The 72,089-nt window shown below is 41.3% G+C and overlaps 1 long non-coding RNA gene across 1 annotated transcript; it reads left to right on the top strand.

Moving 5' to 3' along the window:
* Positions 1 to 17,726: 17,726 nt before the first annotated feature.
* LOC147362774 (uncharacterized) lies at positions 17,727 to 28,127 on the top strand. The gene is made up of 2 exons (XR_015135812.1): positions 17,727 to 19,157; positions 25,015 to 28,127. It is a non-coding gene; the product is annotated as an uncharacterized LOC147362774 (long non-coding RNA).
* The last annotated feature ends 43,962 nt before the right edge of the window (positions 28,128 to 72,089 follow it).

Below are 72,089 nucleotides of genomic sequence, written 5' to 3'. Positions count from 1 at the left end.
ATCCATCTATATGAGGTGTTAAAACAGTGATGGAAATAAAATAAAATGGAGAAAACTGAATGTATCAGAACTCCTCTCAGGAAGAGGACCATATGTGATCTCAGAGTCAGCCGTTTGGGATATTGGGTGAGATTCCCAAGGAGCTTGCCTAAGAAACAACAGATGGAGGATAAACCCTTCTAATGAGGAGGAATCTGGTTTAGTGCAGGGCTTTTGTTCTGTTGCACTGCAAGCTTGGGCCCCATTCAAGATGCCTGGGATGACAGAGCCTCACTACCAGTGGTCCTGTTTTTCTGCCCTCTTTACATACTGCTTAGTATGTCTACATAAATGAACAAATATTTTTAAAATGTAATCTGAACAGGAAACACTCAAGTATGAATGCTGCATGCCTCACCAAGCTCTGCAGCAAATAACTGCTTTACAAATGAGTTTTTACATAGAATCCCAGTGTAAAAACCAGATGAAACAAAAACCACCCTGTTTAAATTAGACGTAAGGACACGGGACTTTGTTCACTCAGTTTCCCTTTAAACCTGCTGAGAAAATGTTGTCAGATTCTAGTTCTCAATGGAATAACTGTTTAAAAACTACTGATCTAGCTGATTTCCACCCTTTTAAAAAAGCACTAATCTTCTCTGATTCTATGATAAAGTACAAATATCTAGAGAATCGTATAGCAGTGCTTTGTTTCTTAAATTGTTATATATCTCTCACCAAAATTAATATTTTCGCTGGTTCAATAACAAGTATTTTGAGAAAAGTAGAACATTGACATGTTAAACATACAATTGTCATTTATAGTTTCTTTGTCTTTTTAAGAAACTTATGTTCTGAAAGTTTTCTTGAACTTTCAGCCCTTGTATTAAATAATGTGTTTTCATTTCCATGAACTCATTCTTGTTCTCTGATGACGTCTTTTTAAAAAAATAATCACCACTCTCGTTTTATGGAAGCCCTCTCTTAAGCCTCTCTGAGGCTATGCATTAGAGTTCTTTGGGTTTCTGTTTCTCTTTTTTTAGGTTACCTTCTTCTTGTTTCTCAGTATTTGCTTCTGTTCTGTTCCTTCTCTTTTGAAGAGCTGAATCTTTGTAAGTTTCCCAGAAGTCTTGACTGCAGTTCATATTTAAGAAGGAATAACTAGGTTGATTAATAAAAGCAGATCCAGGATTTCCTCTGTGGTTTGGGGCCCCTTTCCAGAAGGAGATGGCGATTCAGATTCTGGGGATCTTGGCTGTCAGGCTTTCTCCCTCCACCTCAGCTAGGACTAGATAAGAAAGTCAATATTGGGTACCCACTCTCATGTGGAACACAGAGCCCTCCTAGGCACATTGCTAAATTCCTTTGGGAGCACATCTCAGGTCTATGATCCAGGAGAAGACACTGCTGCTGCATGGGGCAGAGTGATTGGAGAAGGGATGGGATCAGGCTGACTCCGCAGAATTGCAGAGGCTCTTCATTCACTACTTCAGCCTCCTCTTCCATTCCCTCCGCTCCTGCTCACTCCAGACACTCTGCCATGAAAAACTGCATGTGGCAGCCTTCGTCTTCTACCTGCTCTGAGCTGTGGCTTCCTGCATCCTAGTTTATTAGGCAGTATGATCCTGTTGTCTAGGATTTCTAAAAGAATGACCATTACTCCCATTACCAGTGCTTTTAACGGGTTTTTCCCTTTTGTATTTTACTGCAGTGGCACACTAAAGATGGGGAAGTTGGAAAGCTCCATTCAGGGTGTAGGCAATAGTGGTACATTGCCGTAGAGAATTTATAAACAATAATAAAAACCAACCCAAAGAAAGTCTGGTTTTTATTATCACCAAGATCAGTGATAAAATGTTCTCCCTACCCCCTAAAAAAGTATCTTAAAAAAAAAAAAAAGTTCTAAACAATTTCATTGGTTACTGTAGAGTTTTAATAAAATATATGTATGTTTCAAATAAGCACATTTTTACTACTATTGTCTAACAAACATTGGATTCTACAGAGAAGTTAATTTGGAAACCTCCCAGTTATACAGTTGGTTCCAACACAAATGGACTCAGCCACACATGTTTGTTTCAAGAGTAAATTTATAAAGTTTTGGAATCATTCAAGCTTGATTTTGGCGTAACTTGTGTTTCCAATTCCTGTGGTACTGCATATTCCTGCATATAACCAGTAGATTGGAAATAACCATTGACAGGGCAGTATTGTGAAGATAAAGAAACAGAACTTGAGTAACTTCATTGTCTCATTCTGTGTGACCATTCCGAGTTTTATTTGTGTTTCAACTTAAAACAACGATATACAGAGCAAACTGTGAGGCATAACATCTTTTATTGTAAGTGCAAATTGTAGTTTGTGCATGAAATCTTTTATTAAATTACAATAGTATCTTGAAATGGAAGTTTTGTGTTTATACATTAATTCTTTGTTTTAAGCTATGGTCCAATCCAAGGAAACAGTGACTGTTACTGAAAGTAATTTTGTCATAAAGGAAAAGAGAGTATTAAAAGACTACTCCAGGTGCCAAAGAGCAGTATGCATGCCAGTGTTTCAAGTCATCTCACTGGGTTAGAGGAAAGAAGGAAGGAAGTCCAGGTGTTTAGGCGACCATTTTGAAGCAGAAGGTTGGGTACTATGATTAAAAGGAGAATTCAAGAGGTAAAATGACATTTCAAAAGCAATGGAAGTTCAGTAGTGGAACTTGTCTCCCACTTGTGTTTCTTTTAGCCAAAATGGTCTCTGCAATTTATGTGAATACTTGGCCCTGTGAAGAATATGCACACACATCCAGCTCTACCAGTCCTTCTGGGCTAAGCATGAGTCCCGTTCCTCTTGCTACCATTTCTCAGACAACTTTAGCCCAGACTCATCTCAACTCTCATATCTTACTCATCCAGCATTTTTCATACTGTACCTGTGTTTTGCTTCTACTCGGACTACAAGCTCTTTAAGAGCTGGGATCTATCTTATGGGTGCCTACGTTCCTGGCAGCACAGAGACTATTTACTCGAGGTTCCCAGGGATGGTTGCTGACGGACATGTCTATGGCAGGCTTGCTAAGAAGGGTTAGTCCTCAGTGGTGACCTACTTGAAGGTGGATTAAAAAAAAAAAAAAAAGAACTGGCCAATTCATTTGGAAACGGGATGAAAAATGAACTCTGAAATCTAAGTGCTATTTTACATCTTAGTCAAAAATGAAGTACAGTGATGAAGCAATGGGATTTCCTGCTAGTTTAATTGACACAGTGGCTCTAAAGGAATTTCCAAAAGTGTGATTTCAGATGTGTTCTGTGCTAAGGAAAGGTCACTGGCATACTCATGTAGCCTCCTTCAGAGGGACTGCTCTGAAAGATAATACCCAGTGCATCTGCTGGTTCTGTTACCTAAATATCCAGAGGTAATACTGTTTTCTCAAAGGACTAGATCACACTGAAGGCATTGGTTCAATCTGAATCTCATTATCAGAGATTAAAGGATGACTTAATTTGATAAGAGAGTAACAGTTTTGCTTTCTCAGTTTAAGAGAAAGTCATTGTTGTAATCAGATACCTTCTGTACTGAAGCTGAGCAAAAAATTGTTGCTCAATTCAATTCCATGGAGAAATTAGAAAAGGGTAGGGTAGGGTAGCTATGGCTGTCAAAAGAATATTAGCTTATGTCATTAGGATCCCCCCCCCACCCCTGTTTTTTTTTTTTTTTTAATCCACACAGTTTAACAGATTGAGGAAGTGGTGGGAGAAGAGATAGCTGTAAAGATTCAATCTTCAACAAAAAGATCTTTCATTTGGAAAGATAAGGCTGTGTTTGGTTAAAAACAAAACTTATCAAGTCATGATGGGATTGATAGGATAAACTGAGATTTGTTCAATAAACACAAATGCTAGATATTCAAAAGTGGTAAATTTAGAGTAAATAAAAGGGAATTATAATTTCCACAGTCTTCCCTGCTATCTCAGCTGGAAAAGAATCTGCCTGCAATGCAGGAGACCCTGATTTGATTCCTGGGTTGGGAAGATACTCTGGAGAAGGGACAGGCTACCAACTCTAATATTCTTGGGCATCCCTGGTGGGTCAGAGGGTAAAGAATCCACCTGCAATGTGGGAGACTTGGGTTTGATCCTTGGGTTGGGAAAATATACTGGAGAAGGAAATGGCAACCCATTCCAGTATTCTTACCTGAAGAATCCATGACAGAGGAGCCTGGCAGGCTACAACCCATGGGATTGCAAGAGTCGGACTTGACTTAGTGATTAAACCACCACCATAATTTTGACAGAGGGGAGTGAATACACTTCTGGAACCCATTAACCTAAGAAGTGGCACTGGCAAAAATATAAGTAGACTGCCAAGAGATTTGATCCCTTCATGGGTGACAGGTTGTTGCTCAATTGTACTCCATGGACTGCAGCATGCCAGTCTTCCCTATCCTTCACTATCTTCCAGAGTTTGCTTAAACTCATGTCCATTGAATCAGTGACACCATAGAAACATTTCATCCTCTGTTGCCCTCATCTCCTCCTGCCTTCAGTCTTTCCCAGCATCACAGTCTTTTCCAGTGAGTCAGCTCTGCCACATGGAGTGGCCAAAGTATTGGAGCTTCAGCTTCAGCAATAGTCCTTTCAGTAAATATTCAGGGTTGATTTCCTTTAGGATTGACTGGTTTGATCTTCTTGCTCTCTAAGGGACTCTCAATAGTCTTCTGCTGCTGCTGCTGCTGCTATGTCGCTTCAGTCATGTCTGGCTCTGTGTGACCCCAAAGACGGCAGCCTACCAGGCTCCCCCGTCCCTGGGATTCTCCAGGCAAGAATACTGAAGTGGGTTGCCATTTCCTTCTCCAATGCATGAAAGTGAAATGTCAAAGTGAAGTCGCTCAGTCGTGTCTGACTCTTAGCGACCCCATGGACTGCAGCCCACCAGGCTCCTCTGTCCACGGGATTTTCCAGGCAAAAGTACTGGAGTGGGGTGCCATTGCCTTCTCTGCAAGTCTTCTACAGCACCACAATTCAAAAGCATCAATTCTTCGGCACTCAACCTTCTTTATTGTCCACCTCTCACATCTGTACATGACTATTAGAAAAACCATAGCTTTGACTCTATGGACCTTTGTTGGCAAAGTGATGTCTCTGCTTTCAATACACTGCCTAGCTAAAGCAAAATTATTCAGGGAGGCCAGGATGACTGGTCACTTTCCTGATCTCCAAGGCTGATGTTGAATGTGATACTCCAGGCCTCTAGGACTTATTCTTGGTTTCATCATTGCAGACAGTCTTCTGGACAGCAGGGACCAAGGAACTGGCCCAGGGACCAAGGGGCACCATTCTGATGTTCTCAAGTTTCATCTTCCCAGGCTAAATATTAACTTTCAGCCTGGAGTATCTGTCACCAAGTCATCTGTCTTAGTAAATGCTCTTGGGGTCCCAGTATCAGAAGGAGGCAATGAATCTTCCCTGCTGACAGTGAGAATACCCACACCCAGCCACCATCATGATTCCCGCATCCCACAATGTTCATGACAGTAAATTAGGCACCAAAGATTGTTTACATAACCCTTGATACCTGGTATATTTGTCAGCCCCACTCCATGGTCTGTGACTTTTGTAGAGCCAGAAAATGTTTAAAATAGAAGGCTACAGATAATATATAAAATTATGAGCACTTTACAAGAATTCAAACAAGTTTATCTGAACATTTCCCTCAGATCTCATATATTTCCTTTCCTCCCCATTTTGTCTCCATTTTCCTCCCCTACTTTGTTCATTTTAATTCCATACTCAAACAGAGTAGCTTGTGCTCTCCCTGTAAGCTTTTCACTGGATTCTCTGCTTGCTTCCCTTTTTCTTCTTCTTCTAAGTCACTTCAGTCATGTCTGACTCTGTGTGACCCCAGAGACGGCAGCCCATTAGGCTCCTCTGTCCCTGGGATTCTCCAGGCAAGAACACTGGAGTGGGTTGCCATTTCCCTCTCCAGTGCATGAAAGTAAAAAGTGAAAGTGAAGTTGCTCCCTCGTGTCCGACTCTTAGCGACCCCATGGACTGCAGCCTACCAGGCTCCTCTCCATGAATTTTCCAGGCAAGAGTACTGGAGTGGGGTGCCATTGCCTTCTCAGCTTGCTTCCCTAAGTAGCCATTTTCTTAGCTACACTAATTGGCTGTGTGTGCATGTGATTTCCAAATCTGCAGACTCCACCATAACTTTTATCCTAACTCTTGACCATGTGTCCAGTTGCTTTCTTCTTAGTTTTATGGTTACACTGACCTTGTAAGTTTAGTCTTTACCCAAAATTCCTGTGTTATGTTATAAGACCTGGTTGTGAAATAAAGACATTGTTCCTTAAAACAATCTCTATAGAGTGTCATCCCAATCAAAATAGAAACATTGGGGAAATATTCATTTAGCATGTATTTCTTAAAACACTTTTGGAACTTCTGTGTGTAGTCCTCATTGGTGGTAAGTTTGTCCTTTGACATTGGAATCTGATTTTCATTTCTTTTTTCTTTGCATGGCATATGGGATCTTAGTTCTCTGGCTAGGGTTTGAACCCACACTCCCTGCATTGAAAGTGTGGCATCTTAACCACTGGACTGCCAGGGAAGTCCCAGAATCTGTTTTTTTTTTTAAATAAGAGTGAATGTTACCTGGTTTAGATTAAGCAACTCTAATGGTAAATTAGCCCTTACAGATTTAGATAGTGCTACAAATCTTACTTTGATCCAGCTATAGCTTTTCTTATGCAGTCTATTCCTTTGTATAATTGAGTATCTACTTTGTTTTCAGAACTACGGAAGAATTGCTGGTATTGAGATGAATAATATGTATATAATGTTATTGAAATAAATGCTTTGTGTGGAGGAAATTTTTGACCTTGATTCTAAGAATCCATTATATCCATTTTTTTCCGGTCAGGACTAATTCATGAATTGTGAAATTTTAAATTTGGTGGTCACTTTCTGTGGTTGTTTTTCAGTTCAGTTCAGTTCAGTTCAGTTGCTCAGTCGTGTCCGACTCTTTGAGACCCCATGAATGGCAGCACGCCAGGCCTCCCTGTCCATCACCAACTCCCGGAGTTCGCTCAGACTCATGTCCATCGAGTCAGTGATGCCATCCAGCCATCTCATCCTCTGTCGTCCCCTTCTCCTCCTGCCCCCAATCCCTCCCAGCATCAGAGTCTTTTCCAATGAGTCAACTCTTTGCATGAGGTGGCCAAAGTATTGGAGTTTCAGCTTTAGCATCAGTCCTTCCGAAGAAATCCCAGGGCTGATCTCCTTCAGAATGGACTGGCTGGATCTCCTTGCAGTCCAAGGGACTCTCAAGAGTCTTCTCCAACACCACAGTTCAAAAGCATCATTTCTTTGGCACTCAGCTTTCTTCACAGTCCAACTCTCACATCCATACATGACTACTGGAAAAACCATAGCCTTGACTAGACAGACCTTTGTTGGCAAAGTAATGTCTCTGCTTTTCAATATGCTATCTAGATTGGTCATAACTTTCCTTCCAAGGAGTAAGCGTCTTTTAATTTCATGGCTGCAGTCACCATCTGCAGTGATTTTGGAGCCCAGAAAAATAAAGTCTGACACTGTTTCCACTGTTTCCCCATCTATTTCCCATGAAGTGATGGGACTGGATGCCATGATCTTCGTTTTCTGAATGTTGAGCTTTAAACCAACTTTTTCACTCTCCTCTTTCACTTTCATCAAGAGGCTTCTTAGTTCCTCTTCACTTTCTGCCATAAGGGTGGTGTCATCTGCATCTCTGAGGTTATTGATATTTCTCCCGGATATCTTGATTCCAGCTTGTGCTTCTTCCAGTCCAGCGTTTCTCATGATGTACTCTGCATATAAGTTAAATAAGCAGGGTGACAGTATACGGCCTTAACGTACTCCTTTTCCTGTTTGGAACCAGTCTGTTGTTCCATGTCCAGTTCTAACTGTTGCTTCCTGACCTGCATACCTTTTAATTGAGTGCAATAAAATAGAATATGTATAATGTATTTTCCAGCATTGTTGAGATATCATTGAAATAGAAGAGAATAGAATAGTATTGAATAGATTAGAATTCTGCTTCTGTTTAGGATATAGAAAGCTGCAAGATAACTTTGCTTCTACTCTATTAATGTGCTAAGACTAAATAATCAAACCAAAACTAAATAATTTTATTAAATTAATAATAGAGTTTAGGTAACAAAGCAACCAGGTAAGTAGAATTTCAGAAGTATGGGTCTCTCCAAGGAGAAGAAACCCATGAACTCTTTCACCTTTGTCATAGCATGGGAAGAAGTGGCTGCCATAAAAGGGGAGAAGACCACTGACATTTTGATGAATTCTAAAAGGCTGAGCATGGATTCATATGATAGTTTAGAATAACTGGGAATCCCAGATACAAGAGAATTTACACTCATTTACAAACTCTTTTATACTAATATCCAGTGGGTTCTCAAAAGAAAGACTGGGGCCTGTGCAGGAGTGAGGGTTGAATGCTCATTGGTAGAGATCAGCTCCCGCTGATGCACAGAAATAAAGTACTTGTCTAAGACCAAATCTGGATCAGGAGAACCAAGAACCTCCACTATGAGTCTAGCCCCAAATAATGAGCAGTAGCTGTCTACTGTTGCAGTTGGTCAGGAGCATGAAGACAGATGGATCTGTGGCACAGAGCTGAAGCATCTGCTGAAAGCTGAGTGGAGTAAGACCATAGAGGAAAACGCCTCAACACTCCACACTCCACACTCCACACTAAGCACAATGTAATAGCAGCCCATTGCCAGAGGAATTTGAGTCTGTGCTACATCAAAGGTTGTGTGTCTGTGTGCATACTTCAGTTGCCTCCGACTCTGTGCGACCCTATAGACTGTAGTCTGCTAGGCTACTCTGTCCATGGGATTCTCCAGGCAAGAGTACTGGAGTGGGTTGCCATGCCCTCCTCCAGGGTATCTTCCCCACCCAGAGACCAAAACCTGGTCTCTTATGTCTCTTGCATTGGCAGGTGAGTTCCTAACCACTAGCGCACTTGGGAAACCTGACTACAGCAATAAGATACCCAGATCAATGAGACTGAATCAACTCAAACAGCCCAGTGGAAGAAGAGACATGCTTATTTCTGCATGCAAATATTAACCCTATCTATATTGTTCTTCTAAACAGAATTTTTAAGTACATAAAGCAAAAACTTGCAACTCAGTGGAGAAATAAACAAGTCCACAATTACAGGTTGAGAACTTAATACTCTAATGCAGTAACTGATAGAACAAGTAGACAAAACATTAGTGAGGGCTATGGAAGACGTGTACTAGCAGAGTGATGCTTAGAACACTTCACCCACCAGTAACAGAATGCACATTTTTTTCAAGTGCACATGTTCACTAAGATGCACTACCTTCTGAGCCATAAAACAAAGCTTAACAAATTTCAAAGAATTGGAATTATTCAGAGTATGTTCTTTTGGTAAGAATGGATTTAAGTTAGAATCAAGAACAGAAAGTTATTGGAGAGAGTATTGTAAAATACTCAAATATTCTAAAATTTAATAACAGATTTCTAAGCAATCAGTGTGTCAAGAAATCACAAGGGCAATTAGAAAATATTTTTAGGGCCGATGCACTATGATGACGTTGAGGGATGGAATGGGAGGGACAGGGATTCAAGATGGGGGACACATGTACACCCATGGCTGATTCATGTCAGTGTATGGCAAAAACCACTACAGTGTTGCAAAGTAATTAGCCTCCAATTAAAATAAATAAATTAATTTAAAAAAGAAAATGCAAACAGTATATAAAAATTTATGTGATGCAGCTATGGCTGTGCTTAGAGGGAAATGTATAACAGAAAAGAATAGGATAGAAAGTAGTAATGCAATGCAAGGATTCTATTTAGGAACTGCACACGTAGTAACTAATGTTAGGTCAGCCACTGTGAGCCCTGTGGGAGATACCTTTGAAGGAGACATGACATATATACACATTGGGTGGAAATGTGTTTATAATTTATTGTTTACTTTTCTCATTTGATTTTATAAAATAAGGCAGCCAGTTTGATTATCAGTCTAATAGGAGCTCCCAAGTGTATTGATTTTTTTATTACCATAGTCCATAGTTTTGAAGTAAAGTGAGAAATTTTTCTCTGCTCTTAGCAAGAGTGCGGGACTTTCTACCAAATTTCAGTTATGAATGTTCAGTGCATTTTTCAGAAAGGAAGTTCAGAATATGACAGTTTTTGTGTTTATAGCAATTGTGGTATTTAATTCTAACTAGTGTAGATTGCTCAATAAAACATATTGGTTTTTCATTAGAAGAAAAAATTAATTTGCATGTTCAGTTTCAACTCCTGGATGTAAACTGATGATATTGAGAAAAATCATTCTCCCTATTCTAAAAAAATACCTTATAGTAAAGTTTACTGAAAATACAGTTTTATCAAATGCTGAAAATACGAGAATAACAGAATCCAGTGTATTTTTTAAATTTATTTTTTAATTGAAGAGCAATTGCTTTACAATATTGTGCTGGTTTCTGCCATACATCAACATGAATCAGCCATAGGTATACACATGTCCTCTCCCTCTTGAACCTCACTCCCACCTCCCACCCTATCCAACCCTCTGGGTTGTCACAGGGCCCAGGTTCCAGCGTATTTTTATTATGAAATTTCAAACCTTCAAAATTAAGAGATGAAAATCTACTTGGCAATACAGTATGCCAAATTTGTTGATAAAAATTCTCAAATATTTTCACTGGGCAAAAAGAGTTATTGTGACATTTTCTACAAAGTTTTGTAACCATTGAGTAAGCTTTTTTTATTATCAGATTTAATAGTTTATAGTATTAATATGTAGTGTGGTAAAAAGAAAAAAGTATATATGTGATATATACAGCCATAGCTGCATCACAAAAATCATATAATTGCTAGGAAAAAGATTTTTTTCTGTTGTTTATTGATGATGTGTATTGTTGAAGAATATTCCATAGCAATGTTTATTACATCATTATATTCAATTTTGGATTCTGCAATCCAGTCTGATGAAGTCCTGATATTTTTAACACTTATAATTTATGACAGGTAATTGTGGCAAGACAATTTTACAGAGGACTTGTTCAGTTGTATTAATTTTACTGAGATTATAATTTAACATAGTTTTAAATTTCTTCCTAGACTCAGGAAGAAAAGTTATTATTCAATATAAATTAACCTGAAAAAGCTTTAAAAAAATAATTGTAGCTGATAAGGCAATATATATTGGAAAGCATATAGGAGTTAATAAAATTATTAGTCTATTGATAATGGCTTCATTTCAAAACATTTAAAAATACATCATAAATCTTGGGAATATCAAAAACTTCTGCTAATGGTTATGAATATATTTAAAATATTTAAAATTATTTTTAATTTTTTAAAAGAATTTACTAGGTAACTGGTTTTGAAAGTATTTTGTCCAGAGATTGTGGTTAACCATTGACATTTACTATTATCATTCTGAAATTCCTAGATTTTGGAAGCGAAAATACTAAGCAGGGCAGAGAAGTTCACAAATGAGATTCATATTTTCAGTTATGAAAGAATCTCTCTTGGAAAATATTTCTACAGATGTCATATGGGTAACAAGTTTGGCTACTTAACTGATATTTTTAGCATTCTTAACAAATTTAATTTAAAACTGCCTGGAAAACCAATGCTATATTTCAACATGTCAAATATATCAGAGACGTTCCAGAAGATGTTGTTATGGCAAGCAAAACCCAAAATTAGTCACCCTAGTTGCTATGTTTTCCCAACATTGCTGTAACATATTGAAAAGAATGCTATTAATGAAGCCAATTTGAATAAAACAAAATTTAGAGGTGTTGTTACTTTTCGCTTTCATGTCTCAAACTTCTAATCATTACTCTCCAGAAGAGAAATTTAAAACATTAAAGAAATATGTTTTCTTTGCAGATTTTGAATTAATAATTTATTTAAACTTGGTCAACCAAAAAGTTTTATTGTATTTCAATTCTTCATTTATACCAGAGACTAGAACATAGAATTTACCATTATTTTTGGCTATGATTACTTGAAGATTTCTATTGCAAATAGAAAAAGTATATATTTATAATTAGCATTCACAATCACATACTTGTGTAAGCTAGGATTTTCAGTAATGAATTGATCAAAAACAAAGGCAGACTTAAAAGTCTACTAAAAGTCCTCTGTTTCTAAGGTGGCAAAACAAGGAGTGGGTTTGTCATTCCACTTGAAACAACCAAATATTTTTTTTTAGATGTAAAAAACAGACAAGATAAAGGAAACAACAATTTTCAGGAAATTAGGTATCAGGTGAGGAAAGGCAGTGATCTCTTAGATATGAGAAACCAATGAATTGACCCTTGTCATTGGCCACAGTGAAGGCAGGGGGGACCCAGGCAGAGTTTGTTGGTCTCTCTAAGTTGAAGAGGCAGAGATGAGATGTGTGCAGCTAGAGTCACAGAGCAGAGTACCAAGGAAAGGAGAATTGCATGGATAGAAAACAAATTGATTTGCAGAGTCCTGCTTAAATATTAAGCAGAGTAATGAGCTGTTCTTATCAGCCAGACTGGAAAACCTCATCATTCATAATTCAAAAATTCTCACAGGAGTCTTGCCTCAGTTGTGGGGCTTAATTAGCCTTAACTTAGAGGCAGTGCTTCCCAGGTGCTGCTACTGCTGCCGCTGCTACACGCTTCAGTCGTGTCCGACTCTGTGCGACCCCATAGACGGCAGCCCACCAGGCTCCCCTGTCCCTGGGATTTCCAGGCAAGAACACTGGAGTGGGTTGCCATTTCCTTCTCCAATGCATGAAAGTGAAAAGTGAAAGCGAAGTCGCTTAGTCGTGTTCGACTCTTAGTGACCCCATGGACTGCAGCCTACCAGGCTCCTCCGTCCATGGGATTTTCCAGGCAAGAGTAGTGAAGCGGGGTGCCATTGCCTTCTCCACTTTCCAGGTGGCTCAGTGGTAAAAGAATCCACCTGCCAATGTAAAAGCCTTTGCTCTGTAAATAGAGAAAGCCCACATGCCACAGTGAAGAGCCCACACACTGCAATGAAGATCCAGTGCAGCCAAAATTTTTCTAAAAAATTTTTAAACAGTTGGAAGATCAATTAGGCACATTCCTGGGACATGCAAATTATATATATATATATATGATCCAAGTTAGACTTTTAGAAGTTAAAACTGCAATGTTTGTGATAAAAATATATTGTATTTGTTTAACGTCAGATTAGACACTGCAAAAAATAGATTAAAAAACTGAAAGACAGTGGTAGAAATGATCTAAAACCAAATACACAGGAAACAAGCAAAATATGGATTATCAATGAGTTGTGAGACAATTTGAAGCAACTTAATGTAATAAGTGCAATAGGAGCTCTGAAATAGAAGGGAGCACACATATGTATGAATGGCTAAATAATCCCAAATGTGGTGCAAACGCTAAAGCTATAGATCTAAGAAAACCCCAAAACTCCAAGCATGAGAAACATAAAGAAAATTATAGGAAAGCAAGCTATAATAGTATTTCAAAAGGAATGATAAAGAAAGAATTTTGAAGTCATCCAGACAAAACAAGATACACAAGAACAAACACAAAATGATAGCAGACTTCTCAGCAGATTGTATAGAAACTATACAAGCAAGAAGTCAGGGGAACAACATATTAAAAGCAATAAAGAAAAAAAACCTGTTCACCTGGAATTTTATATCCAGTAAAAATATCTTTAAAAATAAAAAGATGGAGGTTCAAGAGGGAGGGGACACACGTTTACTTATGGCTGATTCATTGTTGCAGGGCAGAAACCAACACAACATTGTAAAGCAATTATTCTCCACTTAAAAAAGGGGAAAAAAACCTTGTTTCAAATATACAAAGCCAAAGCAATTATCAGAAGATTTGCACTACAAGAAATGTTGAATGAAATAATTCAAACTAAATGTTGAATGAAGTAATTCAAACCTAAGGGCTTCTCTGGTGGCTCAGTGGTGAAGAATCTGCATACCAATGCAGGAGACGTGAGTTTGAATCCTAGGTCAGGAAGATCCTCTGAAGAAGGAAATGGCAACCCACTCCAGTATTCTTGCCTGAGAAATCCCGTGGACAGACAAGCCCGGTGGGCTACGAGTCCGTTGGGTTGCAACGAAGTGGACAAGACTTAATGAGTAAACAACAACATAGGAAAGTGATACTAGACAGGAGACTGCACAAAAGAATGAAAAGCCTATAAAATGATAACTACAAATTTCCTGTGATTTAAACATCTTTAAATGCTATTAAAAATAATACAAATTTAATGTGGTATTTATAGTATGTGTAAAAATAAAATGCATGACAACAATAGCACAAACACCAGGAAGAAGGAAATGAGTAGCTCTATTATAAGGTTCTTCTACTGTATGCCAAGTGGTATAATATCTCTGGAAGATAAACTGTGATAAAATGGTATGCATGCTTTAAACCCTAAAACAACAAATGAAAACTTTTAAAACATTATAGCTGAAGAACTAACAAAGGAAATAGAATTGAATAATAAAAGTATCTGAAAACTGGAAACATACCAAATATCCATCAATAGGAGAAATGAGTAAACAAACTGTAATATATATAATGGAATAATATAATGGAATATAATAATATAATGGAATACTGTTTAGCAGTAATAATGAATCACTGAAACATACAAAAACATATATGAAGCAGAAAATAATTATGTGGAGTGAAATAGCTAAATACATAATTTTTTTAAAGTATAACATTTACTAGGAGGTTTTTGTTCTGTTATTCTTCCTCCAACATTTTCTGTATTACATATGGCAGGCATGAAAATAACCATAGTGTGTAATAAATGCTTCAGTAGTGATACACATTTTCTTCCAAAGAGTGATTAGAAACCAGTGCTTAACATAACTGACAGAATGCCACCCAGTTTTTATGCCTTCTTCAAACATTATTTGGCTTGGCACAATGCGTATCAAATAAATGGATCCTGTCTTTATTTTGGTTCTTCCAAGGCTTTATATTCAAAAGCTTAGTTGTCATTGCAGCCAGATCTCTCCCCTGGGCTCCAGATCATATATCTGCTCATCCACTTTATGTCTCTACTTGGAGACCTCAAATGTGTCTCAAATTCAACGAGCTTCAGATCAACCTGGTCTTCCTTCAGTGTTCTCTGTCTCGGGGATCGCCTTCAACATCCATCTAGTTAATTTTGCTTTTTTGAGTGAATGAAATAAGAGTTATAGCTAGTGATCTGTATCAAGTGACCTATATATAGTGAACTTTTGATGGAAACTCACCAAAAGCTCACTGTGTTTATGGTGAGTGAGTGACTATAATAAAAACCATCCTTGGTGGCACCCTCACCTCACTCCCCGGATGCATTCCAAAGCTCTGTTGAGTATATGCCCTCAAGGTCTCTCCAATTCATCCACCTGTTTTGCTCTCTCCCTCCACCACTCTAGTCTAATTTCCAACTAACTCTTAGCTAGATTATGCAATGAACTCCAAACTGGACCCTCCTCATCCATACCTGCCTCTTTCTGATCTGTTTCCCATGTTTTATCCACTGGGGGTCTGATCTGGGGACAAGACTAAGTCTAATCTTGCCCCTCTGCCCATCCTCTTAAAACCCCTCACCTTGATCTCCACATATCTGTCCGCCTCTTCTCTCATATGCTCCCTTACACTTGCTGTATGTGCTCCTTCCAGGTCTTTTTTCCATTTCTTTAATACTCATTCACCACAGGCTTTTGTATGCTATTTCCTCTGCCCCCAGTGTCTTCCCATATCCTTCCCTTCCCTTTGCCTGATTTAATTCAATTCAATTCAGCACGCAGGTCACAACGTGTCACCCTGAATTCATGACTAGTTTTAAATATTCGTTTTACTCATGTATGACACCACATACCCTCCTTTACAGACTCAATTATAATTTGTGATTTGGTGTTTATATGAAAGAAGTTGTTTAGGTTACATCTGTCTGTTCCAGACTGTCAGCTTCATGAAGGCACCTGATTGTGTCTTTTTCATTAGTTACTGGATCCTTAGCATGTAACCCTGTGACTGACACATATTGAGCAATCGGTAAATACTTGGGAAATGAATGAATCAGTGACTCTAAAATGTCTATAAGAGGAAATTCAAGGACACTAAGGCATTCTTATTTAATGAAGTTGAATCTGATCTTCAGCTTTTCTAATGAAGCTTATGAAATCAGCCACATCAATAAAGGACCTCTGTAATTTCTCCTTTCGTTGAAGTAATTTCTGTTGATAAACAGAGTGGAAGCCTCTTGTTCTCCTGATGGCACCCCACTCCAGTGCTCTTGCCTGGAAAATCCCATGGACAGGGGAGCCTGGTGGGCTTCAGTCCATGGGGTTGTGAAGAGTCGGACACGACTGAGCGACTTCACTTTCACTTTTCACTTTCGTGCACTGGAGAGGGAAATGGCAACCCACTCCAGTGTTCTTGCCTGGAGAATCCCAGGGATGGCAGAGCCTGGTGGGCTGCCATCTGTGGGGTCGCACAGAGTTGGACACGACTGAAGCTACTTAGCAGCAGCAGCAAGCTCCTAAGAGCTAAACGGATGCTCAGCTCTCTGGTCTTGTCTTGGTAATTGCTGTTGCAGCTTACTGCATACACCCGAGTGCATGAACTGTGTCTTAGCTGACTAGCTCCTTGATGGCAAGCCAAGTGGTAGCAACGAACTGTCAGCATTAGAGCCCTTGCCCCCTGAAAATATCTCGCACTCTGCTGGAGGAACATAATCTCCCACTGCTTTGTGCTCCCCAAGCCCTTGACTTCTGCCTGTACATTATACTTACATCCGTTTATTTATACAAACAGACACATACACACAAACATTCAGGTGTTTTTACAGCTCTTACTTCATTTTGCCCTTCCTTGTAGCTCATTGCCTACTTATCTCTTATGAGACAAGTGTTTCTGGGAAGTTGGATGGTCTTGCTCTCACCTTGTCCTGGCCCCCAGCATGGTGTCTTGGTGGTGACCCAGTCTAATGTAATGCTTGCCGACTCAAGCTCAACTGACTCGTGGAAAGTAGGGGCAATGTAAGTGCTGGAGTTTTCCTCTTCTCTTAGCCTCTGCACATGTCTTGTGCTGTGGTGTAATTGGCAGAACATTCAATTCTGGGTCAGCAAACTTGGGTTTCAGTCTGAGTTTCAGCTTTCTTGCCTATAAAACAGAAAACAATCCTTGTTTATCCATTGCAATGAGTATTTGCTAGGGTTAAATATGGTATGGAAAGGGACTTCGTTGGTGGTCCAGTGGCCAAGAATCTGCCTTCCAATGCAGGGGAGGTGGGTTTGATCCATGATTGGTGATCCCACAGGCCATGGGGCACGTAAGCCCTCACACAGCAATGAAGAGACCTCTTGCTACAGCTAAAACCCTGAAGCAGCCAAATTAGCTAGGTAATTAAGAAATAGAAATAAAATTCAGTTGGAGGTTTTAAAAAATAGGTATGGAGGTATTTGGGCTTCCCAGGTGGCCCAGTGGTAAAGAATCTGCCCGTCAATGCAGGAGGCGCACGAGATGCAGGTTCACTCCCTGGGTTGGGAAGATCCCCTGCAGTAGGAAATGGCAACCCACTCCAGTATTCTTGCCTGAAAAATCCCATGGACAGAGGACTACAGTCCATGGAGTTGCAAAATAGTTGGACACGACTGAGCGACTGAACACATGGAGGTATCTGATAATATGTAAAGCATTCTACAGATGTAAGGTGCCGGGAGCCGGCATATTGCATATTGAGTGCATATTGCATATTGAGTGCAGCACTTTTCAGGATCTGGAATAGCTCAACTGGAATTCTATCACTGCCGGTAGCCAGCGTGAGGAACTCCGCCCATGACAAAGGTCATGAGGAAGGAGGCTCGGCATACGCAAAGGCGGGATCAAGCCTCAGGAGTCTCCCTGGAAATTCTCGAGCAATCTACCCCCAAAACCAGAGTCTGCCTACTTTCTGCTTTGTGCTGTCACCTACACCTCTGACTTTACGGGGGGCTGTCCCCCACTACCTCTCTCTGCAAAAAGAGTTAGCTTACAGCTCCAGTTAATAATTCTTGGGTGTGACAGTGTTTCAACCTACAAACTCCTTTGGAAGTCCTCTAGCCTGCCTGAATAGGTTTTTTCCGGCAACATGTGATTGTTCAGAGCCTCCCAACTGTGAGAGGCAGGAGATGTTCTAAACTGTCTAAACACAGATTCCTTTGAGTAGTTAAAAGATTGATTAGAAATTGTATTGGTGAAGGGTTTTTCACTTGTTGGGCCAATGTTTGCTGCTAAGTCTCCATATCCCTTACCTACTGTGTCCTTGGCGGTGTATTGATTGATATAATGGGTGTATAGAAATGTAAGCAGTCGCCTCAATGTTTATAATCTTGGACCCTTGAGTTAATTCTTTTCTTGATTGAGCCCACCTCACCTTTGCCCTATAGGAATGCAACTTTCTCCAATGCTTTTTGGAGGCTGGCGCCTGACTTTAAAATAATCACCTTTAGAGAAAAATAAGTTTCTTAAAATGTTAACAGGCTTCCTGGCCAGAAGATGATGTAAATCACCTAAACTTTTGCATATGATAAGTTTGAAAGCCTGACTTCGATAAGGATCAGGAACTGCTGTCTTTGCATGCCTCTACCCCTTCCCCCATTATCCTCTATGCACAACTTAAGGTATAAAACTGCTTTGGAAAATAAAGTACCTCCTTTTTGTTCACCGGAATTTGGTGTCCCCATGTCGTTCTTTCTTTCACCTTCTAGCTAAATTTTTCCTCTGAGGCAGGGAAGCTTGTCAAGCCTACTAATTTTGCCTGGGCTTCTAAGATCCGACCGGGGAGGCCTTAGTGTCTCCTCTCCTTCGGGAGAACGGGAGGACGCCTGCGGCCTTCGTAGGTGACATTAATTCCCTGCTTTGGAATTTTATTCAGTCTCTTTTCTTCAGTGAATTTTCCTACTGAGCTATCCTTATTTCAGCCTCTTTTCTTCACTGAATTTTACTGAGCTATCCTCATTCTATTACTCTTTATATCCTTAATTAACGTTTAATTAAGCAATTGTTTCCTGATCTTCGCCTACGCCGTCTCTCCTTCGAATACCCTGGTTCAGCCGGGGCTGGTCCCCGGCAGGTGGCGCCCGAACAGGGACTTTCGAAGGTAAGCTCCCCAAAGCAATCAGAGCCATCAGCCCTATTGCTCCCCGTTCTCGGAACAACTGGGTGACCAGCCCTCTTGTTCCCCCACGGAGCAGTTTGGGTGACCAGCCCTACTGCTCCTCCCTTGGAACAGTTTGGGTCACCAGCCTACTGTTCCTCCCCCGGAACAATCTGGGTCACCAGCCCTATTGTTCTTCCAGTGTTCGGGACGGCTAGGACCCCACTCAAGGGTGCCGCGGACCCCCCTGTAGGATAGACAGGGCGAGAGGAGTGGGAAGTGTTGAAAGTGTTAAAGAGTTAGACTTAGAGAAAGAAAACGGTTTTCTGAAGTTAAAAGGCCAAAGAAGAGCCTGATCTTTTAAAAAGCTAAAAGCTTTATCTTCTATTATATTTAATTTTCTGACATGGGTAACACTGAATCAAATGAAAGACAGCTCTTTATAGGAGTAATTTTACAGTTATTAAATAAAAGAGGAATCAAAGTTAAAAAATCTACCATTCAATCATTTTTTTCCTTTGTACAAGAGCATTGTCCCTGGTTTCCAGATGAAGGCTCTGTTAACTTAGATGTCTGGGAGAAAGTAGGAAAACAGCTAAAAACTTACCATGCCGAACATGGCTCAGAAAAGGTGCCTAATGACACCTTTTCCTTATGGAATATCATTAGAGATGTCTTAGACCCTGCCCCGGATTCAGAAAAAGTACATCTTAAAAGGGATAGTGAAGAAAATGCTGTAGCTAAACCTGCCCCTGAATCTAAAAGAGTAACCGTTAAAGAGGAAAATGAGGCTGAAACTGTAGTTAAACCTGAGGAAAATGAGAAAAACGAAGACCCGCCTGACTATCGGCAACTAAGAAAAATGTTAGCAGCCATGACTACTCAGGAACAACTTAAAGACAGGGATGAGAAAGGAGATCAGTCTTCCCCAAAAGGAAAAGAGAATTTAGATGAGATAACAGCTAAATATCACTCCGATGAAGATTGGCATCTCTTAAACAAAGACGCCCCAAAAAGCCTAAGAGAAACTTCCCCTATCAGGCCATCTGCTCCAAGGAGCCTAAGGGAAATTTCTCCTATCAGGCCATATGCCCCTAGGAATTCACAGGACACCTTCCCAGTTAATCCATTTGTAACCTCTGAATACCAAACAGTCCAAAGAGCTCCAGAGTACAGAGCAGGAAATACGGAACCTATGTCTTTGCCACCACCTCCCATACCAAGCCAAGCAGGTCCCATACCGAAGGACATGAAATGCAGGCCACAAGATATTAAACCCATAACACTTCCGCCACCTCCTTATCGAAGTGGGAATGCTCCACTATCGATTCCACGGAGACAGAGACGGGTCTTTTCTGCCCCTGGCGACAAATTCGATCCCCAACTCCAGGCTTGTTTCCCTTTAATTTTTGACAATGATGAAGACGAACAAAAGGCTCTCGGCTGGGAGCCCGTTTCTTTTCAATTGGTAAAAGAACTTAAAAATGCATGTGTCTCGTATGGGCCTAAAGCCCCATACACGATGCAGCTGGTAGAAAATTTAGCAGGTCAATGGTTAACACCTCGAGAATGGAAAACAATTGCTAGGGCCTGCCTGTCTGGAGGACATTTCATACTCTGGAAATCTGAATATGATGATCTCGCTCGCATGTGTGCTCTTAGCAACCAGGAGGGAGAGCTTCAATATATCACTGAAACTATGCTACTTGGACAAGTTGACTACCCCTCGCTTAATGAACAGATGAAATTAGATAAAATTGCTATACGACAGGTAGCTAATTGTGCTTTTACTGCCTGGCGTTCATTGCCCGATGGTAATGCATCAGGTACTGCTCTATCTAATATTAAACAAAAGTCAGAAGAGCCATTTGAAGACTTTGTCTCACGGCTTTCAGAAGCTGTCCAGAGAATAATTTCTGATTCTGAGGCAGCCAAATTATTGACTAAACAATTGGCCTTTGAAAATGCTAATTCTACCTGCCAGGCTATTTTACGCCCTATAAGAAGATCTGGAACTTTAATTGATTATATAAAGCAGTGTGCAGATGTAGGACCGTCAATGCTACAGGGTGTTGCTATAGCTGCAGCAATGAAAGGGAATTCCTATCAGCAAGCAGTCCAATCCTTTTTTACTAATAAGAATAAACCAACACAAGGCGATCCCAATAACCAAAATAGGAATGCATTGCCTAGAACTTGTTTTTCCTGTGGTCAGGTGGGACACATTTCTCGTGCCTGCCCTCAAAGACCACCTAGTTCTTATCCGCCTAACCCTGCCCAACCAGTCGTGTCTGCTCTGCAAAATCCTGCCCCCCAGCCCACGTATCCTAGGTCTCTCTGTCCTCGCTGCCAGAGAGGATATCATTGGGCAAGGGACTGTAGGTCAAGATTTCATAGAAATGGAGTCTTTTTAGGCCCCGACCAGCAGTCGGGAAACGGGTTGAGGGGCCAGCCCCAGGCCCCGACAACGATTGGGGCAGCCTCACTGAACCCATTCATTCCCTTCGTCCCGTCGCAGAGCTCATCAGAGCAACCCCAGGCAGTGCAGGACTGGACCTCAGTTCCACCACCTCAACAATATTAACTCCAGATAGCCCCACTATTAAAATCCCTACAGGAGTTAAAGGCCCATTACCAACTGGCTTGGTAGGAATTATATTAGGCAGAAGTTCCTTAGCTATGCAAGGTCTTACAATTATTCCTGGAGTAATTGACTCAGATTATACAGGAGAAATTCAGATAATGATTTCACCCCCAACTAAAACTTTCCAAATACATCAGGGACAGAGAATAGCCCAACTTTTACTTTTGCCTTATCATACTGCAATTGGGCAAACAGCCACCCAAAAGGAAAGGCAGGACAAAGGATTTGGATCTAGTGACATGGCTTTTTGGGTAACAGAAATTACTAAGAAGCGTCCTATGAAATCTATTTTCGTTAGTGGCAAGTCTATTGAAGGACTATTAGATACAGGAGCAGACGTTTCTTGTATTTCTGGGAAAGACTGGCCCAGTTCCTGGCCCACACATACTACTGAAAATGATTTGGTGGGCATAGGAAGAGCTCCTGCAGTAGCTAAAAGTGCAAAAATTTTAGACTGGCAATTTGAGAATACCCGTGGAACATTCCAACCATATGTGATTCCTTCGCTCCCCTTTTCCCTGTGGGGGAGAGATGTGCTGTCTCAAGTGGGCATGTTACTTTTTAGCCCTGATGATAAAGTAACTTTTCAAATGCTACAAATGGGCTATGACCCTTCAAAAGGGTTAGGTAAACAGCAGACAGGAATAACTGAGCTGATTTGCCCTGCTCCTCGAAAGTTCCGTGCTGGATTAGGGTATCCAAATTTTTGATGGAGGCCATTGTTTTTGCTGCCGACCCCATTACTTGGAAATCTCAGGACCCAGTGTGGGTAGAACAATGGCCTCTGACTAAAGAAAAACTACTGGCAGCCAAAGCGTTAATTTCTGAACAACTAGAATTGGGACATATTGAGCCCTCCAATAGCCCCTGGAATACTCCTATTTTTGTCATTAAGAAAAAATCTGGTAAATGGAGACTTTTACAGGATTTAAGAGCCATTAATGCCACCATGGAGGACATGGGGGCCCTACAACCTGGACTCCCTTCCCCTGTAGCCGTCCCAGAGGGATATAATATAATCGTAATTGATTTACAAGATTGTTTTTTCACCATCCCCTTAAATGCTGAGGATAAAAAGCGATTTGCCTTTAGTTTACCAGCAGAAAATTTTAAACAGCCTCATTTAAGGTTTCAATGGAAAGTGTTGCCCCAGGGAATGAAAAATAGCCCTACTCTATGTCAAAAATTTGTTAATGCTGCTTTAGAAGATGTTAGAGCTAAATATGAACAGGTCTATATGATTCACTATATGGATGATATTTTAATAGCTCACCCTGATAGAGCTCATTTACAAACTGTCCTCCAGGATTTGACCCTGGCATTAACAGACAGAGGCTTAAAAATTGCCCCAGAGAAAATTCAAGTCAATCCGCCCATAACTTACTTAGGACGGGTTATCAATTCAGAAACTGTGACTCATGCCCCATTAAAATTGAGAAAAGATCACCTTGTTACTTTAAATGATTATCAAAAACTTTTAGGCGACATTAATTGGATCAGACCTTATTTAAAATTAACCACTGCTGAATTAAAACCTCTTTTTAACATTTTACGCGGGGATCCTGATCCAACTTCTAAGAGACAATTAACTGCTGAGGCTCAGGAGGCCTTAGAGAAAGTGGAAGCAGCTTTATCTGATAGCTATGTAAAAAGAGTTAATTTACAAGCAAACTGGCAATTCCTTTGCCTAGCTACTCCAACTGCACCTACGGGAGTTTTATGGCAAAGCGGCCCCCTAGAATGGGTCCATCTCCCCACCCAAGCTAAAAAGGTAGTAGCTTCTTATCCAGGACTGATAGCTACGTTGATATTGAAAGGAAGAAAGCGGAGCATTGAACTATTTGGCAAAGAGCCAGCAGAGATTGTAATTCCATATAATAAGGAACAACTTGATGCTCTTCTAATGTTTGATGAGGATTGGCAGATTGCCATAGGAAATTATTATGGTCAATTTTTGCATCATTTACCCTCACATGTTTTGCTGAATTTTATGTCCAAACATCCAGTTACTTTTCCCGTCAGATGCAAACAGTCTCCTATCCCAAATGCTCAGATAGCCTTTACTGATGGGTCAGCAAACGGTAAAGCCTCCATAGTTACTAAAGATCACCAAAAGGTTTTACAAACACAGGAAACTTCAGCTCAAAGAGCTGAAATAACAGCAGTCATAGAGGCTTTTGCTATGTTTGCAGATGAGGAATTTAACCTTTATTCTGATTCTCAGTATATTGTCAGGTTGTTTCCACACATTGAAACTGCGGTTTTGCCTGAAAATAAAACTACCATATTTCATTTGTTAACTAAATTACAGCAACAAATTTGGAAAAGAAATAAAATATTTTTCATTGGACACATTCGGGCTCATTCCAGATTGCCCGGCCCTTTAAATGCCTTTAATGATTTGGCTGACTTGTTAACCAGAAATACAGTGGCTACTGTGATTGAGGAGGCCAGAGCCTCTCACTCACTTCATCATCAAAATGCTACTGCTTTAAGATATCAATTCCAAATTCCCAGAGAGACTGCTCGAGAGATAGTGCGTTCTTGCTTACACTGCCCCACTGTTTATAATAGTCTACCTATGGGAGTTAATCCTCGCGGTCTTAAGCCCAATGCACTCTGGCAGATGGATGTAACTCATATCTCTTCATTTGGAAAATTGTCTTTTGTTCATGTAACTATAGATACTTTTTCTCACGTTATTATTGCAACTGCTCGTACCGGAGAGGCAGTTAAAGATGTGATACAACATCTCTTTACTTGTTTTTCATATTTGGGCCTACCAAAAGCTTTGAAAACTGACAATGCTCCTGCTTATACTTCTAAGTCTTTTCAGGAATTTTGTATGAAGTTTCAAATTAAACATAATACAGGCATCCCTTATAATCCCCAGGGACAAGCCATTGTGGAAAGAGCACACCAAACATTAAAAATCCAAATTCAAAAATTAAAAGAAGGGGAGTTTAAGTATAGCTCTCCCCATCAAATCTTGCAACATGCTCTTTTTGTAATAAATATTTTAAATGCTGATTCGGCCGGAACTACTGCAATGCTTCGCCATTGGTGCCCGGAGCAGCTGAATGCAAAACCATTAGTTAAATGGAAGGACCTCCTTTCCGGACAATGGAAAGGTCCCGACCCATTGTTAACCAGCGGTCGAGGATATGCTTGCATTTTTCCACAGGACGCAGATTCTCCAATTTGGGTTCCCGACAGATTGATTCGCCATGTCTCAGCCCCTCGGATACCGGATTCCCCGGCTGCCGCGACCCCGAAAAAGGAAGGGACCTCCTCTGCCTTCACTCCCCGCGCCAGCACGGGAAACGCCGCCGGAGTCGGGACAACTGACAACGGAGATCCCGGATGAACAAGGAACAGATCCGCCCACCAAGCAGATGTCTCAACTTCACATACAAGATATTGCTCCCCCCGATCCTTTGCCTCACAAAAGGGTGTCAGGCCGCCTGACTCAGGCGACCCAGAATGCCTCCATACCTACTTGGGGACAAATAAAAACACTCTGCCACCAGGCACGGGGAATAGCTTCCTTACAGGGATCTCCAGCTTCTCCTGAGAAAACGTTTATTGCCATGCTTGCTTTGCTTTCCTGTCAGGTAAGCGCCTCTCCTATTCCAACCAAATATTGGGCGTATCTCCCAGATCCTCCAACTTTCCAAGTTGTTACTTGGGATAATGAGCCTATACGGGTCAACACAGACCAACCTCAGCTCTTGGGAGGATCCTATACTTCTTACACTAGAGATAAATATCCTATTAACTTCAATTATACCTTCAGGGGATTAACAGGTGATTTCCCTGTTTGCTTTAACTTCCCCAATGACCCTAGAAGCTTTATTACCCCCGCCAAAGAAGGATGTGTTGGGGCCTCTAAAAAAATAATTATAACAGATTCCTGGTCTTTACATCATCGGTCAGCTTGGGTATTATTGGCTCGTATGCCCGGGATTCTTGACCCCTATGTAACCCTGCATTTCAAATCTCCACCTAAATATCCGAATTGTTATAAGGTTGCTCCTTCAGACAAAGTATGGAACACCATAGACAGTCATACAGGATATCCAACTTGGACATCTTGTACTTATGATTCAAGGATTGATTATAGGATACCAGGAGGTAGAGATTATACTATTCAGGACTGGAGCAACCCGAATCCAGGTGAGGATCCATTAGCCAATAATACATTTGAGGGCAGATTTGAGAATTGGGATAGGATTCCTCTTCCTTGGCCAATACATGCCACTAGAAGGCATCGTAATCAATTTGTTCCTCCTATGCTGTCTTATACGACTAAGAAACAGACCTATTGGCAACCTGAAATTTGGAAAGCCCTTGCTGCTACTGCTCCTGTTTCCTTATACCGCCCAGATAGCAATTCTACTTATTCTGTTTTAGCTTGTCTGCCCTCCCCTTATGTTTTTCTTTTTACTAATGACTCCAAGAGACTTAATGTACGCATGAATTATTCAGGTGGACCTAATATAGTAACCTGTGAACAATGTATGCTTTCATCTTGTTTGACCCCTCAATATAATGTTTGCTCTTTTGTGGTGTTACAACGCCCACCCTATCTCATGATACCTGTGACAGTGACTAGCCACTGGTATGACAATTACGGCCTCGCCGTGTTACAACAACTACAAGATTTAATGCGACAACGGCGATTTGTGGGCTTACTTATTTTAGGAATATCAGCTTTGATAGCAGCAATTACTTCTGTTACTGCAGCAGCGATATCATTGACTCAACAAGTGCATACTGCCCAATATGTTAATGCTATGTCTAAAAATGTCTCTTTAACTCTAGCAACACAGGAGGTTATAGATAGAAAATTGGAGATGAGAGTAGACGCCTTAGAAGAGGCAATAATGCATATTGGGACTGAGTTACAGGCTTTAAAAGTGAAAATGGCTCTGTCTTGCCACGCTGATTACCGGTGGATATGCGTGACATCTTTAAAGGTAAACGAGACAGATTATGAATGGGAAAAAATCAAAAATCATATCTCAGGTGTTTGGAACAGCTCTGACATTGGCCTGGACTTAGGGAAACTTCATAATCAAATACAGACCCTGGAACACTCTCAACTGGATTTTACTGCCGCTGGAGCAGCTAATGACTTTTTTCACACTTTCTCTAACTTCATTTCAGGAAAAAACATTCTGTCTAATATCCTTGGATACATCGCTGCTGGTGCTTTAATTTTGCTTCTCATAATCGTTCTTCCTTGTATTGTCAGGATTCTTCGGCAGAATATTCAGAAGCTCGCGACTGAGCTGCATCTGGCTGTTTTAAGAAATAAAAAAGGGGGAGATGCCGGGAGCCGGCATATTGCATATTGAGTGCATATTGCATATTGAGTGCAGCACTTTTCAGGATCTGGAATAGCTCAACTGGAATTCTATCACTGCCGGTAGCCAGCGTGAGGAACTCCGCCCATGACAAAGGTCATGAGGAAGGAGGCTCGGCATACGCAAAGGCGGGATCAAGCCTCAGGAGTCTCCCTGGAAATTCTCGAGCAATCTACCCCCAAAACCAGAGTCTGCCTACTTTCTGCTTTGTGCTGTCACCTACACCTCTGACTTTACGGGGGGCTGTCCCCCACTACCTCTCTCTGCAAAAAGAGTTAGCTTACAGCTCCAGTTAATAATTCTTGGGTGTGACAGTGTTTCAACCTACAAACTCCTTTGGAAGTCCTCTAGCCTGCCTGAATAGGTTTTTTCCGGCAACATGTGATTGTTCAGAGCCTCCCAACTGTGAGAGGCAGGAGATGTTCTAAACTGTCTAAACACAGATTCCTTTGAGTAGTTAAAAGATTGATTAGAAATTGTATTGGTGAAGGGTTTTTCACTTGTTGGGCCAATGTTTGCTGCTAAGTCTCCATATCCCTTACCTACTGTGTCCTTGGCGGTGTATTGATTGATATAATGGGTGTATAGAAATGTAAGCAGTCGCCTCAATGTTTATAATCTTGGACCCTTGAGTTAATTCTTTTCTTGATTGAGCCCACCTCACCTTTGCCCTATAGGAATGCAACTTTCTCCAATGCTTTTTGGAGGCTGGCGCCTGACTTTAAAATAATCACCTTTAGAGAAAAATAAGTTTCTTAAAATGTTAACAGGCTTCCTGGCCAGAAGATGATGTAAATCACCTAAACTTTTGCATATGATAAGTTTGAAAGCCTGACTTCGATAAGGATCAGGAACTGCTGTCTTTGCATGCCTCTACCCCTTCCCCCATTATCCTCTATGCACAACTTAAGGTATAAAACTGCTTTGGAAAATAAAGTACCTCCTTTTTGTTCACCGGAATTTGGTGTCCCCATGTCGTTCTTTCTTTCACCTTCTAGCTAAATTTTTCCTCTGAGGCAGGGAAGCTTGTCAAGCCTACTAATTTTGCCTGGGCTTCTAAGATCCGACCGGGGAGGCCTTAGTGTCTCCTCTCCTTCGGGAGAACGGGAGGACGCCTGCGGCCTTCGTAGGTGACATTAATTCCCTGCTTTGGAATTTTATTCAGTCTCTTTTCTTCAGTGAATTTTCCTACTGAGCTATCCTTATTTCAGCCTCTTTTCTTCACTGAATTTTACTGAGCTATCCTCATTCTATTACTCTTTATATCCTTAATTAACGTTTAATTAAGCAATTGTTTCCTGATCTTCGCCTACGCCGTCTCTCCTTCGAATACCCTGGTTCAGCCGGGGCTGGTCCCCGGCAGTAAGGAATTGATATTATTTCTCAATATGAATATGCAAAGAAACATGACCTGAAGTAGCTAAGACTTCAACTTGCAGCTTCCTCTGCGCTGGACCTGTAACTCATGGAGGGTGCCAGAGGCGACTTTGGCTTCTCTCTTTATGTAACCAAAGGGAATGATTCATGAGTTGCGGTTATGAGGTCTATATATGTAGCACCACCTGGGTGTGTGGTCAGCGGTGCCAAAGTTATTTGGTCACCGGAATTTCAGAGAAATGCCTGGAGCACATCACTGGTGCATGGTGGGTGGTGATGATAAACTTCCTTCCAAAGGACTAGAAGGGTAGATTTGATGCTGATATCTATCAGAGAACCTGTTGAAAGTGAATGAATGTAAGTTACAGCTTGCCTTCAGTGGCCACAGGAGAAGAATACTTGCAGTCAAGGATCTACTTAACCCCTGGAGCACCCAGGCAGGTCTGACTTTGCCATCCTTTATTGTGATAGTTGGCTTCCTTTTCTGCTGCTCCTAATTGGCTGTGAATTCCTTGAGGTTAGGGATGACTTATTGTCATCTTTTAATTTCCATCTCTTGTGACCTGCAAATTCAGAGTATGTGGTCCAAAAAAAAAAAAAAACCTTTTGTGACTATTTGGAGGACTGAAAAGGATGGCTGAGACAAGGTTTGTGGTCTCATGGAGTGATGGAGCTGTGACCAGATTGTTACTAAGTGACATGTTATGTGAACAGATAGAAGCTTCAGAGAAGGCTTCAGAGAGGGGAAGATGACACTTGAACTGCATCTTAAAGGAGGAGGAGGCCGAGGGAAGAACAGAGCAAATGATGCTTTGGAAGACTCTGTAATGTTACATGTTAAGATGGTGCTTTCACATTCACTGTCTCAAATCTCACTGAAATTCAGATGTGAAGAAGGTAATCCTTTAGGGCCACATTCATAGATCAGGAAGCCAACTCCAGGTGGCTAAAAGGACTTGATGGTCACACACAGGTTAGACAGAAGGCCAGAACTGAAATTCTTAACTCTTATCAATTTTTGCTCTTTATACTTGAACACACTATTTGATGTGCTAGTGGAAAAACTTGAACTCTGCATCCCAGACGGTTCCTTTGATGCACCTAGTAGTAAATTTGATGGGCTTCCCAGGTAACTCAAATGGTAAAGAATCTGCCTGCAGTGTGGGAGACCTAGGTTCAATTCCTGGATTGAGGAGATCCCCTGGAGAAGGGCATGGCAACCCACTCCAGTATTCTTACCTGGAGAATTCCATGGACAGAGGAACCTGGGGGACTACAGTCTGTGGGGTCGCAAAGAGTTGGACATGACTGAACAACCAACACACGCAGAGTAGTGAATTTGAAGGGAGTTTCCAGGTGTCATTATAAACAGGATAGAAAAATACACTGTTTATCGAAGTTTGGAATGGAGAGATTTATTTGGTAGCTGGTGTTTTATTTACAAACAAAAGGAATCCATTGCTTACAATGGCAACCTCAAGGGTAGTAAAGACAAAAGAGTCCAATTCGCTGTGACATTAACAAGCTGAGTGAGTATGGAGAGCAGAGCCAAATCTCCTAATTGTTGTTCAATATTGGACACTTAAAAAAAAAGAAATAAAGAAATCCTTTTGAATTTGGAAAAAAAAAACAAAACACCTCAAACTCCTTTCTGCAGAATTCTTCTCTATTCCCTTCCTTTCTAAACTTGTGAACATTTAAAGAAAAATCAAATCCATATGCTTTGGGATTAACAACATTTTAATCATAAAACTGGATTGCATAATAGCTGCTTAGTGTCCAAGAGTCTGCATGCCTTTGGTCTTCTAAATGAATGTTCCCTTGTAAGACACAACTCCAAAATGTTCAAGCACCATGTAAATTCTTAATGATCATGAACTTTCTCAAATTAACTGTGTGATCTGGAAGCGAATCGTTTTAATTCTCTGGGCCTCAGTGGTCTCATCTACAGATTGGGGTTTACTAGATCCACTATGTATTCCTTCCTCACCTTGACATAATGTGGTTCTGGCCTTGTGGCTATTTCTGGCTCATAAGCACAATAAGGCTGCCTGTGTTCCAGCTCTCACTCTGCCATGTATAAACTGAATCATTTAGTAAGAGCCTCAGTTTCTTTATTTATAAAAATGCAATAACAGAGCCTACCTCATAGGTTTTTGAGCTTAAATAAGTTAATATAGGTGAAACACTGAGATCTGGGTCTGGACCTAGGAAGCATTAAGTACGAAAGCTAGTATTGCACATTGGCCTTCTGAAGAGAACCAGCTGTTGTTGACAACAACAGCTAACATTTACCATGTGCTCCACAAATATACAGGTGCTACAAGCTTGACCTGAATTGTCTCCATCAATCCTTAGAACCCTGCATGGGAGGTAATATTTTTATTTCTTTTATAGACAAGGAGACTGAAGCTTAAGAAAGTTGCTCCAAGGCATATGGCTAGTAAGTGTCAGATCTGGGAACTAAAGCCTCTCTCTGGATGTCAGAGTAGGAATTTTCAAACTCCATCAACTGCTTCTTCCTGCTGTTGTTCAATTGCTCAGTCATGCCCAACTCTTTGTGACCCCATAGACTACAGTACACAGGCTTCCCTGTCCTTCACCATATCCCAGAGTTTGCTCAAACTCATGTCCATTGAGTCTGTGATGCCATCCAACCATCTCATTCTTTGTCACCCCCTTCTCCTCCTGCCCTCAGACTTTCCCAGCATCAGAGTCTTTTCCAGTGAGACGACTCTTCATATCACGTGACCAAAGTATTAGAGCTTCAGCTTCAGCATCAGTCTTTCCAATGAATATTCAGGGTTGATTTCCTTTAGGATTGACTGGTTTGATCTCCTTGCTGAGCAAGGGACTCTCAAGAATCTTTTCTAGCACCTCATTTTGAAAGCATCAATTCTTCAGTGTGCAGCCTTCTTTATGGTCCAACTCTCACATCCATACATGACATGACTACAGGAAAAACCATAGCTTTGACTATACAGACCTTCGTCAGCAAAGTGATGTGTCTGCTTTTTAATATGCTAAGTTTGTCATGGTTTTCTTTCCAAGGAGCAATCATCTTTTAATTTCATGGCTGCAATCACTGTCCACAGTGATTTTGGAGCCCAAGAAAATAAAGTCTGTCACTGTTTCCATTTTCCCCCCATCTATCCAGGTAGAATACAGGGCTATATCCAGGACTTGACATGGAGACTAGCTGTAATTTGAAAACTTCCTCTGGACTAGGGTTGGAAAATATGATTCAGAAAGTAGCAAACACTGATCTGTAGTACAGACTCACATTATGGATAAATTCTTAATCTAATTCATTCATCTCATAAGTGACTTTCTCCTTTTATCATCAACTTACTGATTATTTCTGTGTTTCTGCTGATCTTTTTATTGAAGCCATTTGCTACCCTCTACTTAAATTCAAGTGACAACCCAAGGATATAGCACTGTTGACAAAGAGAGCATTATAGCAGTTTCTTTTTTAATAACAGCAAATCAAAACCAGCCAAACAAAACTCAGCACACAATCTCAAATAAATAAAAGTATATGCTTATTAGGGCTTCCCAGGTGGCACTAGTGGTAAAAAAAAAAAAAAAAAACCCGCCAGGAATGCAAGAGACATAATGAGACCTGGATTCAGTCCCTGGGTTGGGAAGATCCCCTGGAGAAGGGCCTGGCAACCCACTCCAATATTCTTGCCTGGAGAATCCAGTGGACAGGGGAGCCTGGCAGCCTATGGTTCATAGGGTCGCAAAGAGTCAGACATGACCAAAGCGACTTAGCATGCATGCACACGCATGCGTATTATGTTTACTATGCTCCTGCTGAAAATAAAGATGGAGATTTATGTATCCATATATTTATGTATCTATATATTTCTTAACTAGACATAAGGAAAAACATTCTGTGGGTGTTTTAAGGTGGGGATGGGAAGCCTGAGCATAGAATTGTCAGCCCTTCTCACTGGCCTCACCCCATGCCATTCTCCTCCCCCTCTTTGGAATTCAGTCACACTGACATTCTTCCAGTCCCACAAACATGTCATACTCCTTCCTGCCCCAGGGCTCTTGAACACACTTCTTCCTCTCTTTTCTCCCCAAATTTCCTCTCACCTTTGCTGTTTGCCTTACTGATCTCTATAATTTTTCCAAACTTCAGATCAAACTGCCTTTGTTTGGTAAGTTCGCCCACTGCACACTGTCCTTGCACTTGTGTGATTAATGGTTTAATATTTGTCAACATGCTGGAAGGTAAGCTCCTTGAAGGCTAGCACTTTCTTTTCTGTTGTTTTTACCACTGTATCCCCACGACAAATGCTATCATTTGTGTGCTCCATAGTAAATGAAAAGCTTATAAGTGTCATTTATTTGGGGCTTCCCTGGTGGCTCAGATGGTAAAGCATCTGCCTCTAATGCAGGAGACCCAGGTTCGATCCTTGGGTTGGGAAGATCCCCTGGAGAAGGAAATGGCCACCCACTCCAGTATGTCGGAGGAGCCTGATAGGTTACAGTCCATGGGGTCACAAAGAGTCAGACACGACTAAACGACTAGGCTGCACTGGGTCCTGGTTGTGACATATGGGATCCAGTTCCCTGACCTGGGATCAAATCTGATTCCCTTGCATTGGGAGCACAAAGTTTTAGTCCCCGGACCACCAGGGAAGTCTTCTTAGGTATTACATTTTACTGCTGGAACCCAGTGCAACTCACACATTAGTGCTCAAAGAGATGACTGGGAGAGTGTTTGAGTTTGGAGTCCAGGAATCTGCCTTTTAAACCCTACTCTTGTTGGGACCACATGAGCAGACAGCACCTTGAGTGCCATGTTCAAGTGGAGAGAACATGTCTCTTGAAGTCAACATCTGATTTTCAAGCCCATTCATTTATGCATTCAAAAAGTATTTTGAGTGCCAGACGCGGTACCGGATACTGGAGAAACAGCAGAGACTGTCTCAAACTGTGCCCATCTTCAAGAAGCTGATATTCCAGTGAGGGAGGGACAGGTGAGCAGGCAGTGGTGAAAGGCTGGGTGTGTGCTGTGAGAAGGGTAAGCAAGGGGTGCTCTGGGGACCTGGCGTTGGGAAGACACCTGTCATCATCTGGGTGGTCTGGAAGTCTTCCTGGGAAAGTGAGAGCTAAAGTAAGACCTGGCGGAGGAGGTCAACTGAGGAGCTGTTCTGTGGGGCATCGGGAGGCATGGCCAACAGTGCCAGCTGGGGGGATGGAGTGGATAGAGTCGAGGAGCTCACTGTGCTTCCAAGACTAGGCAGCAGACATTTGGGAGGGGGCATCTCTGAAGGCAGATAACCTCCTTCACGGTGAGCAATCTGGATGGTTCACAAAATTCCAAAATGATTCTCTCTTCTCTTTCTCCTCTCTGTAAGGAGAGTAGGTGATGGTGCCCTCTTTCCTGCCTCCTCAACTCATCCTGAAGTTTGAAGCACATATTCCCACCCCTCCCACCCCCGCCCCATATTATTTTCATGAAATTGCAAAGGTCAAAGTTTAGTCCCTCATGATATGAAAAGGGCTCAGCAAACACCAGAGCAATAAAGTTAAGAAAGTGGGTGACAGCACAGAATTTCATAAGTATTAAGAGTTAATTTAGGGCTTTTATCTGAAACCCCCCAAAGGTCCTGATAATAAATTCTCATTCTCTTTTCCACAGTCCCTCCCGTTTCCCCATCCCAAACTCCTTTGGACTTCAAAGTCTCCCTCGGCCCCCAGAGGAGTTCTCTGGCCATGAGCGGGGAAGTGAGTCTGGTAACTGGCAGACGTGGGGTTCTGTCCTCTCCCCTTTCCAAACGAGACCGCCTGTCAACCTGGGTCACTGTCCTCTGGTGGAAAGCATAGTTTGAAAACACTCTGAGCCAATGACTCTAGACGTTTTGGTCTCTTGTTAATATAGGATAATAAATTTCTAAATTCAGCAATGACAAATAACCCTTTGCAAGTTATTAATACTTCATAAAGCAAATATTCCAACTTTTGTTCCTGGCTTTCTCTCACTCTCCTCCCCTTCTCTTGTTCTGTCTTTCTCCTAATTTTTCTTTCTCCTCTTCTTGCATCTGTCTTTTCTCAGACATCCTGCATAGTTCTAAGCTTGGTTTTGATTTGTTAAATGTTGTTCCAGGAATCTAGTTTGCTAATTTCTACTTTGATAACCTCTGAATTTCCAAATGGGATTTTTTTTTTAAATGACTTGTCTTGGTTGCAACTGTTGTAGCTTTCCTTCAGGATATCTTTTACCTTGTTGAAGTTAAAGAAGATATTATACTTTGTATTTTTTTTCTTTTATAACTACTTTAAAAATCTAATTGCTCCTTCTTAGTCATCCTCTTTCCCTCTCCTAGGCTTTTTTTTTCACTTCTTTCTCTCTTTTCCTGGGACTGCATGTCATTTATCCAGCAGCTTCTCTTGCCCTCACCTTTCTCTTCTGTTTCTCTCCAACTTCCCTTCTTTTCTCTCTGGTGTTGATTTCCTCTTCGGTAAGCTTTAAAATTGTGGGAGGAGAAAAAGATTCTGGGGTTTCACTGGAACCCCCACCAGACCAGCTGTTTCTAGAAGCAATAAGGATTTCCCTGAAGCTTCTTTTAAAATTCGTTTGATATGAATTTTTACAAAAGCCTTTGCAATAAAAGAGAAGAATCTGAAATTCTCAACAGAGGTGTGTAAAAATTGGTTATGCAGATGAAAGGGTCCACTACACAACTAATCTCGGCATTATACATGTTATTAATACTTCTCTGTGTTGTCTTGATTCAAGTTCTGTGTAAATATGAATTCAAGCACACGTGCTAAATTTAAACGCCACGCTTGCCTTTTCAAGCTGCGCGTCCCAGCACTGGCTCTTATAAGCAAGCATCGCTAGCTCTTTCCTGCCACTGTTTTATAGCCTTCCAGGGAGAAAGAAGCCTGACTGCCTAAGTATCCTTCAAGGCAGGACGGACAACGTCTCCAAATACCTAACAGATGTCGTGCTATCTCAGGACAAATCCGTTATCTATTCGGAACTTTCGCTAGGGGGACTTTTGCCAGGCTTCCTTTCACACTTGTGATGAGGAAATGGATTGAGCATCAGTAAGGGGACAAGACAATAACAATAAACAGACACGGGCTGAAAGCGAGGCAGTAATAACAAAAACAATCCTGGCCCCCTTGACAGTTGCTCTCCTTCCAGAGCCAGGTTGCAAATCATTTTCTGTTTCCTTCTCTCTGAGCTCACACACATTCAGAGACACAGGATCTGAAAACGTGCCCGTTTGAGTTCTTGTTCAAGGAAATATTTGGATAAGAGAGACAGGGCTAAAGAAATTCGGATCATCTTGGAGGAAGTTATCAAAAAGAGAAGGTGGTGTTAGGCTTGGGAAGGGAACAGAACGACTTAATTCTCTGTTCCTGTCTAATCAGAATCACTCGCCGCCTCAAAAGCAGGTCCTGATTGCGGTGGACGCCAAAGGCATATTTTCCATGTTCAAAGCAGAATCTATCATCTTCTCCGCCTCCTTCCAAACCTGTAGTCTCTCATCCAATTTACCTAATACATCACTGTCCTAGTCATGCTTCTAAAGCTCTCTACTTTCCTCTGCTTTAGAGATTTTCAGGAAGTTGATGTGATTAAAAAATATATGCATTAGCTTATCTAACCATTGTGTATTGACCATCTGCCTTAGGACTGCAGAGAGCAACGAGAAATGGTGGTGCCCAGGGCAGCGGGAAGACGGTTGTGCAAACAAATACAGGGACATGTGAGAAGTGGAGTCTCAGAGCTCTTACATGATGCTATGGAAGAGAAGGAAAGAAGGTATTAACTGAATAAGGGGTGCGAGGCTGGAGATTATCAGGGAAGGCTTTGGAGGAAGTAACATTTGAGCTGAATTTCCAAGGATCAGTAGTATGTTCCCAGGCAGACAGGGAGGTTACATACACTGAGGTTTGGAGGTGTGAGAAATCATGGTGTATAATGGAACAGTGACAAATTCCAGGCCAAAGCATGGGCCAGGGGAGGGGCACAGGACATGTGTGTTTGAGGGTGTAACTGGATAGACAGGTGAAGTTTAGAAGATGACAGGCCTTGTGTGCCATGCTGAGGGTTTGGAGCTCATCCTCCAGGAAAGAGGAGCCTACTGATGGACTTTAAGCTGGGGGATGATGCAATCACACTTCTGCTTAAGTTGCAGGATTTCAGGGTAGGGGAGGAGACGGGGAACATGATAGAGGCTGTCCTGGAATGGAGGGTCTCTAACATGGGACCCTGAGAAGACAGTGCTGCAGTGAGAGTACAAGGTAGAGCTGATAGGGATTGGGGAGCAATTGGATGTAAGAGGATGAATAACGATCAATAATAAATTAATGTAGGCCATTAACTTGCTTAAAAAAAAACAACAACAACTCTAGAGTGGTCTCTCATGACTTAACCAAATTAAGCTGAAAATATTTAGTCTGATATTCAACACCCTCAAGAATTTGGGTCCAATCTATCTTTCTGATTTTATTTTCCAATATTCCTCTGCTGGGAGGAAAAGTAGAGGAATGCTAATTGCTTTCCCTGTGTTTTCTTGATTCCCTGTCATTGCTCAAGCTTTTCTCTCTGCACTGACAACCCTTTTAACTCTTCTGGTCCAGAGCCAGTGGCCCAAAGAATCCATGCTCCTTTGTCATATCCCCAGTTCAATTGGAGATTTCGCAGGACCCTGAGTTTACTTCTCTCATTTCCCTTATTCTGTAGGGCTTTGTATTTATTTGCTAGACTTCTCTTTTTTCCACTCCCTTTATCGACTAACACATCTGGGTTTCTGTTATTCATGCTTTTATTCCCTTTCACATGTCACTCGTAGAACATTGTCCGTTGTAGTTACAACGTAAATTTTTTTTAGTTAAAGATTTTTACTTTGGCTGAGTTTCTGTAATTCCATGAAGTAAAGTGGAGAATTAGAACATTTAAGCAGATAATCCAAATGAAAGTATCTACTTTGAGCATGATATTTGGCCATGGCTAAGTGAAACCTCAGGACAATTTCGTAACTTAGACGAGATTTACTAATTGAGCAAAGGAAAACACATATAAAGTTTTATGCCCTCAAACATTGATTCCATCAATAAATCTTGGTTATGTTTGGCACATCTCAAAGAGACCAACAGATTGTAAAGATATTATTGATAAGATCCTATAAGCTTATATCCTGTTATTAATTTTTATAACAAATTCCTATTGGCTTTAATGAGAACTCTGATTTTTTTAAGGACTGTGATTCCATAAAAGTTCTAAGTGAATTTGTTTTTAGTTCTATAGTGAGGTATGTGTGGATATGAGTAGAAAAAAGTGCCTTTGGACATCTTTATGAACCAGATGTATTTATTCATTTAGAGATATTTGAGTAAAAACTCCCCTCAAAGACCACAGACATGAAACATTATATAGATGCTTGCATCATTATTATTTTATTTCTCGGTATGATTATTGTTATAATATTTATATGGTATTTGTTTCTCTGGGCAGCAACGAGTGTATCTATTAAAAAAGAAGAAAAAAGAAGTGTTTCATCTCTACATGGTTGTTGAGGATGGATGTTATAGCCACTTAACATATATGAAACCAAAGGATGAAGAGGTGAAGCTAATTAGGTAGTCTGGAGACTATCTTTGTAAACATTTTAGTACAACCTTACCCACTCCAGTATTCTGGCCTGGAGAATTCCATGGACTGTATAGTCCATGGGGTCACAAAGAGTCAGACACAAATGAACAACTTTCACTTCACTTCAAAGCCTAGTTCAGTCCCACTGCCTCCCAGTGGGTTAGTGAGTCACACACATCTGTGCATGCTAAGTCACTTCAGTTGTGTCTGATTCTTTGTAGACTACCAGGATCTTCTGTCCTAGGGATTCTCCAGGCATGAATACTGAAGTGGGTTGCTACACTCTCCTCCAAGGGATCTTCCCAACCTAGGGATCAAACCCACACCTCTTACATCTCCTGCACTGGCAGACAGGTTCTTTACCACTAAGACCACCTGGGAAACCCGAGTGAGCCATATGAATCCTCTATACTCTATTACATCTTTGGCTTTTGGGTCACTCTCTGTTTTGCCACTGTTGGTCTTGCCTGTCTGTCTAGACTGCAAGTTCTTTCGGGATATGAAAACTCACTTTTTTGAGCACTTAGTAAGTGCCAGATACCAGGGATAGAGAAAGGAATAACTTCAGTACAGTACCTTCTCAAAGTCGGTGGCCAACCCAGGAAGGTAAATCCACATTTGCAGCGTAGGGAGACAAGTGCTTTTATTGAGAAAAGCATAAGGTCTCCCTGGCTTACAGAAAGGGGAATGCTAACACAAGCTAACTGTTCATAGTTGATAGAACAGAGGCTCACAGAGGACAGGTAACTTGCCCCATGTAATGGCCCATTAATCAGCCGTTGCACAAACTGAACCCCAATTCTAAAGCCCCAGGTTCCAGGCTTTTTTTTTCACATCAGCTTGCACATCTGTGTCTTACATGTTTGTGAACCGTGCCCCTATAAAACAGCATATAGGAAATTGTTGTTTTGTGGTGTTATTGACTCACTGGTGATATAGGCTCATACTGTATTTCATGCCAAATTTTAAATTAAAGCTAAGTGACTCACTGAAGCATTTGCATGTTTTCAAAAGGTAATAATCACCCTAGAGGCATGCTTTTCTGGAATGAGGGAGGTTGAGAGAAGGACACAATAGACTATTGCTCTGTTTTTCTTGTGCCAATGAAATTGAAAGAAGAAAAAATAAAGAAGGCCACTGTTTAACCCATAAAGATGAAAATGGGGCAGAACTGGGGTCTTGCCACTCACAATTAGTGAGTGGACTTTGAAAGCGGTGGGGTTGGCTCCTTATATCTTCTGATAATTTCAAATCTGTTTTTGTGGGTATTGGACATGGAAGATTCAAGGGTAGGGTGAATTTTGGACATAAGTGGCCCATTTTTAATGCCCACTGCTCCATCGTTAACCCTCCCACTCAGTCCTGGAAACGCAAGGCCCAGCATCTTCCATCTGCTCCACGTTACTTATGATGATGCCTCTAATTACATCCAATTGAGTTGCTGTCGATGATTAAAGGTAATAGGTAATAATAACTTGGCCTCATCATTACCACCATTATTATTAGCTCATTGATTGCAATAATTTCTAAAATTACCCCTTGGAATAAAATATGTTAAGCACATGGTTTATCCTTTTTTAGGAACATCTGCTCTAAATGTGTGATAGTGGAGGATAGAATGTGTCTTACTCTGAAAGGAAAGCAAACAATGTTGACATTGGGAGTCTTGTCTGTGCTGGTATGAATATGTCGTGAGATAATGAGAGGAGGAAATAATGATCAGTCTCAAGTTCAGTGCTGGAATTAGAGCTGTTAAAAAAGGGGAAGAAACACATGCAGGTGTGTGTGCGTGCGAGTGCACACACACACACACACAACCCAGAATATTCTGCAGCTACTGCAATCTCTGCTTCTTTGGAGAAATTCACGTCTTCAAAGTGGCCCAGATCTTGCCTCTCCTGGCCTGTGTGAGCAGGATATTGGGTATGTGATGGGTGGGAGGGAGGTTGGGGCCATGAATGCAGGTGGAGAGGAGAGTGGTATCTAGGGAATTCTTTGAGAAGGAGCCTCTTGCTAATTAGAGTGTTTTTGCCTTCATTCTGGAAATCCCACCATTGGCCTTTCATTCTTTTTTATTAAGGGTTGCCTTCTCAAGGCTCTTCTTTGGGAGAGAGAGGCTGGTGTGTGGGGCTCTACGGGGTGAGAACTCCATGTATTTTAGCTCATTAGACATGTCCCCCCTTTATAGGATTGAAAGTCCCAGTAGAGACAGACATTGCAAGTTCCTGCTGCTGGGAGGTACTTCAGTTCAGTTCAGTTCAGTTCAGTCACTCAGTCTTGTCTGACTCTCCGTGACCCCATGAACCACAGCATGCCAGCCCTCCCTGTCCATCACCAGCTGCCAGAGGCTACCCAAAACCACATCCATCCAGTCAGTGATGCCATCCAACCATCTCATCCTCTGTTATCCCCTTCTCCTCCTTCCCTCAATCTTTCCCAGCATCAGAGTCTTTTCAAATGAGTCAGCTCTTTGCATCAGGTGGCCAAAGTATTGGAGTTTCAGCTTCAGCATCAGTCCTTCCAATGAACACCCAGGACTGATCTCCTTTAGGATGGACTGGTTGGATCTCCTTGCAGTCCAAGGGACTCTTAAGAGTCTTCTCCAACACCACAGTTCAAAAGCATCAATTCTTCAGCACTCAGCTTTCTTCACAGTCCAACTCTCACATCCATACATGACCACTGGAAAAACCATGGCCTTGACTAGATGGACCTTTGTTGACAAAGTAATGTCTCTGCTTTTTAATATGCTGCCTAGGTTGGTCATAACTTTCCTTCCAAGGAGTAAGCGTCTTTTAATTTTATGGCTGCAGTCACCATCTGCAGTGATTTTGGAGCCCCAAATAATAAAGTCAGCCACTGTTTCCACTGTTTCCCCATCTATTTGCCACGAAGTGATGGGACCAGATGCCATGATCTTCGTTTTCTGAATGTTGAGCTTTAAGCCAACTTTTTCGCTCTCCACTTTCACTTTCATCAAGATGCTTTTTAGTTCCTCTTCACTTTCTGCCATAAGGGTGGTGTCATCTGCATATCTGAGGTTATTGATATTTCTCCCGGCAATCTTGATTCCAGCTTGTGCTTCCTCCAGCCCACCATTTCTCATGATGTACTCTGCATATAAATTAAATAAGCAGGGTGACAATATACAGCCTTGACGTACTCCTTTTCCTATTTGGAACCAGTCTGTTGTTTCCATGTCCAGTTCTAACTGTTGCTTCCTGACCTGCATACAGGTTTCTCAAGAGGCAAGTCAGGTGGTCTGGTATTCCCATCTCTTGAAGAATTTTCCACAGTTTATTGTGATCCACACAGTCAAAGGCTTTGGCATAGTCAATAAAGCAGAAATAGATGTTTTTCTGGAACTTTCTTGCTTTTTCGATGATCCAGTGGATGTTGGCAATTTGATCTCTTGTTCCTCTGCCTTTTCTAAAACCAGCTTGAACATCTGGAAGTTCATGTACTGCTGAAGCCTGGCTTGGAGAATTGTGAGCATTACTTTACTAACATGTGAGATGAGTGCAATTGTGTGGTAATTTGAGTGTTCTTTGGCATTGCCTTTCTTTGGGATTGGAATAAAAACTGACCTTTTCCAGACTTGTGGCCACTGCTGAGTTTTCCAAATTTGCTGACCTATTGAGTGCAGCACTTTCACAGCATCATCTTTTAGGATTTGAAATAGTTCAACTGGAATTCCATCACCTCCACTAGCTTTGTTCGTAGTGATGCTTCCTAAGGTCTACTTGACTTTACATTCCAGGATGTCTGGCTCTAGGTGAGTGATCACGCCATTTTGATTATCTAGGTCGGGAGGTACTTAGGGAAATATAAACTCTGGAGCAGTACTGGAAATATGACTCTCAAATTTCTATCCTGCCCACAACTGTCCAGTGTGATAGTCACTACCCACATGTGGCTATTTGTTTTGAAGTTAATTAAAATAAAATAAAATTCATTCATTAGTTGAATTTAGTTTATTTATTTAAAATAAAATAAAATTTATTCATTAGTTGCACTCATCTATTTCAAAAGCTCAATAGACAGTTGTGTATAGCGGCTACCATTTTGGTCAGTGAAAAACACAGAACCTTTCCATCATCACAGAAAGTGCTCTGGAAGCATGCTGCTGAAACATTAGAAACACTTATTGAGTAAGAATTGAACGTGGTGAACTTCTGCCAGGTGCTAGCTGCTGATTTGCCATATACAGTTGGTAGTTTAGTCATGAAGTCGTGTTGGACTCATTGCGACCCTGTGGACTGTAGCCTTCCAGGCTCCTCGTCCATGGAATTTGCCATAAGAAATTCCCAAAAGGTCTGAGTAACTGAATCACATAGAATCCATCCCAGCTCTGAAGGACTAGGATTCTTTTTTTTTTAAAGGCCAAGAAGCAGGATATATGCCTCTATTATCAATATGTAAAATAAAAGAGTGTTTAAGAATGAACCACTCTCACATTTGTTGTATCCTTTACTGTTCATCATTATACTGAAAGAGTGGAGTTTGCCCATTTTATAAGTTGATAAATTGAGGCCCAGAGAAGCTGGATAATTTACGCAAGACCACACAGACTACCATGACAGCCAGCATGCCATCATAAGTGATATGACTTTCTAGTTTTGTTTCATTTTAATTAAAGCCAGAACCTTAGAATCCTGTTTCAATGCCTTCTCCAAAGTATTCTCCATATACACATGGAAATATAGGCATATTTACTCTTTATGTGTAGAGTGCTATGCCCCAAATGAATGCAACTATATCATGATCAGGCCAAATGTTAAGTTAAATCTGGGAAATGAGGAGAAAATATTTGTCATTTTCACAATTCTGAATTAAGTTACTTTTACAAGTCTCTTTCTCTGGGTCAAGGAGATAACAATTCATTTTTTAAAACAGTTATCAATCAATGGTGAATTCGAAATACTCATTGAGAGCAGCACAGAATATATTTGTTAATTTCACAAATTTAACCACATTTTGGAATCACAGTGGTAGAAGTTTAACTTCCCTTCTAATTTCAAGTCTTTACTTTTTCCTCTCTTCTCTGATCAAGTCATCACTTCCCTGCAGTCAAATGTGGTTCTGGACTGTTCTGCCCAGATCTGAGCAGCTCCCAGATCCCGTGCCATGGTATCTCTGGTTTTTCGGGGACTTTGCATAATAAACCTTCTGATTGAATTCACAGAAACTAAGGAATATAGATGTCATGGTATATAAGTGCTTGTGGAACTTCTATGTGGCTCCAGGGGCATGATTTGGCCCTGGCATCCAGTCCCTTTAATACTGTCAGGGTCCCTGAAGAATGTCGTATTTCAGGAAAGAGCGCTAGTCACGTTGTATCATTAACTTTATGGAGTGTTGTGGAATAACATTTAGTTTGATTCTGATGGAATAAAGGTGCAAATCCACATGCATAATTTAAAAATAAAAACCCCTTCTCTGGTACAGTATAAGTAATGCCAGGTGTGAAAGGAGAATGGAAATGGTCTCCAGGGATGTTCTAAGGAAGGAGGCTGAGCTTTTTTCATCAGCACCTCCCAGCCCCTGGGGCATGCATGTCAGTTGCTGCCCATTCTTGCCATTGCATCTGATGCGGCTCTTAGGGATTTTTCAGGGCTCACCTTCACTATCCCCACCTTCTTTTTCTCCACCATAAGTAAGAATAAAAAGTGAATTTCTGGGGGTATGCTGGCTTCTTTTTTGGGTTGTGTTGCAGAAAAGATTGGATGAGAGATAGTTATGAGAGTTCTATGTTGGCACCACTGGCCTTATTTGCAGAAGAGTTTAAGCATCAGCTAATGAGCTCAGTGCTAGGAAACTCAGTGTAAGATGGAGACTGATGGTCTGTCATTTCAAAACAATGGGTGTATCGCTTGACTGACTTGGAACCATGGAATGCCAAGGTATCAGAAAGCATTCATGTCAACATGTCCTTCCCTCTGTCCTCTGTCAGGCATCCAAATCTGTAATATGGATATCCATTTCTTTTAGCATCCTATAAAGGTAGTTCATTGCACACTTGGGTTTCTCTTAAGAAATATGATGAAAAAATTCTCTTCAGGTTCCCCAGGTTCACCCTTCTGAACCATCTTTCCTCCTTTTAGGGTCCTCACTTTCTTATCTCACTGTTTTTCTGCTTCTCAAGGTTACCCATGTCATAGAGGGAAAGACAGTAATTTCTTCACAGTGAAGTGTTAGGAGGTTTTTGTCCTTGTTCAGTCACTAAGTCGTGTCCAACTCTTTGCGGCCCCATGGACTACAGCACACCAGGTTCCTGTGTCCATGGGATTCTCTAGGCACGAATACTGCAGTGGGTTGCCATTTCCTTCTCCAGGGGATCTTCCCAACTCAGGGATTGAACCGACATCTCTTGTGTATCCTGGATTGCAGGTGAATTCTTCACCACTGAGCCACTGGGTACCAGGTTCCATATCCAGAAACATGGGTATCTAAAGGAATAAACCAGCGAGGGAGATGTTTTGTTCAAAGGAGTAAATCAGCTCAGGGTTTTAGGTGCTGTAGCCCTTGAACATGAGAAAAGCTGCAGGTGAAGGTGTTCATCAATGCTGGGACTCTCCCGTCAGTCTGATCATTGTCTTGTAAGTCACTGTCTGCTGAGAGAGGAGGAAGGAAGCTTCTATGGGGCCCAAGTATCTGCCTATTTGAAAAGTCTGGAGTGGGGGAGGCCCACAGCCACAGAGCACTTGGAAAAAGAATAAGAACATGTGGTCCACTTGTGATCTGTGTTTACTCGTCTGTCTGGTGTGTCTGAGAAGAGGGCGCAGGCCAGCCAGAGGTCGGCGAGTCAAAACCCTTTGAAGACAGACCCAGCTTCTGAAATGGATCTGGCATCCCCTTGCTGGCTCGGTGTCCTACAGTAGTCTGCATGCTTCTCAGCCCATCACCTTTTGTGTGTGTGTTGTCCACAGCTTTCACTGGTAGAAACACAGGTATGCAGAATTGTGATGTTCTCTAGATTTCTACAACTAAGCGCTTGCTCTCTTGAGCCCCTTTCTGTGTGATAGTAGGAACCTTAGCTACTTCTGCTGCTGCTAAGTCGCTTCAGTCGTGTCCGACTCTGTGCGACCCCATAGACGGCCTCCCACCAGGCTCCTCTGTCCCTGGGATTCTCCAGGCAAGAACACTGGAGTGGGTTGCCATTTCCTTCTCCAATGCATGAAAATGAAAAGTGAAAGTGAAGTTGCTTAGTCACGTCCGACTCTTAGCAACCTCATGGACTGTAGCCTACCAGGCTCCTCTGTCCATGGGATTTTCCAGGCAAAAGTACTGGAGTGGGGTGCCATTGCCTTCTCTGTAGCTACTTCTAGGCAGGCTTAAATGGAAACCCAGTCAATCGGTGGTTTCCCCTCAGCCTTCTTCAGCCAAGGCAACTAAATGCTTTTAGAGGGGGTGGTATGGACACGATGGCTTTAGGACAAAGGACTGCTGGTGTTGTCCTTGCCCCTTGTGGACACCCAGTGGGGTTTACTTCATTCACAGTGACATTGACCTGTGTCTCTCCTGCTGGCATTCAGGTCCATTTACAGCCTCAGGTTAGTCCCACCTGTGCCGTCACTGCTGATGATGGCCCCTTGTCAGGCCTCTTCTGATCCAAAACCTCCCTCCAGGATGGAGCATATGTATCGCTTGGGCTGTTGGACACTCAGAAGATTGTCTCAGTCTCTTTTGTCCTGATTAGTCCCAGCTTTCTCTCCCAGTTCACTGCCCTGAGGTGCAGAGCACATCTGAGAGGCACTCCATTCAGCCTGCTGGACAGGAAGTGAGATGCCAGCCCTATTTCTTCCAGGAACCGGTCCCCCTGCTACAGTTTCTATCATCTTCCTCTGGGGCTGGGGCTGACTCTACATGAAGGGAAAATGGTGTGGGGTCCCTTCAGTGGAACCGATGTTGTGACAACTAAGTCTTGCCCCCCTTTCTATCTCAGCTCTCTTCTTTCTCCAGCAGATTGAATTTATGTAATTTTTGGAGGAAAATCTGCCTTCTGCCTAACACTCCTATTTATAGTATAAGATTTGTGTTCTGATTCCATCCAAGTTGTTGAAGACTCAAAAATCCTTCTGTCTACAATAAAAGCCTGGCTCTCACAATGAAAACCTTGGCTCTTCAGGGTATGCTCTGTGTTTCTAGAACATATTTTAAAATGAAAAAGTTGAGATTTGATTACTTTATTTTCTGCATTCTCTCTTTCTAAAGGGATAAGCCCAGTCCAAAAATAAAAATCTGACTTTTTAGGTAATGGTGCTATGAAGAAATGTAAAATAATGCACTGATTATTATTTCAGAGAATTACCCTGCTCTACATAGAACTGCTACAGTTCACTCTGTCCATTTTTAGCAATATTCAGATTCTTACGACAATCAGGGGAGAGAAGGTAGAGACTATTAAGAGGGCCAAGGAGACTAAGGGATATTCCAAAAAATGAAAAATGAGGAGATATTGATCATATCTTTAGCACTCTTCACCTTTATAAATTATGAAAGAGAAATTATGAAAAAAGGAATTATGAAAGAAAAAAGAGGAAAACTGCAGAATAAATTCCTTTTAGTCTGAACTCTACCATTCAGCAGCCATGTAACATTTGACAAGATAGACTTACTGGTTTCTTGTAATAATATTTTCCCTGTCTACTTCAGAGGCATGTGTCCATGTGGAAATCTGAAGAGACATCATTTTTTTTAATTAATGTATTAATTAATTTTATTTTTTGGCTGTGCTGAGTCTTTGTTGCTGGGTGTGGGCTTTCTCTCATTGGAGCTAATGGGGGCTACTCTTCACTGGGTGTGTGGGCTCTAGAACGCAGGCTCTGGTGTGGTGCACTGGTTTAGTAGCCCCATGACCTGTGGGATTTTCCCAGACCAGGGACAGAACTTATGTCTCCCACATTGGCACGCTGATTCTTAACCACCAGGAAAGCCTGAGACATTATTTTTCATAAATTTTATTTTCTGTAGAGCAGACGTAACTATGCCTAACAATAGCTGTGTGAAGCACGATAGTTGAGCAAGGCCCGGAGACAGAGGAGCCTGGAGGACTATAGTCCACGGGGTCACAAAGAGTTGGACCTGACTGAGGGATTGAGTGCACACACACACACACACATCTACATGTTCCTTAAGTGATAGGTGATCTCATTTCTAATTTCAAGGATGTTATTTTCTTTCCAAACTCAATAATAGATCTTTTCCTTTCTGCTTGTTCCTTTCATTTTTCTCCCAGGAAGAATGTAGGTAGTGCTTACTGTAGCATAGTCATTTCGCTGTATTTGACTCCAGATTCAACACAGAACTGCAGTCTGTGTTTGGACGTTGGGGTGACTTATCAGTCACTGAGCTTGGAAAAGTATGAGTACTTGATAAATAGGATGTTTGTGTGACTAAAGATAAAAGGATAATAATATAGTCTCTGCCCTTGAGAGATTCCAAGTTCTACTGGGGAAACACTGTTCAATCATATATTCATTCAACAAATGTTGGTTCATCCACAAGATGTTGTAGAAAAACACTTGTGAACATTTGACCAACCCAATATTTACCCAGTCCTTTTATGTGGAAAATTCTGAAAGAGATGGGAATACTAGACCACCTGACCTTCCTCTTGAGAAACCTATATGCAGGTCAGGAAGCAACAGTTAGAACTGGACATGGAAACAACAGACTGGTTCCAAATAGGAAAAGGAGTTTGTCAAGGCTGTATATTGTCACCCTGTTTATTTAACTTATATGCAGAGTACATCATGAGAAACGCTGGGCTGGAGGAAGCACAAGCTGGAATCAAGATTGCCGGGAGAAATATCAATAACCTCAGATATGTAGATGACACCACCCTTATGGCAGAAAGTGAAGAGGAACTAAGAAGCCTCTTGATGAAAGTGAAAGAGGAGAGTGAAAAAGTTGGCTTAAAGCTCAACATTCAGAAAATGAAGATCATGACATCTGGTCCCATCACTTCATGGCAAATAGATGGGTAAACAGTGGAAACAGTGGCTGACTTTATTTTTTTGGGCTCCAAAATCACTGCAGATGGTGACTGCAGCCATAAAATTAAAAGACACTTACTCCTTAGAAGGAAAGTTATGACCAACCTAGATAGCATATTGAAAAGCAGAGACATTACTTTGCCACAAAGGTCTATCTAGTCAAGGCTATGGTTTTTCCAGTGGTCATGTATGGATGTGAGAGTTGGACTGTGAAGAAAGCTGAGCGCCGAAGAATTGATGCTTTTGAACTGTGGTGTTGGAGAAGACTCTTGAGAGTCCCTTGGACTGCAAGGAGATCCAACCAGTCCATTCTGAAGGAGATCAGCCCTGGGATTTCTTTGGAAGGAATGATGCTAAAGCTGAAACTCCAGTACTTTGGCCACCTCATGCAAAGAGTTGACTCATTGGAAAAGACTCTGATGCTGGGAGGGATTGGGGGCAGGAGGAGAAGGGGACGACAGAGGATGAGATGGCTGGATGGCATCACTGACTCGATGTACGTGAGTCTGAGTGAACTCTGGGAGTTGGTGATGGACAGGGAGGCCTGGCATGCTGCGATTCATGGGGTCGCAAAGACATGACTTATATGCAGAGTACATGACTCTGGACATGATTGGTTGACTGAACTGAACTGAGCTTATGTGCTAGGCACTATCCTAGGTGCTAAGATTACAGCACTGAACAAAGCAATACAAAAATAATAAGTGATGTTTGCATTCTAGTGAAATTTGACCAAAACACACAAAAGCAAGAGTATTTTGCAATATAATTAATTGCTAAGTCATGTAGTAGAGAAGATTAATGCTGTAGGCATGAATGTGGGGTGTTTGTTTGCATAATGCAGACTTCAAAGAATTATATTTTGATCTGAAGTTTGAAGGAAATCCATCAAATTGTAGGTAAGGAAGAAATTAAAGGAAAAGCCTCAAGAGTAAACATGGTTATTTTGGAGACATGGAGGGGTCTTGCTTGACGTGTATTCTGGAGAGGATTGGGGAATTTGGAGCTGAAATCCAGGCAACCATGACAACTAAATGGAGGAGTTTAGTTTCAGAGTGATTGGGAGTAAAGGGCCATGGGAAGTTTTGGGTGGGGCAGCAGTAGGTTGTTGGGGGTGTAAGGGTGTGCGATATGATGAATATTGTTTTTAAAGAATATGGGTTTGGTGCACTCAAGATTCAGACCACAGGAAGGATGGTACCTTTGAGTATTCATTTCTGAAGATCTATACACCATGAGGAAGATTGGAAGTTATCGGGACAGTTGTTTATTTGTATAGTGGTGATGTGCGTGTGCTCAGTCGCCCAGTCGTGTCTGACTATTTGTGACCCCACAGGCTCCTCTGTCCATGGGATTTTCTCAGACGAGAATACTGTAGTGGGTGCCATTTCCTACTCCAGGGGATCTTCCCCATCTGGAGATCAAAACTGGTCTCCTGTATTTCCTGCATTGCAGGTAGATTCTTTATAGCTGAGTATCTGGGAGGCCCCCATAATGGTGATAAGTCTGAGTAAAGATGCCCTAAAATCAAGATTATTAATTAAGTAAACAAATCATATTCTGTTAGTCTCTGTCTAGTTTGCACAAAGTATGTAACTTTGAACATCTACCTTCATGACACTTATATATGGAGAAAATGATATGGATTTAATGAAATGATTTTTCTTGGAGTTACCAAGTCATGTTTCTGTTAAACAACAGGAACTAACAATAGAAATGTCAGCTTCTTAGGAACAGTCCTACCACAAAGAGAGAAAAAGGGCTTATGGTATTGCTTTAGGAATACTTTTCTTTTTCTTGATCCAGTGGCCAAGGGCAAATTGGTGAGCAGGCATTATTTTCCAGAGATGCTTAAGAAACTTATCATTGAAAAACTAATCAGCTCTCTATTGAGAATTTAGACCACAGCAGTCACATGTTTTATAAGCCTTTACTTTATTCAGGGAGGAGGTTTTCTTATGCCACTAAGACTACGACTTGGTTTGGGATAATGCAGTTCAGGTTTTCTCATAATAGTAGGAAAATGCCCTGGGTGAAATGTATAGGTCTGGAAAAGATCAGAGCTGACAATGTTCAATGGCTTCTGATTTTCCAACCCATCAGAATGCCCAGTGGTCTCTCTAGGATAGCTCCTCATCAAATTTTAAGTTGATAAAGCCCTTAGTAGATAAAACAATGCTTCTCACTATGGGCTGTCATTGACATCTGAAAGGAATAGAATGCAATGGAATTGGCAAACAGAGCAGACTTCTGGGGCATCTGGACATTGTTCATAATGAAACCCTTTATTCGTTCATTTAGAAATGAATGATCAGGAAAGCTCCTGCATTTAGGAGGTATTTGCAAAACAAGTTCTTTCAGGATTGGGTTTGGCTACAGTCCGTGAAGCAGTCACACTGCTTCCTCAAAAGATTTTGAATAAACCAGGAGATCTGGGCTCCTCGAATGGTTTGATCTTTGTTGCATTGCCCAGTTCTGCAGGTTCTGACATCTGGAAGGTAAATTAGGACTGCACATCCAATATTTCTGTCTAATGCTCATTATTGATCTTCCCTGAAGATTGTTATTCGGCATTGGTTGCCAAGGGCCTGCTAGTCTAGTTGACAGAGTTCTATCTAATCCAGCATTCTCTCTCCCTGAGTAGACCAAGAAAGGGATAGGGCACTTCTTCAATTTTCATTGAAAACAGAAAATCATCAGAGCTATGTAACTTGATATTTGTGCTGAGCCGTTCACAACTGTTTGTTGAATGAGCCATTCTAGAGGCTTCTTAGAACATTTTTGTGTAGAAAATTCTGATTTACACATTAGGAATTTTGGAGAATCAAACACTCTAGACTCCAGACACAGGATGCTACTGACCTTGTTTCACTCACTTCTGTAAAGTTTAATCAATGAATACTAGACCTATGTCTCCAGAGGCTGTTGGGAATACAAAGAAAAAGAAGAAAAACCTTCTGTTCTTGAATAATCATATAATTTACCAGGGTTGCTATAGCAAAATACCACAGACTGCGTGGCCTTAAACAAGAAAAATTTATTTTCTTACGGTTTTGGAGGCTATGAGTTCAAAGCCAAGGGGTTGACTGTTGGCTTTTTCTAAGCCTCTCTCCTTGGCTTGCAGATCACTTCTCACTGTGTCCTCTGGCCTTTCCTTTGTGCAGGCATGTCTCTGGTGTCCCTCTGTGTGTCCTGATCACCTCCTACTATAAAGATACCAGTCATATCAGAAAAGGCATGGCAGGCAACCCACTCCAGTATTCTTGCCTAGAGAATCCCATGGACAGAGGAGGCTGGTGGGTCCATGGGATGACAGAGTGAGACAAAACTGAGTGACTAACACTTCATATTGAATCAGAGCCCACCCAGGGGACTTCATTTTAGCTTATCTCTTTAAAGGCCCTATATCCAAATACAGTCACATTACTGGTGGTTAGGCTTCAACAGATGGCCTTTCAGATCAGATCAGATCAGTTGCTCAGTCGTGTCCGACTCTTTGCAACCTCGTGAATCGCAGATGGCCTTTCAGGGGGCACACTTTAGCTGATACCAGTACTTTCCAATAGTAGAGGAGAAGCTATACTCATAATGTGTGCATGCATGTCAGTCACTAAGTCGTGTCTGTCACTTTTTGACACCATGGATGGTAGCCGCCAGGTTCCTCTGTCCATGAGATTTCCCAGGCAACAATACTGGAGGAGGCAACAATTTCCTCCTCCAGGGGATCTCCCTGACACAGGATCAAACTCATGTCTCCTGTGTCTCCTGCATTGGCGGGGTGTATTCTTTACCACTGAGCCACCTGGGAAGCCCCATAGGCATAATGACTATTATACCAACATAGAATCAGCCAGATGTAGGAGCTAAGTTCCACAGATTGAGTTTGAGAGAAGAGAATATTCACATCTATTCACAAGATCTGCAAAAGCCTTTATGATGAAATAGTTTTGAGATGGAAATTGAAGATTTCAAAGAGTAAACTATGAAATTGAATCACGAAATTGCTATTTTTAAAATCAAAACAGTCAAATATCAGTGGTTTCATGTGGTATAACAACTATTTCTTTTCCTACTCCTGTTATAAGGCAGGGGCTGGCCGATTTTTCTATGAAGAGCCAGATAGTAAATATTTTAGGGTTTGCGGGCTATGCGGTTTCTTTCATAACTACTCAACCCTGCCATTGTCGTGAGAAAGCAATCATAGGCAACATGTAAACAAAAGAGTGTGACTGTGTTCTCATAAAGCTTTATTTACAAAACAGGCAACAGACATGCTTGTTAGTATAAAACTCAAATCCTCAATAATTCAAGTACCCTGAGTTCCAAACTAACGTCCTTCCCCCTTTGCCATCCTAATTTTATTTCCTAGGCACTGGCAAGTTTCTAAGTACATAGTGGAAGAGTTTTTTGTTTTAATTAAAAAAAAAATCTATTTGGGAACATAAAGACTGCTCCCCCAACACACACTCAAAAAATCTGCAGGCTGGATTTAGCCCTGGGCCGTAATTACCCTGCCTTAACATAAGAGAAACTTTAAATTCTCTAAAACCTGTCTTCCCTGTTGCACTGTCACACCCATGTGCCAGGCAGAGTTCCTCCTCTCTGACACGTGGAGCCTCCCAGCATCCAGAAACTGGAGTGAACAGAATATACCTTGGCTCCAACTCAATGTTGTCATGTGGTAACAGACCACAAACCTAAGCCACTTCCGCCTTGTTGTTTAACTCTTGGCACATGTATGTTTTGTTTCCATTTTATTGGCTCTTTAGTGGAACTGCAAAAAGACTTGTGGCCTCCTTTCATCCAGTGGGGGCAAACAAGCAATGACCTCGCTTTTCACAACCTTCTCAGTATCCTTATTGGAAAAAGGGCTCTTTCACAATATCAGATCTTTCCAGATGACTGAGAATTTCCAGCAAATACAAGCAAGCATCCATGGGGGCAGGAGAGACACTCAGTGTACTTCTGTCATTTTTTTCATAGAAAGGAAACTGATGATACTACAACTTCCTAGTGACAATTCAGTGATATCACTGGGGGCCCCCTCTCCTGTTCTTTTTTCTTTTTAATTAAAAGATTTTTCTATTTTATACTGAAGTATAGTTGATTAACAATGTTGTGTTAGTTTCAATTGTACAACAAAGTGATTCAGTTATACATATCCATATATCTATTCTTTTTAAATATTGAGAATATACAGAATATTGAGCAGAGTTTTCTGTATTATAGAGTAGTATATATAGACTGGCTGCTTTGTGCCTTTTGAGGACTGGAGGTAGAATGGTAACCAGGAAAGGCAATATTCCTTTTCTCATGGAGCTTTCATTTAAAAGAGAGAAGGGAGAAAACAAACAACCAGCAAGGTATAAAAGTCATATATCTTTGAATAGTAATTATTGTTTATAATGAAAATAGAACAGCATAATGGGATGCAGATTAAGGGTGGCTATTTAAGAAATGGTGAAGGGATTTGACCATCGAGGGGATGGCCATGTGATGAGCTGCTTTGGAGAATTACAGGCAGAGGCTAGAGTAATGCAGAAGCTCTGAGGCGAGAACAGACTTGGCGTGGTCACACTGCAGCCAGGTCAGTGTGGCCAGAGTGGAATGAGCTGGGGGGCAAATAGTAGAAAATGAGGTTGGAAATCCGCTAGGAGACAGTGAGCACCTGTCACACAGTGAGTAGCGTAAGACTCTGTCCCAGACCCCATAGCCTCAAACTGCTGCACTTGTTAAAGCCCTGGGTTGGAAAGATCCCCTGGAGGAGGGCATGGCAATCCAGTTCAGTATTTTGCCTGGAGAATCCCATGGACAGAGGAGCCTGGCGGGCTACAGTCCAGGGGATCTCAAAGTCGGACATGACTGAAGCAATTTAACACAAACACATCTTTTCAATATGGTTTTTGTTCTTTCTTTTTCTCTGAAGTTTTCTTAACTTATGCCCACTCTTTTAGTGCTCTGCTTCTAATCTCTGAGATGAGGCACTAAATAATTAATCTTACTGAAACAATGTAGGGAATTTCCTGGAAGCCCAGAGGTTAGGACTTGGCGCTTTTACTGCTGGTGCCTGGGTTCAAGCCCTGGTTAGGGAACTAAGACCTACAAGGTGCTTGGTGTGACCAAAAAAAAAAAAAAAAAATTAGACATCTCTGTTCATGGATTAGAAGACTTAATATTTAAAACAAAGAAAAAAAAACAAACAAACACAGAGACAACTTAATGTATACGATCAAGTTGATGCCAAATGAGGACACCAAAGACTTCTATGGTAAGATTTGTGGGGTGTTTTACAGCCTTTTAAAAGCTCACAAGTTGCCTTAAAGCTCAACATTCAGACAACTAAGATCATGGCATCCAGTCGCATCACTTCATGGCAAATAGATGGGGAAACAGTGGAAACAGTGGCTGAATTTATTTTTTTGGGCTCCAAAATCACTGCAGATGGTGATTGCAGCCATGAAATTAAAAGACACTTGCTCCTTGGAAGGAAAGTTATGACCAACCTAGACAGCATATTAAAAAGCAGAGACATTGCTTTGTCAACAAAGGTCAGTCTAGTCAAGGCCATGGTTTTTCCAGTGGTCATGTATGGATGTGAGAGTTGGACTATAAAGAAAGCTGAACACCGAAGAATTGATGCTTTTGAACTGTGGTATTGGAGAAGACTCTTGAGAGTCCCTTGGACTGCAAGGAGATCCAACCAGTCCATCCTAAAGGAGATCAGTCCTGGGTTTTCATTGGAAGGACTGATGTTGAAGCTGAAACTCTAAAACTTTGGCCACCTGATGTGAAGAGCTGACTCATTGGAAAAGACCCTGATGCTGGGAAAGATTGAGGGCAGGAGGAAAAGGGGATGACAGAGGATGAGATGGTTGGATGGCATCACCGACTCAATGGACATGGGTTTGGGTGGACTCCGGGAGTTGGTGATGGAGGGAGGGCTGGTGTGCTGCAGTTCATGGGGTCGCAAAGAGTCAGACATGACTGAGTGACTGAACTGAAAAGCTCATGTACCTTTTTCATAATAAACTCTAAGCTGGGTCTTGCTAGGGAAGACTGTTGCTTCATGGCCAAGTTCTGGAAAACAGTAGAGGTGCTATAGAAAGAGTCTCTTTCCTTTATCATCTTTTCCCCACATCCTGTATCTTTAGAAAGAAATCTAGTAGATTTCTAAAGGAAAATCCTGGCCACTTACTAATAATTGTGCCTTTCTAGAATCCCAAATCAGCAGGAAAGATGGTGGCTGAGTTCAGAATTTAATGTCCATTTTGCTTTTGGCCCAGCACTGGCCAGTCCATGTTTTATGACTTACCTTTCCTCCCGTTCTTGTGAGTTCATATGAGAATTAGTTATAGAAAGCATCTTTCTTCCCTTCTCCTTCTACTGCTGCTGGTGGCAAGAAGACAATAAAATCACTAAACAATAAAAACAATAGAAAACAATAAAATCACTTCTGCTCTTATCTCTAGGGAAGGAGTAATGTTTGAACAGGGCAGGATTTCAATCAGGACAATGAGGAGGGTGTTAAAGGCTTAGGACACACACCTCCTAGTCTGATCCTGAAAATTTCTGGGCTTTGGTTTCTTCTCTGTTGTGTTTTTCCCCTCATATTCGTGTACTGTGGTGTCACACTATGGGATCTTTGGCCAGGGTCCCATTACTACTTTTTTCCTGGGCAAACCCAGTTTTTAAAGGTCTATTTTCACTGATCTTAAAATATTTTTTTAAAAAACTTTCAGGAGACCAGAGTCCTGTTTGGCAAGACCAGCATTTATTTCACTTCCAGGTGCTGAAGACAGCCACCAGAGTGACCTCTGGGACATATAATAACCCTGCCACATCCTCCCCAAACTCTTCCTTGAAATTCCATCCCAACAGCTCTAATACTTAGATTTAACATTTTATCTTCCATTAAAATGTAAATGCCCAGAGGGAGAGTAATGCCTTCAACATTAAGTATTTATCCTTAGGGGGAGTTAGACACTTAACTGACCTGAGGTTTTTATAGGAGGAAGAGAGGAGAGTAAGAACACTGGCATGCCTACAGCTCAGGAAGATGGGGTTGATGTTGGGAGTAGTTTTTAGTGGAGAGGAAGGGAGTATTGAAGGAGAAGATGCAAAAAGAGGGGCTAGAAACATCAAAGACGAACTTGGCTGACTCCTGGTCACCTAGAGCTCTGGCCTCAGGAAATATCAGTGGGCCACCTACTCCATTCTTTGGTTTATTAATCCTGGTTTCTTTGTTTGTATTATTGGTTTCCATTTCCCTGCCCAATATACCATATCACAGCCAAGCACCTCTACCTGGGCAATATGATTGGCTAAGTTTGCTGGGTCCAAGTTTCTGAGTCATCTCAAGACTTGATGCATTTGTTCAATTGTTTGGCTCCCCTTACTCTTGCCTGGAAAATCCCATGGATGGAGGAGCCTGGTGGGCTGCAGTCCATGGGGTCGCTAAGAGTCAGACACGACTGAGCGACTTCACTTTCACTTTTCCCTTTCATGCATTGGAGAAGGAAATGGCAACCCACTCTAGTGTTCTTGCCTGGAGAATCCCAGGGACAGGGGACCCTCATGGGCTGCCATCTATGGGGTCGCACAGAGTCAGACACGACTGAAATGACTTAGCAGCAGCAGCAGCAGCAGCAGCAGCAAGGCTAATTATTTAAAAAACAACAACAACAACAACAAAAAACTATCCTAAAGCTGACCATTTTCTCTTACTACTGTCCCCTCCTCCATTCACGTAATCTCTTTTCAAGTCACAAATCCCTTCCCTGTCTTTCAATCCATCTCCCTTTCTAGAGCCAGTTTTTACTTTTATTTTTTTAAATCTTGTAGGCTACATCACCCACATCCAATGGCTCTTCTCCTTGACCATTAATCCCGGATGTGGAATCTTGTCAAATCTTATTTGAAATCAAAGTCCTCTTTATACAGTCACTAAATCTCCTTCATCTTTCATGACAGAGATATCTTCAAGAACTCCCTCCGATTTGTTGAACATGACCTCCTCTGCCTGGGTCCTTGCAGCCTTCCTTCAATAAAGTGGGCTTTCCCAGGTGTTCTCCTACCAAATCTTTTCAGAATGTTTCCAAGTGCTCCTCTACTGTACACCCCTTCTATCCCTAAACAAACCAGATGTTACCATGCTGAACTCCTATCTCCCTGCTTGTCTGAAGAGGGATCTTGAAAGAAATATGAAGGATGGTCTGGCTATTTTCAAATCCTGGGGAATTACTTCCAAATAAATGAATTTCAGTTACTGCCTCTTTACTTTGTCTGTTCTTCCCATGATTGCAAATTTAAAAAAAAGAAGGTAAAATGAATAGCCATGTGTTTTCTGCTGCTTTATGTGATGTACTTATATTATATCCTGCTTTTTTTCAAAGCTTGCCTCTAAGTCAGTTATCCTTAAATATAAACTTGAGATTTGAGGTTGCTCAATATATAACATTCCTTTCAATATATAATATGCCTGAATTTAGAATCGATTGAGAAGGGGCATAGATACATGAAGAACAAACCATCATGTTTAACACTTTGAGTAAGAGGATTTTCCATTGTTTTAATCCTACATTGGATACTTTTTCCCATCCACTTTCTGGAACAGTTGGATAACACAGACTTCCTCCCTCACAGTAGTGAAGTGAAGTGAAGTCACTCAGTCGTGTCCGACTCTTTGTGACCCCATGGACTGTAGCCCGCCAGGCTCCTCTGTCCATGGGATTTTTAAGGCAAGAATACTGGAGTGGGTAGCCATTTCTTCTCCAGGGGATCTTCCTTACCCAGGGATCAAACCTGGGTCTCCTGCACTATAGACAGATTCTTTATCATTTGAGTCACCAGAGAAACCCAGAGTCCACTGTAACAGGGTCAAATGGACTCTCTTGGCAGTCAGGCAGTTCCCAAAGAGAGGAGAGAGACACAGGGTCTGAGGCAAACACACCTATTTTACTTCTCCAAGTCCATCACTCAGGAAAGTCATTCCTCCTTGAGGAGTAAATGTGCAAGGCATGGGGGAGGGACCAAGAGAAGAGTTCCATTAGAGGGAAGTGCAGATAGCAAGGGATAGGCTCTTCAACAATATGAGATTGCATAAGAATTAGTTGTTTGTTTTCAAATGCAAAGTTCCAAAGCTCAGTCTGATTCAAGACCTGAGGTTGGGCCAAAGGTATCCAAATATATAAAAGAACCACAAATGATTCAGATGTAGGTGGCTTGTGACCCCCACTTTGAGTAATAACATTGCGCTAAAGTCTTATAAGGTGTTCTCTTAAAGAAGGCATTAAACAGTCAAATGTTTTGGAGAAACTGGTTTAAAAAATGAAGCCTGTTTCTTTTTTGATTTATAGTATTATAAATACTTGAGAAATGGATATGTGGTATTTTCCCAACTTCTTTTCAGAATATCTGTTGATCACCTGAGGGGCATTGCTCCCTGTCTAACCCAGTTTGGAAAAGTGTGAATTGGGTGTCTAACACAAAAGAAGTAACAATTATAATCTGTACTGGTTAGAACACACTTGAAGTTCAGTTTGAGGTACTATTACACTGTAAGAGAATTGCTGAAAAACCTGGGGCATGTTGAAAGAAGAGCAGGTTGGATTTGTATTAGTTCCCAGGTATCTTACCTGAACAATGGTTGAAAGAGACTTGAGAGTCTCCTAGGCTAAGATGGCAGCTCAAATATGCACATTTCAACTTACTCCCTGTCAAAACCCTACCATAGCCATGGGAAAGGGAGTCACAAGACTGGGAAATGACAACAGTTGTACTGGGAGCTGAAAAGCCTGCAGACCAATGGTAAATGAGTTGGCAAAACCAAGCCTCTGAATCCAAAACCAGAGGGGAGAAATCTGGGCATCAACATGCTACCCATCCCAGATTCCACAGAATGCACAGATGAAGAGGTCCACTCTGTCTTGAAACTGGGCACAGTGGTGGCAATGAGAATAAGTAGGACTGGGTAAAAACTGCCAGTGAAGCAATCAGATCTCTGGATCTTCCGAAAGCTATGCCACTGGGTAATTGACTCTCCCAACCCCACATAAAACTAGAGATTTAATCTTTAAGGAGAGTAAAACAGAACTTTGGATTAAGTGTTGGCTGGCACAGATGTTGTGTAACTGAAAATGAAGGTATCCTACTGAAAGCAAGGAGATAATCAATCTCTGTATGTATTAAATGTCAAATGCTGGGTTCCCCCGTCCTTTTTACCTCCAGTCCTGAGTCCCGTAGAATACCAATGTCCCAGGCAGGAAATCCAGAGAATACACTTTAAGGAAATTGATTATCCCAAATGGAAAGACAAAAACCAAGACTTTGCCGCAATACAGCCAAGTAGATCACCCTGCGTGGAAGCTCAAAGTCAGAAAGCCTCATCACAGATGACTATGACAAGATTCTCAGTCCCAAAGGCAGTTTCAGATCCTTGCAGCTCTCCACTAACAGGCAGTATCAATTTCTCCTCTTGTTGAGACTGGGTAAGCTTTTGGGACTTCTTCAATAAATGGACTGTGTTGCATGATTTTTTAGGCTAAGTCATAAAAGGTGATACGGCTTCTGCATGGCCCTTTCTCTGCATTCTTGCTCTGAGAATCTTGCCATCATGCTGTGAGGAAGCCCAAACTTGCCTCCATGAAGAGGATGAAGCCCCCAGCCAAAAGCTAACATCAACCACAAGATCCACGAGGGATGCATTCCAGCCCCCAGCATTGGAACTTTTCTGCTTAGGCCTTTGTTAGTGTGAAGCAGAAAGGCCATCCTTGTTCTACCTGAATTCCTGATCCATAGAATCCATGAACAAAACAAATGGCTGTTTTATTTTTATTTATTTTTGGCTGCACTGTGTGGCTTGTGGGATTTTAGTTCCTTGACCAGGAATTGAACCTGTGCATCTTACAGTGAAATTTCAGAGTCCTAACCAATGGACCACCAGGGAAGTCCCACAAATGGCTGTTTTAGTAATTACTATGCTTTGCACTAATTTGTTATAAAGTCATTAGTATAATAACTGGAATAAGCATTAATTAAACATTTAAACTTTAATTATTTTGGAGGTTATCTTCCCTAAACATTTCAAGATCCTTAGAAGAAGCAATTCGCCATCTTGGAATTTATAAGGATTGTGTGTGTGTGTGTGTATGAGGAGCAGGGAGATGAGATTATCATGGCTGTAAGTGTGCACAGTACTTGGTATGATCCATCATTCTCTTAAAAGCTTTTGTGGAATTTGAAACTATTTTCTTCTCTCTTTGATTAAAATAAATCATAGAGGATGAGACATGAGCTCATTATGAGAATAATAAGTTTCAGGATTTTGTAAAATGAAGAGAAAGTTTTGAATAGGCTGAATAGGAATTCAAAGACTACTTATAATACATTCCAGAGCCCAGCAACTTTTTTCATATTGCCTGCTGTTTAGGATTATAGTCATCACTGCTGCGTTCAGTTACAGGTGGGGACATTATTTTGGAAACCTCTCTTTGTATTGTCTTTGTAACCTAGATCTATTGCCCATGACATTTTAGCTATTTAATAACTCTACTGTTCCAGCAGAGCCTCCCCAAGGAGTACTTCAAGTTCCCAGTGTCCACCAACCTAAGCTCTCCGTAGGAGCAATGAAAAACCACAGGTGCAAGAAATCTGAGGATTCTTTCTCCGAGGGGTCTCTGTTCAGTCAGCTCTGTTTTTGTCTTAAAATAGATCTTAGGCTCTATGGAGTAGTTAATCTTAGAAATTCAGAAATAGAAGATTAACCCCCAAAGATTAAGTGATTTCTCTAAAATATGTTAATTCCATGTGATTGCTAATTTATTACCTTCTATCCTTAAGATGAATGACAATTTATCCTGCAAACTTCATATTGATTATTTTCACCAGGTAAGAACAAAACATTTTTTTCTGAGTAAGGAAAGCAGATATCTTTTCTCCAAATGAACAGCAGAAAACAAAACCATGTTTATGTAGCTTATAAAAGGTGTGAAAGGGATTCTGAAGTTCCGTGGCTCACACATCTGATGTCACATTTTTCATTCGAAAGAATATTGTTTCCAGCTTGTGCTTGTTATAAAAATAGGATTCCAAATATTTATGGAAATAAAAAATCGTTTATCAGTCTCTCTCCTCCCAAAGAGATTTAAGGTTATCAAATCACTGGCAAAATCTTATTGATTCAGGAAATACTTACTTTTATGTTACTTTTTGCTAGGCTTTTGATTGGTTCTGGAGAGACAAAGTCAAGTTAATTACACATGGAATGTGCCTTCAAAAAGTTTACAGTGTAATAGGGAGTTGGGCTTTTACAAAAACACTTAAAATGTAAGATATTAATAGAAAGTGAGATGGATCATGTGGAAGGCAGAGACACACTTGAGTGAGAGTTAAGAAGAGGGAGAGAAGTTTTGCAGCTGGTGGTGAGAAAGCAAGATGGTGGGATAAAGGAAAGAAGAGTCAGAGAAGTGTTTTCACGGTGAAGGTGGGCTTTAACCCCCCTCCACTCCTCCCCCGCAAAGGATTTTTTAAAGTGAACAATAAAGCTTCAGTTTGTCTGTAACATCCAAACTAGATGTACATCAGTGAGGATGTTTTAAAAGAGGAGATTCCAGGGCTTCCCTGGTGGCTCAATGGTAAAGAATCTGCCTGCCAATTCAGGAGACATGGGTTCAATTCCTGGTCCGGGAAGGTCCCACAGGCCATGAAGCAACTAAGCCTGTGCCCCGCAACCATTGAGCCTGTGCTCTAGAGTCTGGAAGCCACAGCTACTGAAGCCCACGCACCCTAGAGCCCATGCTCTGCAACAAGAGAAGTTACCACAATGAGAAGCCTGCACGCTGCAGCTAGAGAGTAGCCCCTGCTTGCCGCAACTAGAGAAAAGCCCTCGCAGCAAGAAGACTCAGCATGGCCAAAAATAAATAAATAAAATAAATTTTGAAAAGAGGATATCCCTGGACCCTCACCAGACCTAAAGACCCAGCCTCCACAGGGGCAGATGTGGGCAGTCATGTTTCTAACAGTTTCCTCTTGGGACTCTGGTTGTGGCTGGATTTGGGAATCTCTGGGATGAAGTGCAGGGTTCACGATAGGGAATGTTGGAGATAAAGTTGGGAAGGTTTATTGGTGCCAAATACCAGAGGGCATTGACTTCCAGGAAGCACGTGGGGTTTATTCATTCGTTAGTGGGATGTCGGGAGAGAAGGCAAGACCCTTGAGTAATGAGATAACAGATCAGTGCGGTGCTTTAAGAACAGTGATCTGCTGGTGTGTGGAAGATGGACGAGGAAGGAAATCTGATGTAGAGAAAATAGTTAGGTGCTGCCTGTAATTTCTCATGACGAAGTAACTAAAGCACAAACTTTAGGAGTAGCTACATCAGAATTGCGTGGGTGTACTTCTAATCTCACTCTTGTCTTTCAGTTCTTATAACATCTCTTTGATCTTGCATCCCATTGAAGACATTCTCAGTGAACACCTAAACACTCCTGACGCAAGGTCTTGCTTTTTGGTTAAAATGCATTGTGTTTCAGTGTGTGAATGGTATTTGTTGTCATTATTTTTTATACATTTACTTATTTATTTATCTTTGGTTGCACAGGGTCTTCACTGCTGCGTTCAGGCTTTCTCTAGTTGCGAGGAGTGAGGGCTATTCTCTTGTGGAGCATGGGTTCTAGGCTGTTGGTCTCAGTAGTTGTGGCACACGGGCTTAGCTGCCCCTTGGCAGATGGAATCCTCCCAGACCAGGGATTGAACCCATGTCCCCGGCATCAGCAGGTGGATTCCCAGCCACTGCGCCACAAGGGAAAGTCTGCTGCCCTTGTTTGAAGGAACAAAAAGGTATGTTAAGGCCATGGAGTCCTCTGGACTGTGCAATGCTTAGAAATGTCCCAACTCTGGATGCAACTGATTCCTTACCAGGAATGGTAGAAGCTCTTGAATTTCTGTAACTGCCCAGCACATTGCATGAAAGCGGGCATACAGGAATCACTGACAAAGTTTCAATTATTGATTCGAGCTCCAATTCCAGTTTTTGAAATGTTTGATCCTGTTCCTTGATTCTCTTGAGAAGTCCGGAAATGTTTTTCTGACACATTTCCTCTCTGATAACCCTCTCTGTGCAACCCACCCCCCGCTCCTGTGGCCTGGGAGCAGGTTCTCATAGACTTAATGGACTCTGATTATCCAGGTCTTCAGATCTCACCAATCAGTCCCTTTTGATGAGCACAAAGAAGCCTGGGGACTTCTTGTCGGAATCACCTTGCTTCTGAACACCTGCATCTACTTGGGAAAAGGCTCAAATGTTTGGCATATTGGGCTTCCCAGGTGGCTTCCCACTGGTAAAGAATCTGCTTACCAGTGCAGGAGGTGCAGGAGTCGTGGGTTCGATCCCTTATTGCTAACCTTTCATGTGAATCCTTCAAGCAGGTAGACGCGGATAGTCCTAGCTCCTCTGTGTACAGGAACATAATTAAATAAAAAGAAGAGAAAGGAAATGCTGTGTCCTTTTAAATGAAAACATCAGAGGAAGAAGAATGGTTATCTGTCTCAAAAATGTATTGGTTTAATAAGTTCACATTAAATGTAACCAAAAAGAAAAAAGAATAAAATGCAAATTAACCTTGAGAAGAACTTAAGATTATCTACTGTGATCTCTACGGTGCTTGTTATGGGCTAAAGTGTGAAAGTAAAAATGTTAGTTGCTTAGTTGTGTCTGACTTTTTGTGATCCTATGTACTATAGCCCATCAGGCTCCTCCATCCCTGGAATTCTCCAGGCAAGAATACTGGAGTGGGTAGCCATTCCCTTCTTCAGGGGATCTTCCTGACCCAGGGATCCAACTTGGGTCTCCTGCATTACAGGCAGATTCTTTACTATCTGATCCACCAGGGAAGCTTAACTGTGTTCCCCGTAAAATACATATATTGAAGCTCTAGCCCCTAGTACCTCAGAATAAGACTGTATTTGGAGTTAGGGTTTTTAAAGAGGTGATTAAGTTAAAATAAGTCTGTTAGGGTAGCTTCTAATCCAAGAAGAATACATGTAGACATAGAGAAACTCCAGGGATGTGTGCAGAGAGAGGGATGACCATGTGAAGACATGGGGAGAAGGCAGCAGTCTGCAAGCCAAGGATTTTGTTGTAAAGGGGAGTGAAGCTCTAGTTAATTAACCTGCACCAGTAATACCATATTCCATCAAATCTAGAACACCATCATTTGGAGCACACAATATTATTTTATACACCAACAAAAAAGAATAAATACTGATAAGTAAACTGTAATACACTACTATCAATGATAAGATGCCTTAAATCCCAGAGTAGTTCAAAAGTCAAAAAGTGTATCTTAAAGTTAATGACATGAAATATAGAAACACAAAAAAATCACTTAATGACCAAACTTTAAAAATATATGTATATATTGCAAAGCATGGTAACTACCTGAGGTCTGCTGAAATCACTCTGCCCTTTAAGTTTCTAATACATTCACTCATACGCCAAATATGTGACGGATGGGGCCAGGATATGTTAAGTTCGTCTCCAAATTTCTGGGACTTCAGAAGTGCATCCATCCCATTGCTAAAGTTCTGTTCTCATTTCTGTGTTCTCCACTGACCATGGCCTCTTTTCCTCTTTGTTTTAAAATATTTATTGCATTTTATTTTCATGTGTATCCAATTTTATTAGAAGTTCGTGGCAACAGAAATAGTGAATATTACATAACTTAATATGTAAAAAACAAAGTTTTTTGCCTCGTTACACAAAGAAATTCCTTCCAGCTGATATTTCCATATTATATGCCTCATCTGTTAGGTCTGTTTTCTCTTCAACTGCTCTCCTCTGTTGTCGTATACACTCCAATTGTGCTGTCTCTGTAAACCCCGGACTGCTTCAGGGAGTTCACAACTTTTAAAAAAATCTAAAGCAGCTGGTCAGTATATTTACCCCAGAAAGATAGTAGGTTTGGCCCCTTGGAGGCAAAGGGAGACACACTGTATTTGTATTTCTCACTGCTGTACTTTTGGTATAATAGACAGTAAAACGCACAAATCTGAAGTATTCGACTTGATGAATTTTGACAACTGTGTATACTAATGTAAGTACCAGCTTGAACAAAATTTAGAGTAGTTTCAGAAAGTCTCCTGTGTCCCTTTTCAATTAATTAACAGCCCTCCTCGCCACCGGTAACCACTTCCTGATTTCTATCACCACAGATAAGTTTTGTCTAATATTGTACTTCACATAAGTGGAATCAGCGTGTGCTCTTTTGTGTCTGAATCCTTTTGCTTAACAATACAGCCACCATACAGTAATGATTCCCTCAGTTTTTTCCCCATGAGAACCATCTACCCTGGGTTTAGACAATAAAGAAGAGTATGAAAAAAAGCAAAATGGCTGTCTGAGGAGGCCTTACAAATAGCTGAGAAAAGAAGAGAAGCAAAAAACAAAGGAGAAAAGGAAAGATATACCTATTTGAATGCAGAGTTCCAAAGAATAGCAAGGAGAGATAAGAAAGCCTTCCTCAGTGATCAGTTCAAAGAAATAGAGGAAAACAATAGAATGGGAAAGACTAGAGATCTCTTCAAGAAAATTAGAGATACCAAGGGAACATTTCATGCAAAGATGGGCTCAGTAAAAGACAGAAATGGTATGGACCTAACAGAAGCAGAAGATATTAAGAAGAGGTGGCAAGAATACACAGAGGAACTGTACAAAAAAGATCTTCACAACCTAGATAATCACGATGGTATGATCACTCACCTAGAGCCAGACATCCTGGAATGTAAAGTCAAATGGGCCTTAGAAAGCATTACTACGAACAAAGCTAGTGGAGGTGATGGAATTCCAGTGGAGCTATTTCAAATCCTGAAAGATGATGCTGTGAAAGTGCTGCACTCAATATGTCAGCAAATTTGGAAAACTCAGCAGTGGCCACAGGACTGGAAAAGGTCAGTTTTTATTCCAATCCCAAAGAAAGGCAATGCCAAAGAATGCTCAAACTACCGCACAATTGCACTCATCTCACATGCTAGTAAAGTAATGCTCAAAATTCTCCAAGCCAGGCTTCAGCAATACGTGAACCGTGAACTTCCAGATGTTCAAGCTGGTTTTAGAAAAGGCAGAGGAACAAGAGATCAAATTGCCAACATCTGCTGGATCATGGAAAAAGTAAGAGAGTTCCAGAAAAATATCTATTTCTGCTTTATTGACTATGCCAAAGCTTTTGACTGTGTGGATCACAATAAACTGTGGCGAATTCTGAAAGAGATGGGAATACCAGACCACCTGACCTGCTTCTTGAGAAACCCATATGCAGGTCAGGAAGCAACAGTTAGAACTGGACATGGAACAACAGACTGGTTCCAAATAGGAAAAGGAGTATGTCAAGGCTGTATATTGTCACCCTGTTTATTTAACTTATATGCAGAGTACATCATGAGAAATGATGGGCTGGAGGAAGCACAAGCTGGAATCAAGATTGCCAGGAGAAATATCAATAACCTCAGATATGAAGATGACACCACCCTTATGGCAGAAAGTGAAGAAGAACTAAAGAGCCTCTTGATGAAAGTGAAAGTGGAGAGTGAAAAAGTTGGCTTAAAGCTCAACATTTAGGAAATCTTGGCATCTCGTCCCATCAGTTCATGGCAAATAGATGGGGAAACAGTGGAAACAGTGTCAGACTTTATTTTTCTGGGCTCCAAAATCACTGCAGATGGTGACTGCAGCCATGAAATTAAAAGACGCTTACTCCTTGGAAGGAAAGTTATGACCAACCTAGATAGCTTATTGAAAAGCAGAGACATCACTTTGCCAACAAAGGTCCGTCTAGTCAAGGCTGTGGTTTTTCCTGTGGTCATGTATGGATGTGAATGTTGGACTGTGAAGAAAGCTGAGTGCCGAAGAATTGATGCTTTTGAACTGTGGTGTTGGAGAAGACTCTTGAGAGTCCCTTGGACTGCAAGGAGATCCAACCAGTCCATTTTAAAGGAGATCAGCCCTGAGTGTTCTTTGGAAGGAATGATGCTAAAGCTGAAACTCCAATACTTTGGCCACCTCATGCAAAGAGTTGACTCATTGGAAAAGACTCTGATTCTGGGAGGGATTGGGGGCAGGAGGAAAAGGGGACGACAGAGGATGAGATGGCTGGATGGTATCACTGATTCGATGGACGTGAGTCTGAGCGAACTCTGGGAGTTGGTGATGGACAGGGAGGCCTGGCGTGCTGCGATTCATGGGGTCACAAAGAGTCGGACACGACTGAGTGACTGAACTGAATTGAACTGAATTGATGATTCTATTCCATAAATACAGCTCTATCGTTTCTCTCTTCTCCTATGGATGAACTTTGGGGTTGATTTCTGTTTTTTTGCTATCGTGAATATTCTCATCAGAGTCTTTATATTTTCTACTGTGAATTTTAAATTTGAAATAATTTTTCTCTGCTCCTCAGGTAATAAGTAAATTTCCCTAAGTCATCATCAAAATTGACAACTAATACCACATGTAGTTTTCCCAGGACATGGTAATGAAGGCAAGAATTTAGAGTGATTACTGTTCCAGAGATTTTCATGAATATCTAAACTTGTAATTATTGTGTATGCGACTATTTCCAGAGGCTCTTCTTTTATTCCCAAATGATATTTTGTCGTAGGTTGCCTGATGGCCTTCACTGTCCAAATTCTCATTATCTGAATTCTTGCTATCTAAATGCAGGTACTGAATAGATGAAGAAAGGGGGTTTTTTTGTTTGTTTGTTTTAAGGTGGTCTGACATCTCTTAGTATCTCAACTCTCATTCCTGTCTACCTGAAACCCAGGGCCACTCTGATTTGGATACTGTGCTTCACAGCACAGTGAGATTAAACTTTTCCAGATCTAAATGGAACTTTCTAGTGACAGGATGGCTAAGCTTTTGTTTAGAACCATGCTTATTTAAGCTGCATCCACCACCTTCCAGTGAAGAAGCCTGGCAATTCTTTCACTGGAGACCTCTGTGGTCTAATCGTGCAACACTGAGTGAGTTACTGTGCTTTGCTCTCTGTAGGATGGAATCATGGCTGCGTGCATCATAGAGGTGTTCGGAATACGTATGACTGATTGTATGTAAAAGCTCAAGCATCCTTAGGACTTCGGCTGGGCCTCACTCTTGTTTCTGGCTCATCTTAGTTTGCCTCTCTAGATGCTTCCCCCATTCTCCACTTCTCCACTCACTTCAGCTCCCAGAAATTGACCTCTCCAGACTGCATCACCCAAGCTATCTTCCTTGACTTTCAGCTACCAGTTGGTTTCAGCCAATGGGGGACATAGTAAGGCACTGGGGACAAGGGGGAAGAATCAACCTTGAATATTCATTGAAAGGACTGATACTGAAGTTGAAGCTCCAATACTTTGGCCACCTGATTCAAAGAGCCAACTCATTGGAAAAGACTCTGATGCCGGGAAAGACTGAAGGCAGGAGAAGAGGGGGATGACCGAGGATGAGATGGTTGGATGGCATCACTGATTCAATGGACATGAGTTTGAGCAAACTCCGGGAGATAGTGGAGGGCAGGGAAGCCTGATGTGCTGCAGTCCACGGGGTTGCCAAGAGTCGGACATGACTGAGCAACTGAACAACAACAACAAGTCCCTTGGAGTCCTTTCCCATCTGCCTTGACTGGATCCCTTCTGGTCTAGAAGTCCTTGGGGCTTCCTAGTACTTTTAGTCCCCAAGAGCTCCCATTCTTGGCAGGTTTCTGCTTACAGTGTGTTTAAAGGTTTAAGTCTTTGTTTCAGTCTTCTGAGCTACTCCTTTAAGTCTGCCATCACCTTTCTTCCAGGGCCCTGACTGGTGCCCTCTCCCAGGCCTGCTGGTGGTGGTCTTTGCCCTCTGATGTAGTTGCTGCTTAAGAGACTGTATGTCCGTGCAGCAGCAGCAGCATGTCTGAGCCAGAGGAATCCACCTTTTGGAACCTGGCTCTGTGCAGCCTTATTTTGTTTATGTGCTGAAAATAAGGAGAATGTCATTCTTGAAAAAGGATTTCTTTTTTTTTTTTTTTTTTTTACTTTAGGCCAAGCACTCCTTCCCTCCCTCTTCTCTAACACACACACCTAAAAAAAAAAAAAAAAAAAAAAAGAAAGAAGATGATGCTCTGGCTTGTATTTATGAGGGAGTTAGGCATGCTGTTCTCCTTTCAAAGCTCTTCACATGGAAAGGAAACTGGCCTTGACATTTACACAGTCCAGGAGAATTCCAAATAGAATTTGGACAGATTGGGAAGTTACCATCTTGGAGTGTGTGGGGAAAACAATCCTGGTGGGAAGACGTGGTGACATATATGAGACAATCCATAGATGTTAGGAATGCGCTGCTTTGTATGTGCGTCTCCACTCCACAATCCGATGGGATTGCCAAAAATATGCATATGTTCTTTATGATATCACATGAGGAGGCCATCCAATTAAAGCACTCCCCAATAAATGCAAAGAGTATAATTTCTGAGTATATTTATGATTGCTTAATGTCAACAAAAGGGTCTTTTAAACACAGCACATGCCTTCCCCAGTGCTCGCAGATCAGGCTAAACACATCCAAATGCACGAACCATAAAAGAAGGAAGAGGCAGTGTCGGCACCGAGCTCTTTGGTTTCTGCATCTGGCCAGCGTCCACTGGGAGAAATGTAAGTCAGAGTTTACCACATGGATTACAAATGTGCTGAATTGCAAGAATGATTATTAAATGAAAATATCCATAGCACCTGCAGCTTGTCCCGGAAAATTCCCCCCGGGCATTGTGGGTGCTTTTTTAAAAAAAATTTTTTTTTTTGAGGAGGGGAAAAAAAGTGAGACAGGGTGAGATGCAAATGGTAACTCCAGCTGCTTCTGGTAGCAACTCCATCGATGTTCCTGAAGGGTTTGCAGGGGCTGGTCAATCAATCTGAGCTGCTTCCATTCCCAGCACGAGTGTGGTGAGGGAGGGGCTTGGGGAATATCATTAGCCTCTTTCCTTTGAGGTTTGGATGATCAAGAAAAGGAAAATAATAGTAATGTAAATGGCAAGTGCTTTTGAAAACAAAGCACATCAGTGCAGGAGGAAGCATGAAGCTGGCTCTGTTGCTCTGGCCCAGCGGTAGTGTTTATTCTGTTATAAGGTCAGGGCTTCTTCTGGAAACAGAAACTGAGCAGCTATGTGGATTTTGTTGATTTAATACATGATTGTGTATATATATAGAACATTCTGGACATATGTAATATTTGGCTGTGTTTCAATTAGCTCCTGTGTGTGTGTGTGTGTGCATGCCCATGCATGTGAAAACAAACAAAAAATAAAGTTAAGGAAAACTCAATGAGGTGGTTAATTTCTGGAATTTGACATCGCAATACCTAGAGTCAGTTACCACTAGAACCCTGTAAGGACCTGGGCAAGTCATTTCACCTTTCTGAGCCTGTCTTCCCGAACGTGTAAAATTGGGATTGATGCTTAAGCCCACACATATCCCACAAGTAGCTGTCAGAATCAAATGAGGTACTTTGTGTGAAGATGCTTTGAATATGGTAAATCACTAAGCATCAGTTGTTATTATCAGAAAGAATTTCCTGCTGCTAAAAATCTCACATATAGGTATAATTCGATCAGATGTGTCAACATAAATATGGTTTGTACATACCTAGAAATTGTAATCTGACCAGAACACTTCATCTTTAGATAACCTCTTTTTGCTTGTCTCCTAGTAAAGAGACTGCATCCATTTAGGTTTCTGTTCAGGGTTGGAGCTGCTGCTGCTGCTGGTAAATTGATAGAAAATGCACTTTTTTTTTTTTAAACTGAGCTTTTGTAGTACAGATATGACATATATCTTTCAAGAGTTTTAAAATAGAAGTGTTTGCACCTCTTTTCTTCCCTCAACCCCCCTTCCCACCTGCGGCCCACAAGTACAGACATCTAAGGGGGAGTCCTCTAGTGTCCCTCGGGCCCCGGGGTTCACGGTGCTGATTGAGATGACTGGTGAAAAGAGGACCGAAATGAGCTGAAAAGCTAACTTGACTTTCCATATAGAAAAGCCAGAGGGGACTTCCTGGTGATCCAGTGGCTAAGACTCCAATGCAGGAGGCTGGGGTTCGATCTCTGGTCAGAGAACTAGATTCCACATGCCACAACCAAGACTCAGTGCAGCCAAATATAAATAAATAAATAAACCCTATCCTTAATTTAAAAAGAAACAAACAACAACAACAAGAAAAAAGAATAAAAGAAAAGCCAGAGAAGAAGCAGAGATGTAGATGCAGAGATGGGGGGAAGACGGCATTAGAAAAGGTGAGCGCCATTGAAACCTTTGGGGGCAGTTCTGAGATGGTCAGAAAAGAGATTTTGTGAAGACTGCCATGCTGTGATGAGTAATATTTTGGTAAGAAAATGGTTTAAATCAAATTTTGAAGATTTTTTTTTTTTCCCTGTACATTGTGCATTGCCATCTCCGCCCCCTTGCCCTTTTCTCAGACTTCAAGAAATAAAGTATTTTGGATTGTGTTTTCAATTTCTCTTGAATGCCAGTTTTAGATTTCTTCTCAATTCAGTTGTATGCTGAGCTGGAACACTAGGTAGCCCAGCTTTCTGTGAATTATATAAAGATAAGTTTTAAATGGCCATTATAAGAATTTTAACATATATTTTATGCTACATAGATAATAGATTATATATTTTCAGCTATGGAAAGATTCTTGCATTTTGTTGAGGATTGTGTGGTAAAATGAAGGAAAGCAAATGCAGAAGACATGTGAATCTATCTGTATCTTCATAGCAAAATGTGGACTGTCAGAAGACTGAGAAAAAGCCAAGAACTCAAGCCTATTGGGAAGTTCCTCATCACAGTGCAGACCCTCTGTACAAGTCATCAGACACCTTTCCTGCTGCCCTGAATCTTTTACTCTCTAAAGGGTGT

The sequence above is a fragment of the Bos grunniens genome, chromosome 11, assembly GCF_055505025.1.
Source record: "Bos grunniens cultivar Pamir isolate PY7600 chromosome 11, Bosgru_T2T1.0, whole genome shotgun sequence".
Lineage (NCBI taxonomy): Eukaryota > Metazoa > Chordata > Mammalia > Artiodactyla > Bovidae > Bos > Bos grunniens.
This window is presented reverse-complemented; position numbering and strand designations above follow the sequence as displayed.